Source organism: Artemia franciscana, chromosome 12, assembly GCF_032884065.1.
Source record: "Artemia franciscana chromosome 12, ASM3288406v1, whole genome shotgun sequence".
NCBI classification, from domain to species: Eukaryota; Metazoa; Arthropoda; class Branchiopoda; order Anostraca; family Artemiidae; genus Artemia; species Artemia franciscana.
The window spans coordinates 10,995,469-11,067,557 of record NC_088874.1 but is presented as its reverse complement, the minus strand read 5'-3'; the positions used below and the strand labels follow the sequence as shown (position 1 = coordinate 11,067,557).

The window sequence follows — 72,089 nt, the reverse complement described above, 5'->3', positions numbered from 1 at the left end:
ATGTGAAGAATCTGGAATAGACAATCCACACCGAAGTGATAAACAGTGAAACGGAGAATCATTTGACCCAAAAAGACTTATTACCAAGGGTGGTAACTAACCATCAACACTTCCTGTTTTTCAGAAAAACAGAAACAGGTCCGTCTAAAAAAGGTGATCTGTTTTTGCTTTCTTTTCTGACTTGGCAGACTACTTTCTTTTCTAGTGGCAATCTAATGAGCCACCTCCGAAGTTTGTACGATTATCCTTTCTATATAAAGCTTAAATTTCCCTCAGGGCATAACTTACAACCCTTGCCTCGAGGGATGTGGAGGTATTGTCATTCTCAAATACATAATTTTTGAATCTTTCAACTACGTTGAACAAAATGGCAATCTCAAAATTTTGATTGAATTTTGTCGGAGAAATGTTGGGCGCGGGTGGGGGTTAGCTGCCCTGCAATCACTTTCGGATATTAGAAAGAGTACTAGTCCTTTCAATATCCTAAATTAGCCCTTTTCGAAGCTTACGTGACAACTCCTTCGATACGATGTTCCCTGCTATAAACAAAAAATATGTGACCACTTCGGTTTCTACTTGGCAAGCGCTATTCCGCTGCCTATGATATACTTATTTTTTATTACTTTCAGCTTTGGTTTGTCATAGATTTACGAAAAGAAAACCATAGACAACGAAAAGGCGCTGCAAAGTGAAGTGTCATTTGGGCACAATTTTTTTTTATTTTTTATTTTTCACCAAGGCACTTCGCACAGAAGGAATTCTTGTTGAAACTTCGGATGGAGCTCATTCAACTGAAAATTGGAAGTTTTAGCCTCTTCAAGAGTAAAAAGAAATTAGGGGCAACTGCCCCCTTCCACACCCATAAATTACCAAATATATTTAATCAAAATTTTGAGACAACCATTTTGGTAAGTATTTGTTACTGAAAAAGGAGGGTATGCTTGACCTTTATTGCATAAAGAGACGAAACGGCATTCGGTGAATTTTTAGAGAATGTTGAGGGGATTGTAAAAGTCGTTATGTGTATATACATTGTCAAAAGAGCGTAACCCAGGAATGACTGAGTGTATTAATATAGAACTTCTAGAAAATGATGCGAGGGATTATAAATTGACCAATAAGACAAGACTTTCACGCTAATATTACTACTATTGTTATTACCACAAATCGATCAGGGGGATGATCAATTGACCAAAGGCATGTTGAGGGGAACGTTGAAATAATCGTACGGCACTCTGCGTCTCACCACTATAGCTACTATGACGACTACTTGTATTGAGTTTAAGCATATTATGGTGAAACTTTCAGGGAACATTTAGCGGGGTGCTGATGAAAATCAAAGTACACTTCGACCAATCAGGTTGTCAATAGGATGTGTAAGCCATTCCTCAGGAATAACTCCCTGAAAGTTTCAGGAATATTCAAAAGTTTCAGGAAAATTTCGGGGCGTAATGAGAGGGACGTCGAACTAACCCAAAAGCACTTTGTTCATTCTGCTGTTAATATTTAACCAACATTAAAGTACTATATGCATACTACCCCTAATATTCTATTAACACTCGTAATTCTGCTATTAAGGCTGAGGATAGTAAGGAGACATTTTCAGATAATGTTGGAGGGTAGGTTAAATTACATGAAACACGGTGTATACATGACAACTGTCAAATGGCTGCATCAGCAGCAGTGCTGTCACTTACTTGAAGTACTACTTAAGTAAAATTTTCCATTACTTGTACTTATACTTAAGTAAAAACTCTACGGTGTACTTATTACTTGATACTTAAGTAAGATTACGAAATACTTATTACTTAAGATACTTTTAATGTACTTCTTTTTCAAATACTTTACCTTTGACAAGAAAATTTTGAGTGTGTGCTTTGGCAATTTACAAGAAAACATCACTTTTAGATTTAGCGCAAACTCAGATATAGCTTTTGTGTGTGTGTGCTTTGGCAATGTACAAGAAAACATTACCCTTCAGATTTAGAGTAAACTCAGATATAGCTCCATGCCCTATTTATGGATATGAAATAAGGTATTTGTTTTTGACAAAAAAAATTATAGTATGATTAACACTTGGCTTAATTTTTGTTTAAAAGTTATATAAGAAAGAAAATTGAAATTATTTCACAGTTCACTGGTCGACAGTGAGCTAAAATCCCTTGTTTTGTGCTAAATGTTGCATACTGTAGTCCATTTGGGCTTATATTTCTGACATTAGTGTTTAAGTTTTGTCATCTCGTCAACTGAACCAGATTTCTCCCATTTCATCATCTTCAGGACCATATTATTGGTAAAACTAGTGGAGCTATGAATCTTTGCCCATCTAAATGTTGTCTGCAATAAACAAGTCTAGAGAATTCTAGCTGGATCCAATGCAATGGTATTTTGTCAAAATCGTTCCAGCAAATTCAGGTATTCAGACGAATCTGACTTCGGATTTGTCACTCCATTCATAAGTTATAGGCCCTACCAAATTAAAAGAAAACTCAACTTTCCGAAGACTTGAAACCCTCTCCCCCTCACCCTGTTTGATAAAGGGGTTATGATATCAGAACTTGATATGAGCCCTGATCTTAGGCATCTTTGGTTTAGTTTTCATTCGGATCCGTTACTCCATTTGCCAGTTATACTAAATTAAACAAAAAACTTTAATTTTTCAGGAATTAAAACTAACTCCCCCTTGTTAAATTTGAGCTAGGGTCTTTATCTCAAAACTTGATTTGTCATGGTCTTAGACCTCTTTGGTTCAATTTTCATTCAGATCACTTTAGTCGCAAGTTACTCTAAATTAAACGAAAAACTGTTATTAGCAACTCTCCCCCCTGTTTTATTTGAGCTAGGGTCTTCATCTTTGAACTTGATGTGTCTCATGATCCTTGGCACCAAATCTGGCCATCAAAATTTTCATCCAAATCCAATCAGCGGTTCTCCCCTTATATGTGATTACACAGACGGGCGGACAGATTTTGCAACGTCTTAGGTGGCCGTGATGGCTCATTGAATTAAAAAAAAAGGAAAACAATAGCATATCACCTATTTGGATAGTGGAAAATATCCATCAAGATAGGTTTTTGAGATCTGTCCGCCCGTCTGTGCAATCGAGTATAGCGGGAGAACCGCCAGTCAGATTTGTATTAAAATTGAACTATTTGGATTAAAATTGAGCTTTATTAGGGCGATGGGGCTTTAAGTGTTAAAAAAAATTCGAGTTTTTCATTTAATTCATTGTAACTTGCAAATGGTGAGATGAATTGCGATGAAAATTGAATAAAGATGCCTAAGAGTATGATATGCATTGATTTCTGGGATGGAGACCCAAGCTTAATTAGGGGGAGGGGACTTTAAGTGCTAAAAAAGTTGAGTTTTTTGTTTGACTCAGTTTAACTTGCGAATGAAGTTTTGGATCTCAATGAAAGTGAAGCCAAAGATGCCAAAACCATAAGACACATAATGTTCGGAGATGAAGACCCTAGCTTAATTAGGAGGATGGGGCTTTAAGTACTAAAAAAAAGTTGATTTGTTCATTCAATTCTGTGTAACTTGCGAGAGATTGATGGATCTCAGTGAAGATTGAACCAAAGGTGCCTAAGACCGTGACAGGCATCAAGTTTTGAGATGAAAACCCTAGCTCAAATAGAACGAGGGGGAGTGAGTTTTAAGTGCTGAAAAAAGTCAAGCTTTTGGTTTAATTTAGTATGACTTGCGAATGGAGCAACTGACCCAAATGAAAGCTAGACCAATGATGTCTAGGATCAGGGCTCATATCGAACTCTGATATCACAAGCCCTATCTAAAATAGGGCGAGGGGGAGGGGTTTTCAAGTTTTAAGAAAGTCGAGTTCTCCTTCAGTTTAGTAGGGCCTGTAACTACTTCCATCCATGGCTTGCCCAAAACCTGGAATGAACCCTTTTCCAAAATAAGTCATACTGAAGCCAACCTTTAACCAAATATTCCATCCCCAGAGAAAAATTACTTTGTATGGCACTTGGTATTTACCAAGTGACATATAGTGATCACAAATTCTGTCGGTCTGTCAGTCCTGGTCTTGCTAGTTTAGGCCCTTCCAGATAAGCTAGGACAATGAAATTTGGAAGGCATATCAGGGACCAGACCAGATTAAATTTGAAATAGTTGTTACCTTGATTCGACCATTTGGGGGGGGGGGGATTGGGAGGACAAAAATTAGATCGGATCTTAATTAAATTTGTTATTTAGAAGGATATCATGTCTCAGAGCTCTTATTTTAAATTCCTACTGGATCAGGTGAGATTGGAGGGGGAAACCTAAAATCTTCGAAAATGCTTAGAGTGGAGGGATCGAGATGAAACATAGTGGGAAAAATAAGCACAAGTCCTATATACGTGATTGACATAAACAGAACGAATTCACTCTCTTTTGGGGAGTTGGGGGGAGGGTTAATTCTGAAAAATCAGAAAAAGTGAGGTATTTTTAACTTACGAAGATGTGATCAGATCTTAAATTTCATCGGATGAAATTTCATATTTAGATGGATCTCGGAACTTGGATCTCATGTTTTAAATCCAGTGTCACTGGGGGGATTTGGGGGGGGGGACCGGAAATCTTGGAAAACGCTTAGAGTGGAGTGATCAGGATGAGAATTGGTGGGATGAATAAGCACATGTCCTAGATACGTGATTGACATAACTAAAATGGATTTGCTCTCTTTGGGGGAGTTCGAGGAGGTGTTAATTCGGAAAAATTACAGAAATTGAGGTATTTTTAACTTACGAAGGAGTGATCAGATCTTGAATTTCATCGGATGAAATTTCATATTTAGAAGGATCTCGGAACTCGGATCTCATGTTTTAAATCCCGACTGGATCCAGTGTCATTGGGGGATTTGGGGGGGGGGGACCGGAAATCTTGGAAAACGCTTAGAGTGGAGTGATCAGGATGAAACTTGGTGGGATCAATAAGCACAAATCCTAGATACGTGATTGACATAACTAAAATGGATTCGCTCTCTTTGGGGGAGTTGCAGGGGGTGTTAATTCGGAAAAATTTCAAAAATTGAGGGATTTTTAATTTAAGAGCGGATGACCGTTCGTGAGGTATTTTTGAATTTTATATTAAGAAGGAACTCACTTCTCAGATCTGTTATTTTAAGCCCCGACCAGTTCTGATGACATTGGGGAAAAGTTGGAGGGGAAACAGGAAATCTTGGGAAACACTTCGAGTGGAGAGATCGGGATGAAACTTGGTGGGTAGAATAATCAAATGTTGTACATGGAGGGGGTCCAGTGCTTTGGCAAGTTTGCTACTTCTGGACGTGCTAGGACAATGAAAATTGGTAGGTGTGTCAGGGACCTGCACAAATTGACTTGATAAAGTTGATTTCCCCGATTCAACCATCTGGGGGAGGGGGCTGAAGGGAGAGGAAAAATTAGAAAAATGAGGTATTATACTTGCGAGTGGGTGATCGGATCTTAATGAATTTTGATATTTAAAAGGACCTTGTGTCTCAGAGCTCTTATTTTAAATGCCGACCGGCATTAAGCCTCTGATTTTTCTTTTAAATTAATCTATTAATTCTTATAATTTTGCTAGAGCTCATGCCATATGAGCTCTTGGCTCTTCCGACCTCATCACAAGTGCCATATGAGCTCTTAGCTCTTGTTTTATTCCTTTTTTCTCAGAAGATTTTCGAATTAATCTCATGGTTTTGCCACTTCATGGTGTGAAAACTGCTGCTAGAAATAGATAGGTTGTAACTTCAGCCGTATTGTCTTCTAGTATATTTAAATGTGTGCTTGCATCGTGCCTGTGTCCCCTTAAAAGTTCTGTTTCTTACGGTAATATTGGTTTGTGTTCTGTTGCATATGCAGACGACGTTCTTCTTGTTGCCCGGACTCGCCGTGGATTGCTTTCCAATTTTACTATATTAACCAATGAACTATCTAAGGTTGAACTGTCAGTTAATGCGTCTAAATGCGAGTTTATTTGTTTTAATATCCCTTATGCGTTCGCTCCATTCGTTGCTGGGACTGCAATTCTGCCATGTTCTTCTTTAGTTAGTTGGCTTGGTCTCTGTTTCGGTCCAACACTTTCCACTACCTTTTCATCCCTAGTGAATCAAGCCATAAAAAACCTACGCGTCGTTTACGGAAAAATATCCCCTAACAAAAGCCATTACAACCACAACGGTTTGTACATGATTTATAACGCTTATTGCACTCCTGTGCTTTTGTTTTTATCAGGCATGGCTCGTCAATTTCGTAAGAAAAATCGCCATACTCTACGTGCGGCTTATTTCAGATATTGCAAATTCCTCCTCCGGCTTCCTAGATTGCACTAAAACAGAAAAATAATTGCTAGATTTGGTTTAATAGATATGACTTCTTGGATTCGGTCTTCCAGTGATGATTTATGTAAAGAGACTATCAACTTTATTCACGTTTACGAGCCTCTGCAGCCTTTTTTTCCATATTGATACTGGTTAAGTAGTCCATGTTGTCTTTTGTCAGTTTGAATTTTTTTTGCTGTTTATTGTTTTTGTTTATTTATAATACTCTGTACTTCGTTTTTTTTTTATACTTTTATGGATAATAAAGTTAATTCATTCATTCAATCTGCAGTTTGACCAGCCGTACAGAATGCGTCTGAATCTGTTTGTAGGGGGTTTTACCGACCATCTGAATTGACTACACAGCATAGGGCTTGCTTGAGTGAAAACCAGCCAAAGGATATAGATGCCATACATTTTCATAGAGTATCTGACATTTAACTTGAAAACTTGAGGCAGTTTTCTTGTAAAGGTGCCGAGGGCGAGACATGTCATCAAAGTGTGAATCAAGACTCCATTTTCATGCTCTTCTTTTCTTTCAGCACGCTGGGAGCCAGTGACCTTCAACTAGCTGCCAAAAGTATGGATTTTTGCTGCTCCCTTTTATTGAGCTTTGATTTCTCTTATTAAAAAAGTCTGCAACTGACTCACTTGGCTCCTTACTTTTAAATTTGAGCTGTTTTTTGTTGCTAAGGTTTTTACTTATTGAATCAGAGAATGAACTACTTTATTACCTTTTATCTGTTTTAAAGCAAATCCAAAGTTTATTTTTCTATTTTCAATATTTTTTCCACCATTCCGACATGTTTCAAAATAACCCTGTATTTTTTCAAAGGTCTCATATTTAACCGAACACTAATCGCCAGAAGTTCAACTCTATGTGCCCTGTATTAATCTTTTCATGTGATCTGTCTGATCCAATCAGAAGTTTTTTGACTGCACTTAATTGTTTTGATAGTCTTTTTCTTTCAAGCCGTGGTGTTGAAAATTTGTTGAGATTTTTTTGGACTTCGTTGGGTATCTACCAGCCAAACAAGGGAAAAAAATATTTTCAATATTTTTTTATCACTCCCACATGTTTCAGAATAACCGTGCATTTTTTCAAACTTGCCAGATTTGACTGAACACTAATCACTAGAAGTTCAACTCTACGTGCACTGTGTTAATCCTGTCAAGTGATCCGTCTGATCCAATCAGGAGTTTCTTGACTCTACTTAATTGTTTTGAAAGTCTTTTGCTTTCAAGCCGTTGTGTTGAAAATTGGTTCAGATTATTTTTTGGACTTCATTGGGTGTGTACCAGCCAAACAATGGAAAACAACAATTTCAATATTTTTTCCATCATTCCCATATGTTTCAGAATGACCCTGTATTTTTTCAAGCGTGCCAGATTTGATTGAACACTAATCGCCAGAAGTTCAACTCTACGTGCACTGTGTTAATCCTGTCATGTAATATGTCTGATCCAATCAAGGGTTTTTTGACTGCACTTAATTGTTTTGATAGTCTTTTTCTTTCAATCCATTGTGTTGAAAATTGGTTAAGATTATTTTCTCAGACTTCATTGGGTGTGTACCAGCCGAACAAGGGAAACAGTTAAAAGCGAAAAAACGGAAATTTTGGTTCTTGATTAAGTTTTCCAAGAGAGGAATGATAGGGGACATTTTATAGGCAAGGGAAGGGGCTAAGAAGCCTTCAGAATCGCTTTAAAATAAGGTAGCATGGGCTTGATTTCAGAAAAATACATATATATATGATATTTGATACTTGATATTTGATACTTAAGTAAGAATTTGGAAAGTACTTATTACTTGATATTTAAGTAAAAAAAACAATGAGTACTTAATACTTGATACTTAAGTAAAAATTTGGAGTACTTGTTGCAGCACTGATCAGCAGTACATCATGAGTAACTTAGAGCATTAGGTTAAAATTTTCGGAGCATATTGAAGTAGGGTTAAAAACTTCAAGTGGTTTAAAAAACTTCAAGCGCTTTAAAAACTTCAAATGTCTCATAGAATTGATAGACTGTTGAATTACACTTACTCCGTGCCTATCAACCTTAATTCGGCCCTAGAATGGATGGATGATAAACTATTTAAGTGAAATGACATCAAAGGTTCATGCCAGCTTTGCCTCTAATCTAGACTATATGTCTTGTTTGGTTTTGTTTCTTCCAATTTGTCATGGCTCTCATCTTTTTCATGACTGTCCACTAACTTGATTTTATTTATTTTTAAATCCCCACTGTATACAGGAATTTTGTTTGCTTTTTCGTGGGGGGGGGACAAAAAACTTCATCTTGAAAAAAAATCCATCTTGCTCTCTGAGAATATTTCTGGTCTACGCTGTTTTTATGAAAGTAAAGAGCAACAATAAACCCCAAAATGAGCTGAGTTTATAACGTATAGGAAGAGGACTGTCCCTTCTTCATCTCCACCCCCGTGTCATGGTCGTGGTAACTTCAGAGGATGCTCTTTCGATCAGAAGTTGATAGTTCTAGTCCTTTCTTTATAAGTTTTGGAAACCAACCAGCCGCAGGTTGGCGGTATTTATCGGAGGGGGGGAGGGTTTCCGAGGGGCTGAAGGTAAACGCCTAAATCCATAGACAGTGAGAGGGCGAAGAGAAACCCCCATTAACAGACATAAGAAAAACGGAGAAATAAATCTGGCTTTGTCTGATTTTCTTAGATTTTCTGACAACAAAATTGAGCTTTTTTTATGAATCATCTTGACGGATATTTATATCACGACTTTAAAAAACAAACAATTACAACAAGATTGAGCACATTAAAATTGTAACTTGTGTTTTACCCAATGATTTTGCCTAATATTTGTAAAATACTGAAAAATGAAGTACGGCGGTTCAGTTACACGAGAGTTTGGTTGCATGGGGGTTCAGTTACATCTGGGCTCAGTTACACGGGGCTCATTTAGTTGGGGTTGGGTTGCACAGGGGTTAAGTTGCATGAGGGTTCGGTTTCACGGGGTTAAGCTACACGAGGGTTCAGTCGCACGGTGGTTTAGTTACAGGGGCTCATTTACACGGTGGTTCAGTTACACGCACACCTGCTGAGGATATGTTGAACGATTAAAAAATGCTTTGTACATGCTATTGCTATTAATATTGGTACTGCTAAGGATGTTACTACTAATATTGCTAGGGCTTATAGTAAACACGTGGAACTTTCTGGAACTGGTTGTCAAAACAGCATAAATTCAATTTTTTGCGAATGCTATTAAAATTTGTTCTTTCAGGAAAATGTGATAAACCAAATTAAACAACACTATTTGTGTTCAACTTATTATAAAGGAATATCATTAAAAAATGTTGAAAAACTTTCTCCAACATATACCAAAAAGTAACCATCAACAAATAAATGAAACTCAAAACTAACAGAAATTACAATAACAAACCGAGTCAAAATCAAAGCGAGAAGAAACTAAGATGAGTGGGGATGATACTCCTTGTGCCTTCTGAAGACCATATCATAATTGCACTTTACTGAAAAAAAAAGGTTTTGGATGTTTTCACTTTTTTAACTTAATAAATCCAAAATTGTTAAGACTTTAAGAATAAACTCAGTATATGTATAATAAACTGTCAATTCAAATCGATTTGTTGTTTTGTTCAATAATCTTGGCTTTGATGGGCTTTTTTTCACGTTATGAAAAATAGGAATATTCAGCTCGAAATAAGAATTGGTTGAGCAAGGTGCATATCATGTTCTGATCCACAGAAGGCACGGGAGGATGCCATGCCTACTCATCTTAGTTTCTGCTCGTTTTGAGTTCGACTCGTTTATTTATTGTATTTTATGGTCGTTTTGGGTTTCATTTATTTATTGATGGTTACTTTTTGGTAGGTTAGGACTGATAACTTTTCTTTTACTTAATTTTGGCTCATTTTGGTTTAATGTGGCTCTGCTTTTCTTTGGAAAATTCATTTGTTGAAGAAGTATTTTAAGTTAAGACAAGAGCAGTATCATGCTCTGGGGAAGATGAACAACGCCATATTCTGGGGAGGAAGCTGCCAATTGCAGCCAGTCATCAGTGGCAACATCAGGACACTCAAGACGGGGGAGTGTCATCAAGACACCCCCACGAGTGATTGTGGAACTTTAAGAAACTTGATTAGTTTATTTTAGTGGTCTATAGTAAAGAACAATGTGGGCACAATGTATTATTTATTTATTTTATTATTTTTTAGACAAGGTTGCCTTTGCAATCTTACCTCTCCAAGGTGTTCAAAAGCTCTTCTTTCATATGCTGCAATCGGCAGCTTTCTCCCTACAACTGCTAGAACTACTACCGCTACTGCAACTATTACTACAGCTGCTACTACTACTACAGATGCTACTGCAACAGCTACTACTATGATGACTATTTCTAGCAGTGCTGAAGTAAGGATATTAAAGTGAAAATTTCAGGAAATATTCAGTCGAAGAGAATTGCGAGCTAAATTGAAACAAACTAGGTGGATTTAGGTTATTAAAAGTCTGTAACAGAAATTGAAATTTTAAGGAAATGTTAAGGGGAATGTTGAACTAGGCAAAATGCAACATTTACATACTGCTACAACTACTACTTCCTCTACTACTACGACTGTAAATGCTACAACTACTACCACGATGACTACTTACAGTGCTACTGAAGGTAAAGGTGTTAAAGTAAAACTTTCAGGAAACGTTGAAGAAAATGCTGAACTAAATGGAAACGAACTATGTGGATGCAGACTGTTAAAAGGCTGCAACAGCTAAATATCAGGAACAGCTGAGAGTATTAAGTTGGAACTTACTTTTACTCGAAGTAGTTATCGGATCTTAACTAGACCAACTTCCCCAATAAAAACGAATAGAAGTTAATTAAAAAGCTTTTTACAAACATTGTAGCAGGATATGAAAAAGTCAATCTTAAAACAGTGTAGCTTGATCTAATTTATATGTGTATTGGATGTCATTACTACTGAGTGACTCGAACATCAATCTTTCATCTCTGGAAGAGGGTCCTATAGCCACTGTACTGTTTGTTTGGTAATAGAGAAGCATTTTTAGGTTTTATGATATTATATACTTTGACATCACCCAAGCAGTCCCAGCAGCAGGTGTCATAAATTAAGGAGATTACTCAGCTACGCTTAATTTTAGAAAGATGTGAAATAATCACTTTTCATGAAACATATACTAGATAAATTTTTATTTGGATGTCTATATTTTTTTAGTCCAATGCACCGACTTGTAAACAGTAAATTAATAAACTTTCATGAACTAATTTTGAGAAAAAATTTCACATAAGGTGTAAACAATATAGCGAACTGAATAAATTTTTATATAAAGTGTGGGCTAGTTTCTTACTTATGCCTTTTGGAGAATGGAACCCAGTGAAAGAGAATTTACTAGTTTTTTTTACAGTAATCTCTTACAATGAAAGAGCTAATGGAATAGTAAGGGTTTTAGAAGACTAGACGACAACCTGACCTTTTCAGATGAGGCAAATAAGACAGGTCCCCCTCAGAACTTGTCACCAGGACTGTTACCGGAAGTGGACACTAGACATCAGACTTCGTGTCAAAATACCTATTTTGGGAGCGGAAGAAGGGGGAAGGGTGTCTGATAGTCATTTTTGCCTCTATGAAGATGGGGTGTTCTCTAAATATTGTCATTTTAACAGTTACTAATGGGTGCTATCAGATCATCGTAAAAAATTGTTGAGGAGTGAGAGGTGGAAAAGTAAAAGACTAAAGATACAAGATATGCCAAAAGTAGTAGTAACCAAAAGGTAATCCATACTGCCCTTTCGTCAGTTTTTTTCGCAAAGAGCGATGTGTCTTCCTTTTTTATAAACTAAAGTGATCGGAGGGCTAACAGGGCACCTCCCTTGTTCTTTTAATTGCCCTACCATAAACGAACGAGACAAAGAATTTGAGATACTCATTTTAATTGATATAGTTTAAAGTTTAAAGAAGTAAGCCTCCAGGGATGAATCAGTCAGATGAATCTAAAATATGGAGTTTTATAGTACACAAGCATCTGATGAAGATATCCAAATATAATGAGTTTCGTTGTTTTTTTTGGCAATATGCTTATTTTTTATGTATTTTCAGCATTTATTTGACATACATGTCAAGGAAAGAAAATCATAAACATAGAAATTCAGTAAAATAATTTTTATGCTTATTTTTTTTTACTTTCAGCATTTGTCACACATTTATGAAAAGAAAATCATAGATAGCGCCACCATGCGTTATTTTTTCACCAAGGCACTTCGTATAGAAGAGGCTCTTGTAGAAACTATGGAAGGAGCTCATTCAAGTGAAAATTGAAAAATATAGTGCCTTGTTTAAAAGTCAAAAGTGATTGGAGGCCAACCACCTCCCCCTCCTACGCCCAAAAATTCACCAAACATGTCCAATCAAAATTTTATGACAGCCATTTTGTTCAACAAACTGGAACGGTTCAGGAAGTATTTCTCTAGGGTTTTCAACCCCCTCCCCCTAGTCCTCTGGGCAAGGGCTATAAATTATGCAATCCGGTCATTGTTTACATATAGTATTTGTTGCTGAAAAGGGTGAGTATATTAGACCTTTAGGGCATAAAGAAACGAACAAAATTCAGGTAAACCTTGATACAGCATTAGATATAGCGATTTCCTTTTACATAAGTCCTTAAACAACTCTCTATTATGCTCCAATGCCATGTCAGCTGAGGAGATAGAACAAACAAAAAAAAAAACATTGATACGTAAGTCCTTAAACAACTCTCTATTATGCTCCAATGCCAAGCTAGCTGCAGAGAAGGAACAAGCAGAAAAGAAATACCGATACATAAGTCCTTAAACAACTCTCTATTATGCTCAAATGCCAAGCTAGCTGTGGAGAAGGACCAAACAGAAAAAAAAATATTGATGGTGGTTCTCATGCAAAAAAAAATCCAGTTACTCAAACCACGGGATTTCCCTTGTTGTTCAAGCCAAAAGAATGCAAGTTTCCTGTATGGGAATCCTGGCTAACACGGTTGCAAGGGTTTACCTTATTAGAAATGTAGTGCTATGTTTTGGTCACTATGGTCCAAGGTTCATCCTGTAGTTTTACATCTAGCGCAGGAAATACGATCATTATATTTGGATATCTTCATCAAACGCTTGTGTACTATAAAACTCTATATTTTAAAATCATCTGATTGATTCATCCCTGGAGGCTTACTTCTTTAAATTTTAAAATATATCAATTAAAATGAATATTTCAGATTCTTTGTCTCACGCCTTACTACCTTTCTAGCTTCGGTAGCACTAGCAGTAGTCATCGTAGTAGTAGTTGCAGCAGTAGCACCCTGCACTCCAAGCGGTAGCAATAGTAATTTTAGCAGAAGTAGTAATGCTAATAGTTGTAGTTGTATGCAAATTTAACATCTTGTTTAGCTCAACATCCTCCTTAACAAGTACTGGAAGTTTCAACTTAGCAACTTTAACCATTCCTAGGACACTGCTGATACATCCGTCTGTAATCTGTTTGAACAGAGAGTGCTTTATTAAGTTCAACATCCCCCTAAGCATTCCCTTAAAGTTTCAACCTACAATCCTTAGCCTCAGTAGTAATGATCGTAGCAAGAATAGTAATAGATGTAGCAACAGTAGTAGCAGTAGCAATATGCACAGAGTGCGTTTGGGTTAGTTTAACGTACCTCTCAACACCAACTAAAAGTTTCAACTGAATACTCTATGCTATTCCTGAGAAATTGCTCATTTCTCAATGTGTGTTTTGATTTTTACCATCACCCTGCTAATGTTCCCTGAAAGTTCCACCAAATATGCTTAAACTCAGTAGACGTAGTGGTCATAGTAGTCGTAATAGTAGCAATAGAGGTAAGACATAGATAGTGCCTTCTGCTTATGTCATACCGTTCAACTTACCCTTGATCAATTCATCATCCCCCTGATCCTTTTGTAGTAATTGTAGCAGTAATATTAGCAGTAGCATGCAAATCATATCGTTTTGGTCAATCGAGCATCCCTCTCATCATTCTCTTTGAACTCTCAAATTAATATACTCAGTTATTCTGCTCTTTTGACCTTGCTCATGGTTCGCACCATGGACGCAGTTATTTTCAGGTTTTATGATACTTCGACATTACCCAAGCAGTCATAGGCAGTCACCAGGTTTTATAAATTAAGGAGATTGCTCATGCTACACTTATTAATTTTAGAAAGATGTGAAATAATCACTTTTCATGAAGCATATCATTGACAAATTTTAACTCAGATATCTATTTTTTTTTTTTTAAACAAATGCACCGATTTGTAATCAGTAAAGTAGTAAACTTCCATAAGCCAATTTCGGAGGCGAATTTCATAAAAGATGTTAATAATGTAGCGAACCGAATTAACCTTTGTAGGAAATTTGGGCTAGTTTCTTAGTTACGTCTTTTGGGGAATAAGACCCAGTGCAAGAAAATTGACAAGTTTTTTTTTTGTAGCAATTTCTTATAATGAAAGAGCTAATGGAATAGTTAGGCTTTTGGAAGACAACTTGTATTTTTTAGGTGAGGCAAATAAGTGAGGCCTCCCCTTAAAAACTTGTCACCAGGACAGTTACCGGAAGTGGTCATTGGATATCAGACATCGTGCCTAATTTCCTCTTCTTTGGGGTGGTGGGGGGCTGATGCTCATTTTGGTCTCTATGACGCTGGGGCGTTCTCTTAATTGGGTGTATTTTAACAGTTACTCAAGGGTACTATCGTATTACAGTGAAATTTGTTGAGGAGTGAAAAGTAGAAAAGTAAAACGGCTAAAGATACAAGATAGGCCACAAGCAGTAAAAAGCACTGGCGTCTGCTTGTTATTGTCTTTATGTTAATTTCTGCTTGTTTTGATTTGACTCGGTTATTAATTGTAATTTTGGTGTGTGTTGGGTTTCATTTATTTGTTCATGGTGATTTGTGACAGTTTTACGCTTGGTAGATTATTTTTATTCCATTTTTGCTCATTTTTGGTTTAATGAAGTTCTTTACTTTTCTTTGAAAAACTTATTTTTGTTGAAAAAGTTTTTTAATTAATTTCTGTTTGTTTTATATTGACATAGTCTTTTCAAGAAAAAAGAAAACTATAGTTTAAACCTTTTGTATTTTTTCTTTAAAAACTTGCAGTCTGGCCTGCTATTTGTATGCTGGGGAAACTATTTCAGCAATTTTTAACAACATACACCCCTCTGAAAGTCATGACACAAATCGTAGTGTTTAATTTAGTTTTACTCTTAAAAAGGGCAATAGAATTTCTGATTACCAGTCCCTCAAGCCCACTTCGAAGGTTACATGGCCACCTTTTCTATAAAAACCTTATTTGCTCCCAGGGCGTAACTTACAACCCTTGCCCTGAAAGCTGTGGGGGGAAGGGGGGTTGTCATACTCAAAGACATAATTTCTGGACCTTCGAACTACGCTGAATAAATGTATGTCTCAAAGTTTTCATTGGGTGTCACAGGGGAATCATGAGCGTGGGGGGCTATTTGTTCAAGGGATCAGGCTTTCAATCAACTTTCAGGGAATGTTAAGGGGAGCGTCGATTTAAATAAAAATATGTCATATGTATATGGGTTGTCAAAAGGGCGTAACTCGGGAATGACAGAGTATATTAATTTTAAACTTTCAGGAAATGATAAGCGCGATAATCAATTGATCAAACAGGCAATATCTGCACGCTACTGCTACTACAACTACCGCTTTTTCTGCTGCTACCACAACTACTACTGCAATTGCAATCACTAAAACTGCTACTTCTGTAGGGAGCAATACCTGGGCTGAGGATATTGAAATAAACGTCTGAGGAAACGTTGAGAGGAAAGTTCAACTAAATCAAAACGTATTATGAATATATAGATTGTTGATGCAGGCATACCATCAATATTTTTTGAACAGTATCTTTTATCAAGTGAAAACTTCAGGGGTACCATGAGTGGGATGTTCAGTTAGCCAAAAGCCAAAATGTACCTGCTATTATTGCTATTAATACTTATGCTAGCACTGTAACTACTACTACTAATAATACACTACTACCACCAATACTATGATACTAGTACAATTAAGACTACACGCGTGAAGGTGAAAATTTATCAAAGAATTTAGGGGGAATTTGAACTAAATCAAAACACACTTTGAGCGTGCAAATTGTCAAAAGGGCGTATCTTAAGAATGGATTTGGGTATTAAGTCGGAACTTTAAGAGAATACTTAAAGGGGAAGATAATATATTTGTGTCATTACTAACACTACTACCACTGCTACTTTTACTAATATTACTACTGCCACTAAAGTATTCCGACAACTACTTCAATTACAACAACTTGTAAGCCTTAGGGTATTAAGATGAAAAGGGCGTCAAAAGCGCACATCAGCAATGTTTTTGGAACGGCTTACCGTGTCAAGGTGAAATTTCCGAGGCATCATGAAAGGGAGGTTCAACTAATTAAAAGCCAAGATGTACATGCTACTATCGCTATTAATACTGCTGGTACTACTGTTGTTACTACTACTAATACAATACTAACACAGCAACTACTTCTCCTACTACCACCGCAACTATTATGATACTAGTACTACTGAGGCTCTGTCTATAAAGGTAAAATTTGAGAGAGTATTGATGGCAAACTCAAACTAACAGAAGACAATATGTGCATTTAGATTGTCAAAAGAGCGCATTTTAAGAATAGATTTGTGTATTAAGTTGGAACTCTCAGAGAAAGTTTAAGTGGGAGGATCAATTGACGAAGAGGTAATATGTCTACACTGCGACTAATACTACTACCACTGCTACATTTACTAGTTTTACTACTACTATTAATATTGCTCCAACAACTATTTCTATTGCAAATTCTTGAAAGGCTAAGAGCATTAAGAGTAAAATCTCAAGCAGTATATGAAAATACAGGTTATCAAAAGGACATAATAACAATGTCATAGTAATGGCTAATTGCATTAAGTTGAGCACTAAAACTACTGTGGCTACTATTGCAACTAAGGATGTGAAGGTGAAATTTTCAGGAAATTTTAAGGGGGGAAGGTGAACCGAATCAAAACACAAAGTCTTTATGCAGGTTGTCAAAAGGGTGTGTCGGCAATTTCTTAGGAACAGTTTTTTTTTGTGAAATTAAAACTTACAAGGCTTGTTGTGGGGGATGTTGAATCAACCAGAAGATAAGATTTGCGTGATGGTATTAAGTTGAAACTATCATCGTGTGTTGAAGGAGATGTTGAAAACAAAAACAAAGGTGCCATTTGCATACTGCTACTAACGCTACTACTGCTACTACAACTATTGCTACTACGCAAGCTAAGGGTATTAAGGTGATGCTTTCAAGGAATATTTAGGCAGATGTTGAACTAAATCAAATCTTATAGATTGTCAAAAGGGTGACAAAGCCATATCACAATAACAGCTTCAATAACGGATTTTGTAGTGGAAAAAGGGAGGGGGCGCATTTGATCTTGGGAGTCCAGTGGGATGGTACTTCCAAAGATTATTTTTTTTGGTCAAAAATCATCAACATTTTGCTGTGGGAAAGTAGAGGTGTTAAAAGGCTGGGTATAAGCCACAAAGACTTTTTCCTGATCAATTTGAAACTCTCAGCCGCAAGTCCTAGGGCCATTGTGCAGGTGCCCTTACCCCTGCCTACCTACACAATGATCCATCGCCCTGTTTTCATAATAGCAAATGTATAATCATACACTTTTCTGCTTTATTTTAATTTGTGTTAATTTCTCTTTGGCTGCTCAATTTTACATTTGGAGAGAATTTTCCAGGAAGTAATAAGCCGGGATGGAGGGAGTAAGTCGAAACTCCCTTTTTCTATCTTTCACTAAAGTTAGAATAAAGCAGATTAACACCCAATTGACATTCTTTTATTTTTGTTGAACCTAAAACACAAATACTGACTAAAGCTCGACATAGTTTAGCACAAATTAAATATGAATAATGAATCTCAGCTTTCTTCATCTTTCACAAATGCTCCTTTTCTTGAAGGCAAAGCTGCCACTATTGCTTCTCCCCAATGTTCACCATTTGCCATCCGTCTCAGAATGTCATAAACTAAAATATTTCCAAAATTGAAACATCTAGTCTGAGAAAAACAGCTGTTCAAGGGTAGAAAGAGGTGTATATTTTCGTAATTAGACGAAAATATATATCACTTTTATCTCCAAATGCCACAAAAAGTGAAAATACAGTTTTTTCTCCTGCTATTCGGAAAAATTGAAAATTGAAAACCCCAATTGAAGCACAGAAGTTCCCGATCTTATTTACTTTGAATTTGACGTATAAAAACTAGCTGCTTTACCAATGCTAACAACTTTGTGCCTGATTGAAGTACCAGGGGACCAAGCTTCGTTCGGTGAGGAATTTTAGACATAAATACGTTGTCCGGCATATCCTCCCTCCCCTGAAAATTCCCCCTGTAGAAATGCGTCCCCATACTCTGATTCACACACGAAACAACTTTAGTGCAATTTTTTTATTTAGTCTTTTTAAGTGATTTTGTTTAAAAGAATTTAAATTCAGAGTATACTTGACCTTTTTCTCACTTTCTGTAAGCGAAATCCTAACCTCTTAGAGGTTGTTTGGTAAAAGCATTTCAGAATAATACTGAGGGAAGGAAGCAAAATCTCTCTTTTTTCGACAACATCGTCGTCATTTTTGAACAATTTATAATTAATTTACGTGACAAAGAATGAATTTGAGATGCTAGACTTTACAACTGACGACTCAGACCTTACATAGATTTATTTTGCTCTGTTTGATAGCCATAGAGTAGAGAATTTCTTTGTGAAATTATATAATCGCTGACGATTACAATAGAATTGAAGGATAAATGTATATTATTAGGTAGAGATCGCTTATCTCGTTTATGGCCAGCATCTTCTAATGTAAACAATCCATCTAAGAAAAATGCCGACAAATAAATTCATGCCATGTACTTTTATTGGATAGGGGAATTTCATAAGGCCGATATAAAATGGAACTACCTTTTAATAAAGTCAAAAATGGAACAAAAGCACCTGTTTATTATTTCAAAAGTTCACAACATATTTTACTTGTTTTCAGGGGGTAGCTAAAGTATTTTTTATTGGGGGGGGGGGTCGTAAGAGGGGATACTATTGAAGTAGGTGCTATTCAAGTGGTAGTGAAAAAGTAACTATTTAACAAACACGCTACTTGGTGAATCTAAAACATGACAATACATTACAAAAAAAACACACATTAAACAATCATAAATACAAGTGCTAGTCCTTGGCTAGAGGGGTTACACTGAATATCGTTCTTATGTATATAACTCCATTCAAAAGCAAAGCTTGGTCTCCTAGTGCCACATCTTAAAACTGATAAAAATTGAAAAAGAGAATGGGTTGGTACTGCCTATACGTCCCACAAATTTCTAAATTATGAGAAAATATACAGGTTTTGTTTAAATTCACTTTATTCTATTCTCAGCAGACATTTCGTACAGCATCCGTTTTTTAGAGTTTCGTTTACTATTGAGCCGGGTCGGTCCTTACTACAGTTAGCACGAATTGTTTGATTCCCTTAGACTTTAACGAAACGATATCCCAAAGAACTGCATGAAAAATTGTCATTTTACTGAAAGGTTCATCGATAAAGTATGAACTATGAGAATGGTGAAACTAACTTTTTGGTATTTAAATTTCCGGGGTAATACTTTGAGTAACTTTGGAGTAAGAAATAATTTTTAAGGTCAGATTTGCATGACATTTTTTGGAATTGTAGCATAGATGATTAGGCAGGATCTACAGGAAGGGAAGACCTAGTGAGAGCTTCTGGAAAATGTGGAATATTTGTTAGAATTTAAATAGAAAACATCATGCACCATAGACCATGCACCTTAGAACAAACAAAAATGTCAGCTGCATACTGATTATTCCGGGATGGGAATGTCCATGTCCCTCAGATATAAGAAAATAAGACTTAACTATGGGCAGTTTCCTGTGCCACTCTCTTAGAGGCTTTGGTTTCTGAAGAAGTTCCAGAACCAACCCGAACAACCAAAAACCGATTGTGAGCTTATTATGAAATTTACCAGAGCTGAGAAGAAACTTTTTTTTGGCTGGTCTCATAAGAAGGAAGAGATAGAACACATTGCCAAAAACCTCCTCGAAAGCTGCAAAGACATCAATAAGAGCCATCATTACAAAATTTGCCTTAATGGTATCAGTGAGACACATGAATGGATCTGTAGATGAACGTTGCTTCCTTATTCCAATTTTCCAACGTGAATCCGAAAAATTAATTTCAACGAACTAAAGAAAACAGAGGTCTTTTTGCCTAGGACACGAGGTATCATAGTGATATTGGCTCGTCTTTGGGCTTTCCTTTTCTGAGGAGAGAGAATAATAAAGAAGTCTCAGAGAAAACTGACTTCTTCACGGCAGAACTAGGGAACCCTCTATCTGCATAGGAGAATTTTACCCAGGAAGGACGCTTCTTATCGTGACTACTTGATAGGAACCAGGTCAGTGGATTTAAAAATCTCTTTAAGCTGTATGTTTTAAATGACAAGAAAAAAGAGAGATTTGACCAAATCGATGTTGCTGAATAGTGAACAAATCTGTTGCTGGACCGAAGGTTAGCTTTTAAAAATACAACACGGCAAAATTATTAGGACTGATGATATAGTATAACATGATTAACCAATAAATTTAATTTCGTGACGTACTGGGCTATCAGTTGGTTTTTGCAACATATGTTGCTAATAAGCCGATGAAAGTTTTACAGCATACCCTATAGTTTCAACAAAATTATTCTTGCAATTGTTTTTTGGCATAATTGATGATAATTTTGGATGTGTCTTCTTTTTTTTTTTTTTTTTTTTTTTTTTTACACCAGCACCTTTTCCTTTCGTAGACTATCCTTTCTGGACATAATGCAAACAAGAAAATTAAAGTTATTCTGTAAGGTATGACAAGTTTCTTGAAAATAAACAATGCACCGAAGTTATCAATATTAGTTTCTAGCCATTTAATTGGTTGGTGACGTTTTGGGTTGACAAGGAACAATGAGAAATCAGTTTTTGTTTGGGTTAAAAGGTTTTTTTTTTGTAGTTTATTTCATCACAATGTCGTCAATGATTTAGTTTCTTCAGCCTCGAGGGGAAAGGGTAAACTTCTACAGGGCCTTTTTGTTTGGAAACAACAAGCACATGTTGGTTAGGAGATTTTTTTTTTTAAAGCGAAGCGGTAAAGTATGTTCTAGTTGCTGGGTCTTTTTTTTACAGGGACAAGTAGCAAGCCTGGCACCCAACTTTGCGGTAACGGGAACAGATCCTTGGGTCCTGTGTTGCAAATCAGAGGAATGATCCACTGTGCTACTACAGGGTAAAAGGGGTGGGATGAAAAGCACAATAGTCTTTTCTATCTGGACTATGTTTTTCAGGTATTGCATTGCGTGAGTTAGTATATTTAATGCTTACGTAGTTTAGTTTGTATATTAACAATTTTCGCCAGACTATAAAAGTCTATACGCACGTTATATATAAAATTCCGTAGATTATCTCTGTGGGGACCAGTGAGTGCATTTGATGAGAGCATCCCAAAGCCCTCTTGTATTTAGAAATTGTCACGTGACCAAACATTGTAGACAGTTTGTAGAATTGCCCAATCTCTATGATGCGCAGGAAAAGACTGATTTTACAATTTTGTAGGTTAAAACGGTCAAAATTGATTTCTCGGTAAATATTAGTGTCTTTGCTGAGAAATGGGAGTTAGTTCATCAATTTTTGTTGGTGGGACATTTTTCCCTTTATGAGTATTTCTAAGTAAAGCTTGAAAATTTCCGGATAAAACAGTTTGACTAGTAATTACTTAATTTCTTCCTTACAAGTTTCTGGATGATTTGAAAAAATTAACTTACTATTGCAGAGGTATATTAGAGGTTCAGAGAATCTAGGTTCATTTTATGGGTTAATAGGGTATATTTACAACATCTGAATTTTAATAATGATCGACTCAAGGAAGCCATCAACCAGTGCACCGTAAGATATATCTAACTTTATTAGCACGTAAGGTAATTACTAAACCTGGTATTTGTTTCTAAAACAAAGAAAAATAAGATGGATTGTCGCTTGAGCTAATGATGATTTTATGGAATCCTAAATTTTGGCAGAAAGCCTTTTAAATTTACCAACCGCCATGTATCGTTAAGATAAACTTTATTTTGATAGAATCTTTACATCACTTTTGGGAGAGGTGTTACTTCCCTGTAAATGAACGAGCCTATTTGACTCCAGAAAGTTTCTACGGAACAAAACCAAAAAAAGAGCGTTGTCAAAGACTTGGGAGATTATAAATACAAATTAACTGAAATGACAGGAAAATTAGACAAGTTTTTTCAACCCAGTAGGCTTGTCTTCTTTTTCTCTTAGAATGTCCCAAAGCCGACTAAATATGTATCCATCCATTTTTACTGCTAATTTTCAATGCTTAGATTCCTGTTAAAAGCCTGAACTGAAAAAGGTTTCTTAATTTTAAATTTATGAGCGCAAAGTTAAAAATTAGAAGTACCTAAAAACGTCAGTTTGATAGGAAAATATTAGAATAGCAATTCTACTTCTAAACACATACCTTGATCAATCGTGAGGACTTTACGTGTCTTCATATCAATGAACTCATCTAAAGGTAATTTTGCATGGGCTATTCCAGCTTCGATGGCAAGTCGGTGAGTTAAACCCTGAGTGGAAAAAGCCTTTTCAAAACAGATTATTATACAACACTCCATGGATTATTGTACTTGAAGAAAATCAGGTTCTTGGCCCCAAAAAAGGTAACAAGAAACTAAAACTCTCTCTTCATAGTTAATTGATTCTAGCTAACATGAAACTCGGGCATCAGTAACCTATGTCATGGCAACTATGTAATTCTGTTGCTACGAACTTGTCACATCACTAGTCCAACCCAGGGGTGAGCACACATCCATCTAAGCCTCTGTGAAGCTTCTACGTTTTTTGGTCGATTCCCAAAAAATCCCCAATTGCACGCCCAATTTTTTGGGCATGCAATTGGGTGCCCATCCCAAGATTTTACGCCCAATTGCAGATATTTCATTTTGAAGATGGGATAACCATGTTCTACGCTGACGAAAGAAGTCCAGACCTTTATTTTTTTTACCCCTTTATGAAGAATACATGAGAGATGTTCCAGGTATTCAGTCATTATCATTTCGAGAAATGCGTCCAAGCTATGTAAGCTATTCTTTAGACCTGACAGAGGTTGTTCCACCATGTTGATAAAAAGTCACATCTGACAAATCATCGCCAAGTTTTGTTCCCATGATTATTCTAAAGCAATGTATTTGAAAAACAAGATCAATCGTACTATCACTCTGGATAAGATCGAACCGTATCCAGTCACACTTCCAAACCTTCAATAGTTTGTGATCAACCTTCAGTCTTAACTACCCAATTCAACAAAGTATAGCATAAAATAACAGAAAATGTTTATTTATTTTGCTGGAGTTCAAATCATTTTATTTAAATTTTATCTTACGATATTTTTTTACATAAACAATTTTATCTACTAAAGAGATCAAGTGCATAGCGATGCTTCACTTGCAATACAATTTTAGCATTGTCAAACTTAAAAAAAAATTCACATAATGTCACTTGATTTTGGACAGACGAGCGAGGCAGACCCCAATTGATAAATTTTTTATCCCAATAGTTTAAATAAGTTGTTTAGCAATATCTTCAACCAAATTCATTGACTTTTTGCCCATCTGCTATTGCTAAATACCAAACAGACACATATATTTTGAGAGAGGAGGAGGACGAGCAACTCCCTTTTGACTCCTTATCAGGATTTGTTTCCTTCAAAGGATGTTTATCTTTTAAGAATCATTACCCCCAGTGCCACTTATCAAGTTGGACTATGAATGTTAGAATGTACAGAAAAAATTTGAATCATGCCAGAACAGTGACAAAATTTCGTTTAACATTGAAAGTAGTTTAAATGATGCAGTTTAATCACTGCGATGCAAACTGGATGACGATTTAAACTTCTTGTTGTAAATGAAACTGAACTCGGTCGAAGAGTGTAGATCTCATTTCTAAAATAAGGTTTTAGTTAATTTCTCTTATATTATAGTTTTAGGGAAACTTCCGTTTGGGCTCTGAGGTTTTAAGTTCACTTTTCCTACAACTATTAATGTATTCAGGCCACATTCTATTTTTGAACCGGCAATTTATGTGGTCTCAGCTTTAAGAATAGAAAGAACACATTTTTAAAGAATCCTTTCTAATGACAAAAAATCAAAATGCTATTAATAGGTGACTAAAGTCACAGTCAATATTTTTTTTTAGGACAGTTTAAAGATAAAACTTATGATAAGCCAGGAGGAAATTCAAAGGGTGGGGTATTTGCCCGGCCTTCTTCAATGGTTTCGATATTTTTATGATCTTCAATAGCATTTTTATATTTGCATCACATTGGTCTATTTTTCTCGAATTTCAAATATCTTGTGCATTCTGCAATGAATATTAGAAAAAAGCTTTAACTTTGTAAGAAATAGGAAACAATACCTTATGAAGATTATGATCAACTAATCCACCAATAACGTAGACTTTGGTATCATCAAGATCTTTAATGATATTTTCAGATTCACTACTTAAGTAGACAATGTCACTTTTATTGAAAGTGGAAAGGTAATTTTCTTCTCTGTAATTTACCTGAAATGACAATGATTGTGAAAAATGTGCTAGATAACCCCAGAAACCTCCTTAAATATATCAAAATATTGCGAATAAAAATTATTCTTAATCGAACTTTATGTAGAAACGACTCTTAGTTGGTTTTTTGACCAAAATAGTTGTTTTGTTTTGGCATTATAAAAACAAAAAATTAAGGCAAGAAATATCCACTATAAATAAAATCAAATATGTCGCGTAATTTTCAAAATGAGGACTACTGATTCTAAGGCTTTTCTAGTGGCTTTTCTATCCCCATTCTAGGGGCTGTATTCAAGCTGTATTCAATTCAATGGTTAATGTACCAGGTATCCCCATTCTAGTAGCTTTTTCCATAGCAATACATCACAAGTTTATTACCAAATCGTAGCTTGTGAGCAAAATTTTAAATAAATCAGAAATTGAAAAAATTACTATTTTTTAAAAGTACCCCCCCCCCATTCTCAAATCAAAGAACAACGTCAAGTAAAGCACGAAGAAATCTCATACAATGTTCTGCTCATTATCCTTATCATTATTACTATTTATTTTTTAAATACACTATTCATTAGTATAATGCGTGAAGTAACACATAGAAAAAACACATAAAAATACAGACGCAGATAGAAAAAGCAGGTAAGAAACACGTACCAAATACTTGTAGTGTAACTCAGAAAGACAATATAAAAACGGAGAAAATGGTGAAAAACTCACAAAAGGAGGAAGATAAAGAAATGAGAAAAAAGAACTCACAACTGAAAGAACCTAATTAGGCAGTTAGGATTAACTGGATAAATAAAACCATTGTACAGAAGTGAAGAACTATATACTTGGTTATAAGAAAGAAGTTCCCATTTTTATACGGTAAGAGAAAAGCTAACATCCGAGAAAGAAGTAGTACCGAGGGAAACTGTACCAGTACTAGTACGGCTTATAAGAAGCAACTCATCAGCAGAGGCAAGAACTGATACATCAGAAAAATACGATAGATAAATAGCTGAAATCTTAGTTAGAACCCCGAAATACATATTTTAACTAAGGCAAGAGATAAAACTCCACCTCTTTTCTCTTAAACCTCTTTCCATTTGAATAATATTTATTGGCACCGATTTCTGTTGAAGAAAAGAATTAGAATACCAATAATGAAGAAGTATCATAACCAAAAGGCCAACACCGTTAACATAAAGAACAGGGAAAAGCTGACTATGACATATGCTATCAAATGCTTTTGATAGATTTGAAGCACATACTTAAACACCCTTTCCCTTAGAAAAATTTTCAAGAAGCAAAGAAGATAATACACGATTCGAATGATTTCTAACTACTCCAGGCCGGTCTGTCTCATATGCGATATTAGTCACAGAGTGCTAAAGTACATGTTCAAAAACTTCACTTAAAGTGAAGGAGACCGTAAATGGTCGGTAAGAGGGGAAATCTAAAGATGATCTTCTCTTCTTTAAAATTGAAAATACGGTACCACAAAGAAAAGTTTCAGGTACGCAACATGTACAAACATCCAGAAAAATATATGTAAATTAAGTTTCTTAGTGTTTCAACTACAGAAGAAAGATATGCAGGAATACAGAGACTTTGAAATAGGATACGAGGGTACAAAATTTAACATAAAGGGCAAAACTATACAAAGAATACAGATGGTAATTGATCAGAGCCAATGCTCTGGACTTGCCTATAGCAAAGAGCCATAAGTTACACTCTACTATTAATTTTTTTTCAGAGCCACTTCATGCGGAAAGGGTAGTCGTAAAAACTTTAGAGGGGACTCATTACATTGAAAATTAAAGGTTCTAGTGCCCTTTTTCAAAAGTAACTGAAGGGAAAACATTCCCGCTTGTGCTCTTTTTAGCTTTCCTCCCCCAAAAGACATCAGATTAAAAGTTTGGAAATAGTTATTTTGTTCAAAAAACTATGTCTCAGGGAATAATATTACATCCCGAACCCCCTGGCGCAAGGGTTGTAACTTATGCAAACTGCCCATTGTTTACATATAAAGTTCAATAGAGGAAAATAGGGGCACATTTCATCCTGGATCTCCGAAAAACCATGTGGTGTTCAAGTAAAACTTCCGAGAAATGTCTAGGAGTATGTCGAACAAAATCAAAACACACTATATGCAAAATGATTGTTAAAAGGGCATATTAGCAATATCTAGGAAACGAATGAGGGTATTAGGTTGAAACTTTCAAGGCATGTTTGGGGTATATTGGAGAGTGATCGGAAGGCAACCAGCCCCTTTGACCTTTTCAAATACCTCCCCCCACGCCCTCGACACTGATAGAAATTTTGAAAAGCCACATTGCTCAAAATATTAAAAAGGTTTAATAACCATACCCAAGAGGATGTCTGCCACAAACAATCCCGGGCAAAGATCACAAACTATGAAATGTTTGATCCTGGTTGCGTGTGAAAATCTAAGGATATTAAGGTAAAATTTTGGATAATGTTAAGAAGTATGTTGAATCAAAAGACACTGTGTGCATCCAGGTTATTAAAAAAGGTTTACCTTAATAATAATAATTTTAAATTTATTTTAAATTTAATAAGAATATTAACTTGAGACTTTCAGGACCTCACCTATTGCTACTGCCACTGTGACTTCAACTACATCTATCTGCGGGTGTGACTATTGCTCAAAATATTAAAAAGGTTTAATAATCATACCCAAGAGGATGTCTGCCACAAACAATCCCGGGCAAAGATCACAAACTATGAAATGTTTGATCCTGGTTGCGTGCGAAAATCTAAGGATATTAAGGTAAAATTTTGGATAATGTTAAGAAGTATGTTGAATCAAAAGACACTGTGTGCATCCAGGTTATTAAAAAGGTTTACCTTAATAATAATAATTTTAAATTTATTTTAAATTTAATAAGAATATTAACTTGAGACTTTCAGGACCTCACCTATTGCTACTGCCACGGTGACTTCAACTACATCTATCTGCGGGTGTGACTACTTCTGACTTCCACTAAGACTACTTACTATTGGCACTGCGACTGTAATTGCAACTACTAGCGAGTGCAACTACTCGTAACTGCGACTGTGACTGCTTGCTTCTGCAACTGCGACTACTTGTGACTGCGGCTACGACTAATGCCACTTACAATAGCGACTGCTACTACTTTTGACTGCGACTAGTTGCAATTGCAACTACTTGTGACTGCAACATGTTGTGACCACAACTACTTGCGACTATGACTGCTTGCCCCTGTGACTACTTAAGACTGCAAATACTAGCAACTGTTACTATAAAAAACTGCGACTTTGAATGTAATTACCGACTGCTAATACGGCAACTTCCAACTCCTTGCAACAACGATTGCAACTGCTTGCGACTGTGATTACTTGCACATAAGAATACAACAACTAGTAACTGTGACTGTTTCTGCTAGAATTACTATTAGTACTGCGATTGCGATGTGACTGCAAATATTGAGACTTCTCAATATTAGCCCTTCTTTCCCCTCCCGAAACAAGTTAGCCTGTACGAGCATTATTTTTAAGGGGTAAATCAAAGAGGCTGTAAATTAAGCTATTGAATATTTTAACCAAGTAAAATCAGAAACTTTGACAAGTCCGGATTTTTTTTTATAGACATTCGAATGCTTAACACCACTTTTTTTATTATTCAGCATAAACGGATTTAGCGCTATCAGCTTCTGACTCTGCTTAACAAAAGTGAACTTTCGTACTTAAAAACAAGAATAACATGTCTCGAACCTCCTAGTTCCAGCCAAAGGGGGTCTCCAACCTCCTTCCAAAAACACAACAAACGCTCTGTCTCAAGTTCCCTTTGGTGAACCGCGTGTCCGATCTGTCTCCAGCCCTATTTGATCAGTGGTATAATCACTCCATCTCCGATTCCGCTTCGATCGGACCCGCAGCATTGCTATTCTACATCAGAAGGAACTAAGAACATATTTCAGAACAAGTGCATTAGTTTATCAGGGTGAATGCACGAACACATAACAGCATCTCGGGATTCCACACAGTCAAGAGAAATAAGAACAAAAAAAAGGTCAAGTCAAAAAAGTCACTGTGGGGCTTCTTAAAGCATATTATGGCGCTACTTCACCTTTGCACTAGAAAAGAAGAATTACAAAATCGAAAAATCTTTGTTTACCAATTTAATACACATTTTCATGAATTACAAATCGTAAATCGTAAAGAGTTGGTAAAACTGTAATCGACCAACTGTGACGAATCCGCCTTACTTTATGTGGTTGGTTCCAAGTTCTGCCAAAAATTCATCTGTGCGGTCAGTACAGCATCTTGTAGACACCTGAAATTTTTACTGAATCTGTCATCGAGGCATGAGAATAGAGATATTGTGCAGAACTTCAACGCTTCAGACATAACGGCAAAGTTGGGTTTACTACACGAGGGGCTGCTATCAGAGACTGCAATTTTAAAGTTTGAGTATTTTCTTGGTCTTGTGCCATGTTTTTGAGCTAGTTGAATGCATTCTTTTTCGTCCGATTGTTTCTTTTTTTTAACCTTTCTTCAATCTACTTCCAGTTGTATTTTAGAGTGAGGATAAATTAATATATGCCGCTAGAAAGCTCTAGTAATTGTTTACACAAGTAAAAGCTTTATTCGAAACTTCATTGGGCCTGCTTTTTTAAGTTTCATAAGATTGGTTTGTGAACAGAATAAAAAATAGAAAATAATTATAAGAAATACTCACATCCCAAAATTCGCAACCTTTGTTTTTATCAAGAACTTCTTTTGGTCGTCCAATTAAAGAAGTAACATAAAATTGCAAGGGGTTTGCAGCTCTTCGGTTTAAACTGTAGCATCTCATTACTTGCTTCATACATTTGTTACAATCCTGGAAAAAGTCATTTAAAGAATTCCCACATAGTAAATTCCATTTAAAAAGAATAAGATTTTGACAGAACTTCAAACTAAATGTAGACTTTTTTTTTCATAGAGTAGTCCCAAAATTTATAACATCTCCAAATTTATTTTCTTACTAGCCAAACAGTCTATCAGCCGAGTAAGTCTTCTTACCCCTTAAAAAAAAAAAAAAATATGGCAGTTTCAACTCGATCCCCAAGCGGTTAAACAAAACAGAGTATACTTGTAAAAGTAAGAAAACAAATTCGTCAGTTTTTATTGAAGCATACTAAGTACATCTATATTATAAGAAATATTTGATTATCTCTAGTCATAAAACAAAAACATAAATGTTCAGTCCCCAGTCGCAGCATAAATATTATACAGTATGAAAAATTCCAATCTTCTCCGTTAAAGATTTTTGGGACACATCAGTCCCATATATTTCTCATGACTCCGCCTTCTCCTTAGCATACTTATTAAATTAATAAAATTAATTTTACGAATAAAAATTCTCCTTAGCATAATTATATTTAAAAACAATTTTATTTCTGATCATTTTTTACATCATACCAGAAATCCCCCTTCGTAGAAATTTTTTTCCCGGAAATACCCCCCCCCCCTCCTTGAAAGTTAATCTGACAGACAATTCGCCCATGGAGAATATCTCCCACGGAAAATTACCCCATGGAGAGCTTTTCCAGCTGAAATCCCCCCCCCCCAACAGAAAAATGGCAACTCTGCTGACTATTTCCCCGGGAACATCTCCACCTATAAAACTGAGTAGGTTAAGAGAAAGCCCCCCTCTCCTGGAAATATTCCTCCCCACGAAACTTTCCCCGTGGAAGATCCCCCCAGCAGACCCCCCTCCCCCAGAAAATTGTTTGCATACTTATGTAAGTACTCTGAAACAAGTTTAAGTATCTAGCACCACCAGTGTATGTGGCAGAGCACCACCAGAGCCACTACTGATGGCACTAGTGAATGGTAACGCAGCTGTGACGGGACCACAGGTTCTATGAGTTCTTCCCGCACTCATATTCGTGCTGTAGGCTTGCCACAGCTATAGTCAAGGATAGGTAAAACAGGTGTAATCTCCGTCGGGCGTATGTACCACGGTCTCAAAACCTTACTTTCCTTCAGGAAATATCTTGCATAATATAAGACCTTCTCTCCAATACCAGAAACTCTACCATCTTGCTCTCTCTAGACTTTATCTAGAGAAGTCAAAAATAAAAGTAGAAAAAACCTTACTATTTACAGATCAAATTCACAATAAAAACTAAACTTAATCTAAACAAGAGCTAAGAGCTCATATGGCACTTGTGACAAGGTCGGAAGAGCCAAGAGCTCATATGGCATGAGCTCTAGCAAAATTCAAAGAATCAATAGATTAATTTAAAAGGAAAATCAGAGGCTTAATGCCGGCCAGGATTTAAAATAAGAGCTTTGAGACACGAAGTCCTTCTAAATATCAAAATTCATTAAGATTCGATCATCCACTCGTAAGTTAAAAATACCTAATTTTTTCTAATTTTTCCTCTCCCTTCAGCCACTCCAACAGGTCGAATCGGAGAAAACGACTTTATCAAGTCAATTTGTGCAAGTCCCTGACACGCCTACCAATTTTCATCGTCCTAGCACGCCCAGAAGCACCGAACTCGCCAAAGCACTGACCCCCCCTAACTCCCCCAGAGAGAGTGGATCCAGTGCGATTACGTCGATCACGTATCTACGAAATTTACTTATTCTACCCACCAAGTTTCATCTCGATCTCTTCACTCTAAGCGTTTTCCAAGATTTCCGGTTTCCCCCTCCAACTCCCCCCCCCCAATGTCACCAGATCTTGTCGGGATTTAAAAGAAGAGCTCTGATACATGAGTTCCTTCTAAATATCAAATTTAAAAATACCACACGAACGGTCACCCTTTCTTAAGTTTAAAATACCTCATTTTTCTAATTTTTCAGATTTAACCCTTCTCCCAACTCTCCCAAAGAGAATAAATACGTTCCAGTTATGTCAATCACGTACCTAGGACTTGTGCTTATTTTTCTCACCAAGTTTCATCCCGATCCCTTCACTCTAAGCGTTTTCCAAGATTTTAGGTTCCCCCCTCCAACTCCCCCAATGTCACCGGATCCGGTCAGCATTTAAAATAAGAGCTCTGAGACACAATATTCTTCTAAATATCAAATTTGATTAAGATCTGATCACATGTTCGTAAGTTGAAAATACCTCAATTTTTCTAACTTTTCTGAATTAACACCCCCTCTACCCCCCCCCCCCAAGAGAGCGGATTCAGTCTAGTTATGTCAATCACGTATCTAGGACTTCTGCTTATTCTTCCCATCAAGTTTCATCCTGATATCTCCACTTTAAGCGTTTTTCAAGATTCCTCCCCCCCCCCCCAACTCCCCCCAATGACATTGGGTCCAGTCGGGATTTAAAATAAGAGATCTGAGTTACGAGGTTCTTATAAATGTGAAATTTCATTTTGAACCGATCACTCCTTCGTAAGTTAAAAATACCTCATTTTTTCTAATTTTTCAGAATTAACCCTCCCCCCAAGTCCTCCAAAGAGAGCAAATCTATTCCAGTTATGTCAATCACGTACCTAGGACTTGTGCTTATTTTTCCCACCAAGTTTCATCCCGATCCCTCCACTCTAAGCGTTTTCCAAGATTTTAAGTTCCCCCCTCCAACTCCTCCAATATCACCAGATCCAGTCGGAATTCAAAACGAGAGCTCTGAGACACGGTATGCTTCTAAACATCAAATTTCATTAAGATCTGATCACACGTTCGTAAGTTCAAACCACCTCATTTTTTCTAATTTTTCCGAATTAACCGTCCCCCACTCCCCCCCCCCCGCCAGATGGTCGAATCGGGGAAACGACTATTTCTAATTTAATCTGGTCTGGTCCCTGATATGCCTGCCAAATTTCATCGTCCTAGCTTATCTGGAAGCGCCTAAACTAGCAAAACCGGGACCGGCAGACCGACTGACAGAATTGGCGATCGCTATCTGCCACTTGGTATTTACCAAGTGCCATAAAAAGTAATTAAAGCTTCAAGTTGGCAACAAGCGAAGAGGCACAGGTTAAAGAGACCAACCAATCCTAAGGGTCAGGGGATGTGACGTATAGCCACGTGGTTTCCCACAATGAATGATCCAACCCTCCTTTTTACCTCAGTCAATGTCTAGCTTTTTAAAAATACTTTTTGGCCCATGGTGACTCATAGCAAATACACAATTTCTATTTGCATCTAATTAGCAAGTCCTCGAGAAGTCACCAAAAGATTAGGCGAAAAAGGAAAGGCCAATAGATTACGTGGAATTTATGAATAAAAGGAGGGGGAGATGAAACAGAGAGTCCAAAAGTGGGGATGAATTCAACTCAAGAAGAGAGACAGCAAAAAAGGATATTTATCTAATTACTAGTGCCAGGGGCCAAACAACTTCCCAATAAAAATAAAAAAAATAAAAAAAACTATATGTAAGAATGGGCAACTTCGATAATTTACAGGCTTTTCCCCAGGGGCTATATGGGGTCATACATAGACATCGACATATACAAAGACATAGTTATTAAACCTTTCAACCATGTTGAACAAAATGGCTATCTCAAAATTTTGGTCGGAGGACTTTGGGGAAAAAAGCGGTATGGAATGGGGATTAGTTGCCCTCCAGTCTTTTTGGGCACTTAAAAAGGTCACTAGAACTTTTAATTCCCATCCCAATGAGCCCTCTCTCGACATTCTAAGACCATTGAATCAATACGGTCATCCTGAGAAAAACAAACAAACAAACAAAAAATAAACACACATCCGTGATCTTTCTGGTGGTAAAAAAAAAATACAAATTTCCACATTTTTGCAGATGGGAGCTTGAAACCTCTACAATAGGGTACTCTGATACGCTGATTATGATGGTGCGATTTTCATTAAGATTTCTTGAATTTTCAGGAGTGTTTCCACCTTTTTTCAAAAATCAGGCAAACTTTCTCAGCCTCGTAGCTTTCGATGAGCAACACTAAACTTAATGAATCAGCATATTCATTCAACTCCAATTTTTACAGTTTTGGTTACTACTGAGTCGAGTCACTGCTTACGTACAGTTCATTACCACGAACTGTTCGATGCAACAAAAACAAGACTTCTTCTTCTTTTTTTTTCTTTTTTTTTTTTTTTGCATATTTCCCAAAGATGGAGCTGCTCAATGCATCATAGAGTAAATAGTAGCCCTGACACAACACACAGTGCGAACTGCCTCATACCCTTATGACTAAAACAAAGGGCAAATCTTGCGCTTTTACAAGACGAGTCTCACATTTTTATAGAGGAACAAAAATAAATTCTGAAACCTTTTGCAAATTTATTTTGTTTTATTTCTGAGTAGACTGAATTATTTCGGGTAGTTTATGAGCTACAGATGCTGAAGCTTGTGTGAATTTTGTTTCTTAATCAGTCAGAATTTCATCGGTTAGCTTATGAGCCAGGGGAACTGAAACCCTCTTCGGGGCGACATATTGGACCTAAAGAGGGAAAACCTTCCTGTAGCATTTTCTGTTACTTGGAATCATGACTGGTCTTTAGTACCTTTTATAAAGTAAATACACCTCTAAAAACTCACCCAAGGGATGAACACTCGCTCTTAATAGCCAAAAATACATTTTTGAGAAAGCATTTTGACTTTTGCTTAACAATAGCCTATCACTATGACAAGTTCATTAATGGAAGAGAGACAAAAAGGAGCTTACCTTTTCAGACATGTACGAATCTAGAGATAGATCAACACAGACCCTTTGCTTACAGGAACTACTGCCCATTGTAGTCTGTTTTAGCTTTTTTCGTAAGCCAGTCGAACGAATATTTTCTACAGAGCCTGGAAATGCTTTTGCCAATTTCTTTTTCTCTTTCAGTTTTTTTCTCTCTTGCCGCCTGTAAGACAATTTATCTACAAAATGCACGAAACGGTAGTTTCGGGTAGCCCGGTAGTACTCGGGTAGTCTGAATGCTTCCATGATGCTTTTATCATGTTTGCAGTAGTATCTGCAGCCTAGTAAAAACACGGACCCAGGCCCATAATTCCCTAATATTAAAAACGAGTTTTGAAATAAAAAGCCTGTCAATGTGATAATAATCGCGATTCGAGCTAATTCGCGATTTCGGCTAAGTTTAACAGTAAAAGTTCGCTACAAAAACGAATTTATGGAAATTTCAAAAAGGAACAACTCTCAAAAATGGTGTTGCATCAAAATGAAAGCTACATCATTGGAATGTAGGAACCTGGAGCCACATCTGACATTGGAACCACCATGGTCAAAAACTAAAAGGAGAATCATAGTCACCTATCTTGAAAAGTAAAGTAAATCACTTTTTCGCTTGGGAAGCAGTGATGCGTCTCCTCTTTTTGTTTTTCCCCACGATTGATTGTACCAAACTAGAGGTAATATAATGCCAGGAGAGGGTTCATTTAAAAGGATATCACCATGTTAAGTAGCTCTTTTAATAAAAAACAAGGTGATATTAAAATAAAATTTAATTTCTGACAATGACTGCACCTTCATACACAAAATGATGCATCACACGTATCCTATTTTTTTGATCAGCTAATGTGACAGACACAACATTCGATTTAATGTTGACCATGATTATACCATTTATTTATTCATTCAGAAAAGGCCATGCACAAGAGTGTCAGTAAATAAGGATAGTGTTTGGTTTCTGAACACAATGAGGATTTTCTGAGCGATAGATCTTAAGAGAATAAAAAGAAAGTAAGAAAAGTTGAGAAGGCATTCAAGTGTGAATTAAGAAGATATGAAATGTAAGTTACGGGTGGAATTGCCAGGATCTGAAAGATGCGGTCAAAGTGCATCATGGTTGCAGCTGTGGCTAGAAAGTAAAAAGTGAACCACAGTCAATTATAACCAAAAGTTAAAATAGCACTTTGAAAAAAACAACAAAAAACTACTAACTCAGGAAGAGTCGCCATTTAAAGCTGATTCAGGAATGGTAACAGCTATTTTGGCTAATCTTTATAGTAAAAGTATGTAACGAAAACAAATTAATAGGAATCTCGAAAACACTGTAGATAAATTTAGACAATATTTTATTCCCTATCTCAAACATTATCCAAAGCCGGACAGAGATACATCTGCTCTGGAGAACATATAAACAAGTAGAAACATAAGCGACATCAGATTTTTTCATGAGTAGGCACGCGTGTGTCGTCGCTATTTGCAGCCAGGAAAAGAAATAAGATGAATCGGGCGTCTAGGGGATAAGGAAGAATACAATATGTTGAAGCGATAACAAAGGAAAGGAGAATAATAGTATGGCTGTAATCATGCAAAAGGTAAAGATAAACTTGGTTTGATTTAAGAATGGAAAGAAAAAGAAAGAATAAAATTTATAAGGATAATCAAGGTAACAGTAAGTTTTATTTGAACAATGCCAAAAAGAAGTTTTAGAAATATTTTCTAAGATTTTAGTTTTAGATTTAGTTTTGATAGTTCTAGAAATTATGCCGTAAAAGTACTAAGATTGTACAGACTCAGCGGTAAGAAATGCCATTTTATTTATTTGCTGGTAAATAAACTGAACGAATATTCTAGAGCATGAATTTCTAGCATTAAGCCCCGTAAAACTTTGGATCTGCCACTAAAATGTTTATTTGTCTTTAAATTTGTTTCTCGTACATCTTTGCTGTAAAACAGAAAACTATTGATTTTTAGCATGAAATATCTGAAAGGACAGAAGGGGGATTTAAAGAAAAAATAATACAAGGACCCCAGAATACGGAGATGATCGTTTTTCGAAAGTTTTCTTCTCGTTTGAAAAGAAAATCCACTGTCGCACGAAATACTACATTTGGACAGATAGAAAACCCCTCTTACAAAAAATAGAAGTGGCAACATTATATTTACCAATGACCGTGAAAAAAATTACGCCAACTGCACAACTTTCTCCGGAGGTCATGAGGATCTTTCATGGCGATATGAACAAAACTTTATTCTTTTTATTTTTGGTTTTTGGGCCTTCCTACTGACATTACATAACTGGTTACGTTCAAACCTGCTAGCATAATCACGTACCGAGTAGACTTTATCAACAACAAAAAGATAATTTTGAAATTTTCAGATATTTTTCTAGTTTGAATTAAAACATTAAAATTATTGCTCAGGCACCTTAAATATGTCTGCAGTTTACATAATAACTTTCGCGATTCTGAACTGGACTTACAACACTTTTCAACTTTTTTTCATTTCTTAAAGACATTGCTTATACTTATTAGAAAAGAAATTCGGTAATGACTTTTTTCTAACGACAATTTCTATTATGCTTCAAAGTTTTAGTTTTCTTTTTTAAGGTTCTTGAATTGTTGTGATCCCTTGTTAAAATACATACAAAATATTTTTTGTAATTACCAGTTTTTTTTCTCTTTACGCAATTACATGTCTTTTCATACAAGATATTTGATTATTACAGCAAGTCCAATTTCTTTGGAACGAATGGAACTATGTCTTGAGTTCAAGTTTTATGCTTTAATTTAGTTTTATCTTTGCTAAGTAGCTCGAAAAAATTGAGATAGGTTATTTTTTCAAATATTTTAACGTACATGTACATTCTTTTAAGCTGGTAGCTGCCAAACTTATTGAAGTATGCACTGTGCGAAAATGTAGCTGGTGTCAAAGGAGAAATTCTTTTCCCTTTTCAGAAAATAGGCTTTTAAAGACCCAAGTCTTTACACTTTATTTTTTTTCTATTGAAAACATTGACCGATCTTCGCAAATCATTCTACAGACTACTATATTTCTACTTTTGGTCGTAATTTGGTTTACTACAGAGAAAAGACAGCTTTTTATTTTTTAGAAATTGTTTTTTTTTTGTTTTTTTTTGTTTTTTTCACTTTGCCCGTTCATTATTTAAACTAGAACCTGTTATACTTTTCTAATTCTAACTTCTATTGAATGAGATTTATTATAGGCAAAATCGCATGTGCGAATGTTCTTAGTGATCTTTTTGCAATGGGTGTGACCGAATGTGACAATATGCTTATGCTTCTTGGTGTTTCTACAAAAATGACGGAAAAAGAACGAGACGTCGTCGTCCCCCTCATGATGAGAGGCTTCAAGGTAATTATTTCTTCTTTTCATTTCAATATAGATATGTTAAATTAGGCAACGAGGATGTATGATCTAAGTATGTAAAATACTAAATAGTCATGTTCAATTTTTTGTGGGCTAGCTTGCTGGTTATTGCTTTTTAAAATAGAGGTCATCTGTACTTGTCATAAAAAAGGAACATGTTAAAATAAAAGAAAGATGGTTTTAGTATATGTTCTAAGAGATTAGGGGGAACACGGTTAATTGAAACCTTGTACTAAGCTGGACAGGTCAAGAGATGTGTTATAACCCGTTGCGCTTAGGTCGCCTTCAATGCAACACACTATTTGAATGTGCTTTATTTATTTTAGGCATATGCATTTAATCCGTCCATCCTCTACATTGTCTAAAATTTAGATTATTTAGTTTAATATTCAACTGTTCTTGGAATGTTTGTTTCCAATCCTCATCCTAGAGTCTACCAACGTGGAACTGAAAGAAGATTTATTTTGCGAGGAAGAATTAGAGGCAGCACTAAAAGTATTGAAAAATAATTAGTCAGCTAGGAATATCAAGGATTTAAAGAATAAAAGGACTAAAAAGAATAGCAACTTGGGATATTAGTGAAAATACTTTGTTGTAATAAGAGAGGATAAGGGGCTTGCATAAGAATTATCTGAATGATAGATCATATCAAAATAAAAGGAATATTAAAAGTAGAGAATGAATTAAAACATGAACTAAGGAGGTGTGAAGGGGGTGGGGAGGGAAATTTGAGGAATAATCATATCTATTTTACACAAGTCGTCATAATTCTGTGCTTCTGCAACTGTGTTGAGGGAGTTATGTTATGTTTTTTTTCTTCTTTATTTCGTTTTTTCTTAGCATAAGAGGAATTTTGTGTTTTTGCTAAAGAGGATTACCTCAAGTTGGTCCGACAAGCATCCTTTTCTTTGAGCCATGGTTTTATTTTCGTGTGCTGATCTCCTTTCCAGCACCAATTCACTTTCAAGTAAAAGATAAACTAAACTTGGGATTTTCTCAAGTTCCCTGGCGATTTCTTGTGCATCTTCAAAGCATTTCCTAAAAATCTAAAATAGAAAAATGCAGAGCTCCATAAAGAACCATCTGTGTCTGACAATTCTGCCATCTATTTTTACAAGTAATTTCTGTTCGTGTTTGAGACTCTGGTAGAGGAGTGGAAATACGTGTATTTACTGAAATTTAATAGTTCTTTGGTTTCCAAATGTCGATACTCGTACTCTTGTTGTGTTGGTATTGATATTATATAGTTCTAGAAAAGTTTAATTTTATATGATTTTTTTTCTGGACTTGGAATTGTGCCTTGACTTGTACTTTCATTTTCGGTTTTTTGCATCTATATTAGGAATATAGTGTTTCATATGTCTCTTAAACTTTAATTTCTCTCTCATTGCTAAAGAAATTAGAGTTTTATTTTTCTTCTTTCTTAATAGTGATATTTGAAAGTTGGCTAACAGCAAGAAAATCAACTTTTTAACGCTGATCAGTACTCCTTTAAACTATTTTGAAAAAAATTATAAATTTCGGTTTAGTAGTGATTTATGTTTTATTTTAGGATTCTAAAATGAAGCCTAACTAAGTAGTAAATATAGTAAGTGACTAAAGTTCCTAATTGTACAGGAAATGGTGATGAAATACAAATTCTCTGCTCATTAGTGGATAGTTCAGTTTGTGAATGGGAACACAACCTTTGATGTGATCTGGAGTTTTACTCCAAAAACAGAACCTGGAACGCTATTCTGTGAGGTTCCTATAGAAAGACAGTGTCTTCCAATTAATACTTGTAGTAGTAAGTAGTAATGTTTAAGCAGTAGTCTAGTAAGTAGTTTTGTAAATAGTACTAATACTACTTGGAGGCCTTGGAATTTTTGCTCTTCTCTTTACCTTTCTTTTATCAAATACAAGGCAGTTTTTGCCATATTTGAAGCAAAATCATACACAAACCTTTGATCTACTTCTGATTAGAGATATAGCTTGGGCCTTCGGTCCCTCAAAGACACCTTCTCTAATAATCTATTCAGTAGAAAGGCATTTGGGCATATTTCGTTTTTCCTGATCAGCTTGGAACTTATGGGGCATATATTATTGGTCATTTGAGCAAGAAAATGATAATCTTCGGAGATGTGGACCTTTTCTTCTACCTTCAATCTGCTTGAAACGTATGGGTGAGAAAATGTGGATCGAGGGGACAGAGCAAATGCACATCTGGAGGTGTACATCGCTTCTCAGTCCCACCCACGTTCCGCTCCCAATTATCCGTATTTGCTTGCTTTTCGTAAGAGGGTACTATTAGCCAAAGTGATGTGAATCAAGAAATTTTAGATCATTGAGCATCTATTCATATGTTATATGTTAAGTAGTTCCATACATATGTTTGTATTTGCAGTCTATATTTTAGTAGGCTTCAAAGTTTTGTCTTTGTAAGGATTTCCCCTGTATAACAAAGAGCGACTTAGGAACAAGAAGTATAATCACGTTCACTTCGAAAGATGTGGAGCTGCATCAACAAAATTTTAATAACTCTATAAATAATAATGCAATGCAGAGTGGTATAACCTGGTTTTGTAGTTATTAGTAAAGTGTCTATGTGACTATGACTCGGTGATAGATATTGAATTAGATTGACCGTTGCATCAATTATAAATGCGATTATAAATCAATTATAAATATTTATTATAAATGCGAAAATTTTAGAACTAACAATAAAGGTTATATGTTTTGAGGCAAAGTAAGGAAGCATTAGCTTAGATACATTGTGCTTGTAAAAACTAATTACATTGATTGGGTTTCAGGAAATAGCGAATAAAGTTGGTTTTGAGAATACTGTATATTTTAGACTGTCTTTAAGGAACGGATTTTTTTGAAAGAATAATGGTAAAGAGACATTCCATTTTCAAACTTTCATAGGGATGACAATAATCGTATTTCCTTGGTGATGAAGAAACGAAATCAAAATGCTGCTTTGCAATGCTTTATTATAGCAACGAAAATCTAGTCGTTATTTAGTTGAGACACAAATTCGGCAAGAATAAGGGATGTATTTTACTTGTCCAAACAATTAGGTTTCATTTTGATATTCTAATTAAGTATTTATAGCTGTATAACTTGTTTGTTTTCATTGTTTGTATTTATTTTAGGATTGTGCCACTGAGGCTGGTTCAACTGTAACTGGTGGTCAGACTGTAATGAACCCTTGGTTAAAAATTGGTGGAGTTGCAACAACTGTTTGTCAACCGAATGAATTCATAGTGTAAGTACTGCAAGTAATTATTGCTTTTAATTTGCTTTGAAACAGAAACTCTGCTTTTTTTTTTTTCTTTTTTCTTTTCTTTTTTTTTTTTTTAACTGAACTTCTTTGAGGTGATATTTTTAAACATTTTCAATGCTGGTATTGTGTCTGAGGTGTTTTGTTTTAGAAATATTGTTGGTTGTTACTTCTAAGGGTACTGAGTGGTAATATTCAGCTCTGTTTTATTTATTCAAACAATTAAATATACAACAGTTAAAATATACCCTTGAAGCTCAGGCCTTATGAAACTAGTAATGAATAATATGGATTTAAATAATAGCACTTACAAATGGAATAAAAAAATTAGTAACAAGATATACACTTGATCCATCCGAGTTCAGGCCAAATATCAGCGAATAATCTTTCAGATTTTATTCTTTTCTTATTTCAACTATGCCCATCGCGTAGAGGAATGTGTCTCTGCCACTTAACTAATACACATACAAAACAAATAAACATTAACGCTTCATATCTAACTTTTAGAATTCTTTGAGAGCAAATATGTTTGTAGATCTGGCACTGGACACAAAAATTTTGAAAACATTTCGGAAGTAGTCCGTGTGGAGAAGGGGAAAAATAGATGGATTTAAGAAAATTAGCTTTGAAACTTTGCTGTCAAGTCCCTCGAGTTTTCAAAAGTGTTATTCAAACAACCAATGCCATGCCAGTGAACAATACCGTACATAGATTTGAATAATTGAGAAATATATGAGATAAAAATTATATTAAGGGTGGAAGACTTTATTTATTCACTATTTCCACAACACAGAAATCTTTTGCTTGTCACACAGAAATATAAATAATATAGCACATGAAAATACTCCCAAATGCTAATCCGACAAACATAATCAACAACCTATGTTTCATAACTAAACTTGTTATCTCATATTCACACTGGTATATATGTAAAACTTAGTAATAGGTAATGAGTGCTGAATTTGTGAAAAAGTTTCATTTTCTAGAAAAGGGTTTTAGCAGTTATAAGTTGTAGAAACCAAACTATTCGAACCGATTCTTCTATTTACTTTTAGGGGTCTAGCTCTCTAGGGGTGTATAAATTGGTTTACACAAAATTCCTAAGTAAAATAAAACTTTCAGTTAAACAGCAGAAATGTGGATTAATAGAAGTAAATTGAGCCCCTCCTCCTTTGAAATGTTTGCCCGACTCATAAAAACGTAATAAAAATGGGTATAAACAAGCTTTTTTTTATTATTATTTATTTTGAAATTGTGTTTGCTAAGTCTGAACAGATCTAAGATAGATGCAGGGTCAAAAGTTTTTTGCATTTTGAGGTTCATCGTACTTTGGTTTTTCATTGAAAAATGTCGTTTTCTATCATTTTTTTTTCAGTTCCAGTCAGTTTTACAATTGTATACAATATATGTTGTCTTTAAAAAAAAGTTCCTCATCTAATATCACACCTAAATACTTGGTATTACGACTAAAAATAAATCCTCTTATTGCCTGCAACTCCTTCAACTAAGGTTGAAGCTTTCAAGGGATATTTTAGTGGATGTTGAACTAATTCGAAACGAACTATGAGTATGTAGATTTTCAAAAAGATAACAAAGCAATATCTCAAAAATGGCTTACATTAGTAAGTTAGACCTTTAAGCGTATGTTGTGGCGGATTTTGAACTTGCCCAAAGGATCAACATTTATAATACTACCATTGCAGTTACTATAACTAATGACGCTAAGGGTATTAAGGTGAAACCTTTAGGGAACGTTTAAGAGGAGTTTCAATTAAAAGAAAAAACTTCAACTCCACCAAACTCTATAAAGCTTCAACTTTTTGTGAATGTAATAGTGCATGCGTTCATTAGTCTTAATACACATTAAATAAATAAGTTCATTGATTGATTTATTTGATAAGTTTCCATCCCCGTATACATTTGACCATAGTGTCTGTTAATTAAAACCATAAGTGATTATGATAGGTATTCTTTGCTGTATATGTGATCGAAATATCTGGGCTTTTGTAGTTGCCCTGTGATCTCTTTTGACTCTTAAAAATGAACTAGAACCTTCAATTCCCAATCGAATGAGCAATCTCTGAAGTTTATACGCGTGTTTCTTCCGTAAGAACCATATAGGCCCCTAGGGTATAGTTTACAACGCCTGCCCCGGACCAGGGGTTGTGTTGACACCAGAGTTTCAAGACATTGAATGAACTTTTTCAGTGAACTCTGTCTGAAAATAATCTAGTGAATTATCCAGAAGCTCATTTTTTGTGACTTACCGGTTTTTTTTTTGTATAAATATGTTAGTTCCAATTATATTAATTTAGTAATTCTACTGATGAGGATCGCTGTATATGTGACCGGAATGTATGGACTTTTGTACCTGTTTCTTCACTGTCTAAATAAATGGATTTATCCCCATTTGAAAATTTATTTGTTTACTTTATCTTCTTCATTATTACGATTACTTTAATGCTTACTGTTGTTGGATTTTCATGCAAATTTACCCTAAGTCCTGAAAGTTTATACCTTTGGCCTAGGGTATTTTTCAAAACTTAGACACTAGATACACTTTTCGACTATCCCTTAATTCCCTGAGAGAAAGTAGGGGTAGGTAGGGATTTTCCCTTAAAAATTCCTCTTGATCTGAATTTTTGACTTATATTTTATGTTAATCTTCATGTTCTGACGAGCGTTAATTTTGTCGAAACTTTGGAGAGCATTATTTACTTTTGAGGTATTTTTGTGAACTGAGGAAAATTAGAATAATGCTAACATTGCCTATTTGCTCTTTGCAAGCTGCATTGTCAGTTTTTCCTCCAAGACTATGTAGTCTTGTAGCAAAATTTTCCTTTTTTGATGCAGAATTATAAAGACATCGGTAAATATATTATGCATATATTTAAGCCCATCTATATGTTACTTGCTTTTAAACGGCACGCACAGCGTGTGCCCTAGACGTAAGTCACGAAACGTGCGCTATCGATGCATGTTAGTAAAAAAGAACTTCTGTTGGCTCTTTTTTTTCAAGAAGGATCACATTCATTTGGAAAACTAACATAAATAATTTTTAACAGGTTAATTTATATCAAAATAATATCGTATTCAACAAAATTTCATGATTTTTAACAAAATCGTTCACATAATTGACCACATTTTAAGCCAAATTAAAGTTAAGGATTAATGCTTGAATTTATTTTGTAGGCCTGATAATGCAATGGTTGGTGACGTCCTGGTATTAACAAAGCCTCTAGGAACCCAAGTAGAAGTTAATGCTCATCAATGGTTAGACATTCCAGAACGGTGGAACAGGATTAAGCTCTGTGTATCGGAAGAAGATGTTCGAAAAGCCTATTTGAGGGCGATGGACTCTATGGCACGGCTTAATAGGATTGGTATTTTTTTTATTTATACACTTTTCCTTAACAGAGCTAGGACATATTTAAACAGGAACCACAAAATCCATTTGAAGCTTGAACTGTTAGAAATTTGAACCTTGAACTGAGAGAATTAAGTTTCGATTGACATTTACAAAAAAATATATATATTAGTAGAGGCCTTTGTACCATAATTTCAGTCTCTCAACCCTGTATATAAAAACATAATATTCATATAAATCACCCAAATTTAAAACAATAAAAATATAAATGAAATAAACTGAAGGCTCTGGGGCTAGACTATTGGGACTAAATTGAGTGTATTGTAAATATTCACCAAAGTACGTAAAAGTAAAGAACAGAAGTAAAATCTTTTAATCATGTGGATGTTCAGTGTGACGCGTAAGCAAACTTTGGTGCCGAGGGTAAAATGAAGGCTCTAAAAATGTGTTTCTTTCTGAGAGTTCAATGTCCTCCCCATAACTATCTGTTTGTTTTGTCGCTTTCTTTTTTCCCCTTCGATCAAAAGTAAAAAAAAAAAAAAAAAAAACATAGCCTAATGAAGAACCTAAGGATCCAGCTTACCTACGTTCAAAATTTTAGTGTCTTGTCTCTAAGTTTAATTGTCTAAGTGATCTTTATTAGCTCATAAATACGAATTTAAAAATTAAGTGAGGATCAGTAAAAGGAAAATTACACAATTTGGTTTATTCATTGTAAGCTAATCCACATGTTTAAAAAAATATATCCTATCAATTGCTTTCAATTGGCAATCTCTTTTTTTTTTTTTTTTTTGTGAAACTATATGTGTTGAAAGTATAAGTGTAATTTATATTCAACAGAACAAAAGAGCTTTATTAAATTTCTGAAATTAACAAAATAAGTCAATTACCTTTTAGGAGTTTATAGGCATCGCCCTATAATTTAAAACCCATTCTTCCATATAAGGGAAATGAGTCGTTCCGTGGAAATTGGGACCCCTTCAACAGGGTGTCTACTTTGGAAGATTTATTTCTTGAATGAGAATATATTTTTCCTAAAAAGAAGAATGTAATTCCCATAGGTTTCCAAGCATATTGTTATCAGATGTCGAGTGTACACCTTTTGATAATGTCCTCAAACATTGAGACATCAAATTATGAAAAAAAAGCTTTTAAAGCCATAATTTCTGTGTGTAGGGGAGGTGTCTATGTCCAAATATGAGCTGAGAAACATTTCGTTTAGATGTAAACACGTTGTCTTAATTGTTTTTAAGTTGAGAGACAAATTTCTGGGAAAATAACGTAAAACTTATCTACATAGAAAGCAATCATCCTGTAAAAACAAAACTTAACAAAAAATCTATTTATACTTTCTAAAGTACGTGCTTTTCTTGTAGAGTTGATAACGCGTTAAACGTACTGAATTCTAATTAAATACCCAATATTTCTTCGATATTTCTTCAAAAAATTCAGTTTTACGTTTACCACGTTATCAACTCTACTAGAAAAGCACATACTTTAGAAAATATAGATTTTTAAGCTTTACTATATTTTAAATGTAGATTTTTTTTTTAATTTTTGTTTTACAGGCTGATTGCTTTCTTTGTATGTAAATTATTATACCAGAAATTTGTCTCTCTACTGAAAAAATTGATATACCAAATATTCTTGACTTTGTAGATTATAAGCAACATCATATTAACGGATAATCATGATTTCTTTCTAATTTCAGCTGCCCGACTAATGCACAAATATAATGCCCATGGGCTCCTTGGTCACGCCCAAAACTTGGCTGCTAACCAGAAAAACGAAGTGGCATTCGTAATCCATAATTTACCAATAATCGCCAAAATGGCTGCCGTCGCAAAAGCTTGTGGTAATATGTTCCAGCTGGGGCAAGGTTTGAGCGCCGAAACTTCTGGCGGGCTGCTAATAGCCCTTCCTCGTGAACAAGCTGCAGCCTACTGCAAAGATATTGAGAAACAGGAGGGATATCAGGCTTGGATTATTGGTATTGTGGAGAAAGGGAGTAGAACCGCTAGAATCATTGACAAACCTCGAATAATTGAAGTACCAGCAAAAGATAAGGAGGGGGAACTATGGTAGACTATCACTGAATAAGTTGCGAAGCATTTCATTCAATTGAATTTATGATAGGCTTTTGATGCTTCATCCAATTATATATTTGAGTTTGTGACTTATTAGTAAACTAAACTGACATACCAGGTCCTTAAAAAATTAATAACTATATTCGAAGTTACACAAATGAAACACTGGCACAGAATAAAAAATTAAAAGAAAAGCCACCACAAAAAGAACAAAACAAAGCATGTGCCACCAATCATAAAAATTGTAGACTGACGGTTTAAGTGTCGTGCATCTTTTTTGTAGTTGGTCGACAGTGTGGCCAAATTCTGAGCTTTGTTGTCAAGTTCAGACAAAAGTGTTCCTCGTTGCAAAACATCGTCAATATTTTGAACCATAATTTTCTGGACATTTAAAAGTTCGTTGTTTAAGGTTCCAAGATTTCTTCTCGCACGGGGATCTATGTAGGTTTTCTTCGCCTTTTGTATATAATTGTCAAATTCAATAAAAGAATATGGCCTAGAAACAGTGGCAACTTTTCTACCATATTGAGAGCTAAATTCTTGCTGCAGATCATCCAGATATGAAAATGCTAGTTTACGTGAAAATGTTTTCTCGGACAACACTAGGTAGCACACCTCATCTTTGATTAAATAGTGGAATATAAAAGGAGGGGTTTCAATTGAACATCTCTCTGGACCACGAGCATCTAACTTCTTCATCAACATTTTTGCCTGGTTCTGATAGTCAACTAAACTCCTACCCTGTTCATCATCCTGCACTGATGCTGCCAGAGGCAGCCCATCAGATATTCTAGCAATTACTGTACTAAGAACCATGTTTCACTGTTACTAGCCTAGGTGCAGTCTAAAGTACGTTTTTGTTTTTATCTGTGGCTGGATCATGTGGAAACAACGATTTTCACTAAGCTTCAAACTTTTGATTTCCTTTTTATGGTTTTGGAATTGTTGTATTCCCTTGTCAATATACATGCAAATATTTTTGCATTTACCAGTTTATTGTTCTTTAAACAATTTATTGAACTTCTTCATACATGAAAATCTTCAATTTTTCCACATTGTGACATCACAATGTACTGCTTTTTCACATTGTCACAGGTATTGCATCATTGCAATACTCATGTATATAAAAACGACGTCACTCACATAAATATTTTTTCTCCAAAATTAAGGCAGCTAACGAATTTTCTCAAAATTCTGACCGATCTAGATCGTTTTATAGGCCAGAATATATCAGGATGCCAATTTTTCCGAAAAAATATGTAACCGTTTTCGGGAAAATAATACATGCATATACAATTATTGCTCGTTTATAAAGATAGTAATTTTTTTTTGTTTTGAAAACTATTCAGGACAGATGTTGTATTCTGTAATTACTTTATAATAGTTACTCACATTTGGAATAAGAATCTTGCTTTTTTTTGGAATCTTGTTTTTTTCATTTGAATGAATGATTTTAAATACATTTTCGCCTATTCCAACTGAAAAGTTTTGCCGAAAATTAGTCTTAACAATGAAGACAACGAAAACGCACTTCTAGATTAACTCACATAAACATAGAATAACAGGAATAGGATTAATAAAATAAATAGAACAGACCTTTTCTCCATTTTTGTCTTTTCCCACTTTTCTCTCTTTGCTTTTCGTTTCATTGAACGCTTTGACACAGCGGTTTCACTTTCTGATTTTGTGACATTATCTTCCATAGGGGTTGGGGAACCCTTTAACGCTGTGTCATTTATAACTCCTGTCATGGTTGCTCACTCGTTGATGGCTTAGTTTCTTGATGGGCTAAAAATGATAAATTACACCATTTATTTAAGACCAGAGCGAATCATGAAAAGAAGCTTTAATAGGTAAATTCATAAGGAAAACGGACTCGTAATCCGGGGGAGTAAAGCAAAACATTTTTTTTTGCTTAAGACCTATAATATGGGTTTCTAGTGGAACTTTGACGCAAAATGAAATCCATATTTTTTTCAAAAAAAAAAGAAAAAACTTAAAAAATCCTGATCACGTTTTACAATTTAGCGTAGAAATTTTCCAAACCGAACTTTCTTGAGCCAAACCATATAATATCAATGTAGGCCTAATGGTGGCGGTGCTGATGGTGCCGTACCTTGTAAAGTTACAAATGTAGGATTCAATGTTCTTTTCACATTTCCGAGAATTATTCATGAATTTAAACAATGTTTCATATTTATTTTTTGGCGATCTTGTTCATTTATGTTTTTAATCCATAAATGTTACTTCAGATAGGCTAAGCGATGGTTTGTTTCCAATAATTTAGTACCAGATTTTAGAAAAACTGAATTTATTGTTTTCTTTCGCACAAAACGTGCCACTCGAGAGATTTCTTGTCATGAGCTTCAGGTTGGTGAGCACAAAATCCCTAGGGTCCAATCATACCCTAATTTAGGAGTTTTTCTTTAACCTCCTTTTGTCATTTCAGAATCATATTGACCATTTAAGGGAAATCTTTCTCAAAATATTGGGTCGATGTATCGTATGAAAAACATTTTTACATTTTGCATATTGAAAATAATTTACCACTTTTTAATTGCTTCTTATTTGAATTACTGCTCAATGGTTTATCTTAATACCTTTTGGAGGCACATAAAACCGTTACAGGTACTTCAAATAGGGCAGTAATAATACTTAGGAATTTTCTACATCGACCTTCAGAACTTGAAAATGCACCGCAAACAAAAACGATATTCTTTTCCTTAAATTTGAAAAATTTAAAACATAAACGAACAGTTAATATTTCCATATGGCATTTTCAAATACAAAATTCTAATAATTATTTCTACGAAAGATCTGCTGATTTTGCTCGTTCGGCTCGTCGGCGGTCTGGAACATACCGAATCTCTTTTGTAAGTGCTGAAAGGTCAAGGTTTTCAATCAGTAAATACCTTTAATTTCCAACAAATTTAAGCTGAATGCCAAAACTTTCTTCGATTCATCCAGAATATATCCTAAAGAAAAAAAAAACTAAAGATTGTTTATTTATCATTAAAGATGAACTATTAAAATATATTGTATTTTTCTAGGTACGTCTTGTATACTTTCGTGTCCCCGTGTTGGGATGACCTCCCACGCCCCTACTACCTAGCATTTCTTCATATTTCTATTTCTTTTTTTACGTTTTGATGTTGTCTTTTTGTACCTGTTTTGCTATTGTTATGACCAGTTGTATTATTTATTTTATATGTCGTATGTGTATACCTCAACTTTACGAGCTCTTCTCTCCGTTGGGAGTAATTTTTTTTTCATCTTTAAATGAATTAACTAAAAGAATTAAACAGTTCAGCCTATTATAAATTACTGCTTTGTCTCATTTGCTGAAGTATTTTTGTAACTAGATCTAAGTATTTTATATACTCATCGATTTTGAGAAAAATAAATAAATAAAGTAAAGAAATAAATATTCAAACATTTTTTGAAACCCAATGTGATTATAGAATATTGGAAATAGTTTAACATGCAAAAATCTCCTATTTTAATTCCCAATTAAGAATGTCTTATTCAATCAACCTTAAAATTGAGAAAGATAGTTCAAAGCAATTTTATCTAGCTTTGAATACCTGTAAATATAAAACGTTCTTCTATGAGTAGTCTCACGTGCGAAAATTATAACGTAGCGTGCCCCTTTTCGGGTTGTACACTGTATAAAGCCAAAATGCGAAGCGTCTAGCAGGGACTCCGCGTACACTATACTGGTATAAGTTTTAGTTGCGCTGCTGCACGAATTGACATTGGCGTAAGAGCTTTTCATAAAAGGTTGATATAGCTTTCTTGAATAAAAAAAAAATTTGTAAGGAAACGTTCAAGCAGCATGTGGATTGACATATTAAATAAAAAATATATATTCAACTGAAAGTAAGGAACAGCCTTAAAAATTTAAACAAAAAAAAATTACTCCGTTCATATCGGGGGCTACTCCTTCCTTAATCACTTGCTCTTTACACTATAGTTTAACTTTTGGTCAAAATTCTTCAATCAAAACTGCTGAAACACAAGAACAATTGTTGAATTAGAATAGAAGTTTCTTAAAGCACTAAAAAAATTTAGAGTAACGAGCGAGGAATTGAGGAAGGGACTTGTGTAAGGAATAATTTCTCCTCGTTTTGAGTTTTAAATTTGCTCTTTACTTTTAGTTGAAGAACCATATTTTTTGTTGAATTTCAGATTATTTTTTAAATCAAGCATGGATATCCCCCTAGCCCCCCGTAAAAAATTTGAATTTCTCCTTACTTTAATTTGAAAAAAAATGATTCAATTTCTGATAGTCTTAAAGTTGTGCCGATTATACCGGACCCTCTGAGTAAAAATTTCCCCAGAACATCCCCCATGGAAAGTTTCTCCTGTGGAAAACTCGTTAGGGGGGTTGGTCGACTTCCAACAACTTTTGATTCTTAAAAAGAATGCAATAAATTTAAATTTCCAACTGATTGAGTTCCTTTCGAAGTTTCTGAGACAAATCTTTCTATACGAAGTGCCTTGGTGAATAAAAATAATAATAAAATCAATTTTACATTGTGCTCACTTTGCCCTTTAATCTGGTTCCCTTTTGGTTAATTCAACATCCTCCGTAACAAGCACGCAAGTTTCAACTTCATGCTTCAAGCCGTTCCTAAAATATTGCTGATACGCCCTTTTGACAACCTGCATGCACACAGCGTATTTTAATTCTTTTCAACTTCCCCCTCAATATTCCCTGAAATTCTTCATACCCTTTGTAGTATTCACAGCAGTAGGTGTACTACTAGTAGTAGTAGTTGTATTAGGAATAGTAGTAGTACTATGGTAGTAGCAGTAGTAGTGTCCGAATAATGCCTTTTGGACAATTGAACATCCCCTTCACCAAGCCCTGAATGTTTCAACTTAACACAATAAGCCGTTGCTATAATGGTGCCGATATACCCTTTAGACAACCTACATACCTATATTTAAGCTTCTCTTCCTTACAAGTAGGACGCCCATTTAATTAGTCAGGCTGACTTTAAAGAAACCCTACTCTAGATTTTAATCACCCTTAGGTCCGCAAGTCATACCCCCCCCAAGGGTCAGAATAACACCCACTAAAATTTCCTTTACTGCAATATGAAGGATTGAGACACCCAGAGACATAGTTACTGAACCTTTCAACTAAATTGAACAAAATAGATATATAAAAAAAAATCTAAATTTTTTGATTGGATGTGTTCGGGGAATTAACGGACATGGGAGGGGGATGATTGCCGCTTTTAAATTTTGGAAAGGACACTAGAACTTTCAATTTTCGATCGAATGAGCTCTTTTCGGAGTCTCTACGACAATTTTTATACGAAGTGCTTTGGCAAAAAAAATAAATAATAATAATACATTATGCCCACGTCAATCTTTATTTAGGCAGTGCTATTGCACTGCCTATGATAGGAAGTCGTAAAATTGAGAACCTTGTCCAAATTATTACAAATGAAATTTACATTCACTTAATCTTCAGATTGCTAGTTTTACGCTTAAATCACCTTGTAAATTTATGTCTAAATGCAGATTCTTTCACGAAAAACAACTCTATTTAGGTATTTAAAGTAAAAGAGAAATTGTAGACACTTACCTTTATAAGCACACTCTAGAGCAGCAGAAATCAACTTAGCGTCAGACTCTATATGCTTCGCCCAAGTTTCAACGTCCCCTAGCTCCTTTAGCGATGAATTTAGTCCTTCAATGAGTTTTAGGAAATCTTTAGCGTTTTTTGAAAAGACAGAGGATTGTTGTTGCAGCTTTCTGGCTTCAATGTCTATTTTTCTCTCATTCAAATATGCTTGAGCCACTCTAAAACAAATTGGATACATTAGCTCTTATCAGCATACTCATAAGGCAAAACCCAAAGAGGTGAAGTTATTTGACGCTAAGGGAAACAAGCTTATGCCCAAATACGATTGTGTATGCTCACCAAAATTTGACATATGATCAATAAGAAAAACAACAACAATATATTTAAATAGCTGAGAAAACGATGGTAATATCAGCCAATGGACTGAAAAGAACCGAAAAGGACAAAAGCAAATATTTCGGCAAGGACCTCTGCTAAGCCATCTTCAATGCTATAGTAAAAATAAAAAACTAGCCTTTTGAAGTAAACTCATACAGAGCAGAGCTGTTTGAGTTGGTGCTAGGCGTACCACCCAGAGAACCCTCCCCCCACGGAAAATTCCCCCTCGATATTCCCTCTGAATGATTTCGAATGTTCGTTTATAGGGGAATTGAAAGTTCTACTCACCTGTTTATGTCAGAGGCAATGCTATAGCGTTGCCTATAGTAAACAGCCATAGGGCTTTAATGCATTATTATTTGTTTATTCATTTATCATCAGAGGCACTTAATATGGAATGCGTGGTCGCATAAACTTTGGAGGGGGCTCATCCGATCATAAATTAAAAGTTATATTGCTCGTTTTAAGATTAAAAAGTAGTTGGAGGGCAACCAGATCCCCTCCCCCACTCCAGGTTTTCTCAAAACACATCCGATCAAAATTTTGAGACAGCCATTTTATTCAAAATGCAGTAGTCTAAAGTCAATAACCATGCTGTCAGAGTTGACAAGGTCAAATAACTATGGTTTCGGGATTGACATCCCCCCGCAGCCCCTGGTGCAAAAGTTGGAAGTTATGTAAGTTGCTCGTTGTTAACATACACAATCAGAACAGACTTTGTTCTTGCTGGTTTTGAAGAGGGAATATCAGTGATATCTACGCAACGGCTGATGGTATTAGGTCGAAACTTTCAATGTATGCTGAGGGGAGATGAAGACAGATTGGAAGGCAGACAGCCCTCCCCCTCTTTGCCCTTTCTGTGCACCCCCTCTCCTTAACATTGGTCAAAATTTTGTAATTGTCATTTTTCTCGAACTAGTCAAAAGGTTTAATAGTTATTCCTCCACGGATGTCATACCCCTACAGCCCCGGGGCAAGAATTCTAAATTATGTAATTTATTCATTGTTTATATACAGGGTTCTCATTAGGAAGAGGCGGGTCTTAAGAACAGCTGAGGGTATTAAGTTGAGACTTTCGGGACATGTTGAGAGGGATGCTTCAAAGTGGTTGGAGGGCTGCCAGTTTCTTTCCCATGCCCTTTTTAGCATCCTTCTCTCTAAAAACATTCGATCGAAACTTTGAAAAAGCCATCTTGTTCAAAATAGCCTAAAGGTCAATAACTATGCCTCTGGGAATGGCATAACAGTCTACAGCTTTAGAAACGAATGCCGAACACAATCAAAACATACTATGTTCATACTGGTTATCAAAAGGACATATCAGCAATATTTAAGGAACGGCTGAGGGCATTAAGTTAAAGCTTACACATTGATCTTTCAGATAAATACAAAATTAGTTGGAAGGTGCAGGTTGGAGACAGAAATTGGTAAATAGTCCCTATTGATTTCCGGAAATATTCCTGTTCTATGGTGTTATTATGAAAGTAGAGAGTAACATTAGACCCCAAAGTGAGCAGATTTATGCCACATAGGAAGGGGGCAGTCCCTTCCTCATTTCCAATCTCCCCGTCGTGGTCGTAGAAATGGAGGATGCTCATTCGAAAATTGAGAGTTCTAGTCCTTTTTTTTTAAGTCAAAAGCTATTGGAGACTAACCAGCACCTGTCCTAAAACTGTTTTTGATATCTGGTCCTTTTGTTACCCCTTAGGACATCTGATCAACATTCTGATGTACCAATTTTGTACATTATCTGTGGGTGCTTAATTTTGCTTGTAGGAGAATCTTCCGTAGGGGGGGGGGGGGGGTTCCGAGGGAATTTTCCAGTGGCGCGGAGGGATCACAAGCTTTTTTTGGACCGAGGACGGCTTGGCGGGGGGGGGGGGGGGAGGTTCTTTAAAAAAATATTTTCTTTTGTCTTTTTTGCTTCTTTTCTGTCCACTGGCGGATAACAACCTCGTTTTCTCGGTTGTTTAATTATTTTATTTATTTGTTTCTTGTAGGTCATGTACTGCCAGTGTGGTCTTAGCATGTATTTACCAAAATTTGACTTTAAAATTCCAGTTATATGAAGGATGTGTTTGAACCCACCTTTGCGAGAAAATCTCCCCCTTGAGCTGGTAAGGATGTTTAAATACATAGTATGAATACTGTAGTCTGAGATATAGTGAACTACATATTAACGAAGGGACCAGAATCTTTCGGTTGCTAAAAAAACTAAACTTCATAAAAAGTGTTAAGGATCGTGGCATTCATTAGAAATTAAGCTACGAAAGGATTGAACATCTTGCAGAACAGGTATGTAGTCTGAAATTCAATTGGACCTATACCCTACCTACCAGCAAAAAGGAAAATTAAGAAACCTTTGCACTTAAGTACAAAGTTTTAAAAGAGTAGCTTAATAAGTAGATAAGTCAGTTACTGATATTTAAGGAGCTTTATCCTCCAACTAGTGTCCAGGATTAATATTTGAAAAGAGGTAAGTAACAAAAATAAAAGTCATATTACATAGCTTTTATCTTATTATACCTTTATCTTGATGTTCAATTACTTCAAATTAAACTTTTATCTTGGTTTTTTGTTTCTTGAATGAGTACAGATTAAAAGTGTAGACAAATTCTCTTTTAAAAAGTAACACTCAGTATTTAACAAGCAATAGAAATCAATATTTCAAGTTCGATTCTTGGTAATAATATGAAGTACCTGCAACTCAATTGTGCAAAGATAGACCAATCTTTTGTTTTCATTGGGCGATTCATAAGGCGAGTGCATTTGGCGAGAACCAAGAATAACTTATTTGGAAAAAAAAGTTACACATTCTCCAGTTTTGGGCACGACAATACATACTAAGCGGCAGCTATATATGCAAATCAGAATTTTATACAACTACGCATGAACATAATTATTTTTATTTTAATTAAAATATCTAGAGAATTTAAAGCAATAACAGGCAAAAATCATGTTTGATGTTCTAGTGTCAAAAAATAGTTGATAAAGGGTTATAATTGACCAAAGATTTCCCAACTGATAAAAAAACAACTGATTTTAGACAAAATTTATCTAGGAGCTCCTTAAATACAAAAGTACCTGAAAATCTCTGGCAAAAAAATAAGTCATGGACTGTATCTATGCTCTTTCAATATCTATTGGTGGTTATTAAGGGGCCCAGGTCTCCTAGTGCCACTGACAGAGACCCTCCCAAGTTTTTACAACTTGGATTTCCCCATCATCCATGTCAAACAGTTCGTGGTAACGAACTGTAGTAAGGAGCGACCCGGCTCAATAGTAAACGAAACTCTAAAAAACGGAATTTTGATGCTAAAATATACATCAAAAGAATCAGATTTTCATGCTGATTTTAAATATATAAGTTTCATCAAATTTAGTCTTTGTCATCAAAAGTTACGAGCCTGAAAACATTTGCCTTATTTTAGAAAATAGGGGAAAACACTCCTAAAAAGTCACAGAATCTTAACGAAAATCACACCATCGCATTCGACGTATCAGAGAACCCTATAGCAAAGTTTTCAAGCTCCTATCTACAAAAATGTGGAATTTAGTATTTTTTTCCAGAAGACAGATCACGGGTGCGTGTTTATTTATTTTTTTTTTTTTGTTTTTTTTTTCCCAGGGGTCATTGTATCGACCAAGTGGTCCTAGAATGTCGCAAGAGGGCTCATTCTAACGGAAATGAAAAGTTCTAGTGCCCTTTTTAAGTGACAAAAAAATTGGAGGGCACCTAGACCCCCTCCCACGCTCATTTTTTCTCCAAAGTCAACAGATCAAAATTCTGAGATAGCCATTTCGTTCCACATAGTCAAAAACCATAATAACTATGTCTTTGGGAATGACTTACTCCCCCACAGTCCCTGGGGGAGGAGCTGCAAGTTACAAACTTCGACCAGTGTTTACATATAATAATGGTTATTGGGAAATGTACAGTCATTTTCAGGGGATTTTTTTTTGGGTTTTTGGGGTGGGGTTGAGGGGAGGGGGCTATGGTGGAGGATCTTTCCTTGGAGAGATATGTCATGGGGGAACAGAAATTCAATGAAAAGGGCGCAGGATTTTCTAAAATTACTATAAAAAAACAATGAAAAAATAAACATGGAAAAGTTTTTTTAATTGAAAGAAAAGAGTAGCATTGAAACTTAAAACGAACAGAGATTATTACGCATATGAGGGGTTCTAAAAATACTTTAGCATGAAGAGCGAGGTATTTAGGAGGAGTACCTCGCTCTTTATGCTATAGTATTTTTAGTAATTTCAACTATTTATTCTACGGCCTTTCTGATTCAGGGGTCATTCTTAAAGATTTGGGACAAAACTTACGATTTAGTGTAAAGAACGAGCAATCCGCAATCCCTCGCTCTTTACGCTAAAGTTTGACTCTTTGCCACAATTCTGCTTTTTAAAACAATTAAAAGCTTTAGCGTAAAGAGCGAGGGATTGCGGAGGGGACAACCCATTTCATATACAGAGTAATTTCTGTTCGTTTTAAGTTTTAATATCGCTCCTTACTTTCAGTTAAAAAAACTAGTTTTTTTTTTATGTAATTTCAAAAAGACAGCATTGGGATATGTAAGCCTTGATTGATGAAGATGAAGCATACTTTAAAAAGCAAAGTAGCTTTTCAAGATCACCAGTAGAGATACACCAAGATTAAGCAAGTGTTACAAAAGTAGAACAAAAGTGTGCTATCAGATAATTGTAAACCATACTATTTTTGTTGGCTCTTAAATCGCAGGAGGAACAATCTAACCAGTAATTAATAATTGATTTTACTATTTTAAATATACAAACGTTGTTTTACGTTGGTCAATTTACATTTCCTTGAAGAAAACTATAAGGTGGAGGACTTCCATACTCTTTTTCCATGACGTAAACTTCAAGGCATATTTTGTCAACACAAAACAGACTAAGAAATTTGCGAGACTTAACAGTCTGATGGCAAAACTTGATAGTACAATGGCCTTTTTATACCATTCAGTGGGCCCTCACTGAGGTCTTGAAAACAAAGTAATGATTAGTATTAATTGTTTTATTTTAATTTTATTTAAAATGGACGACTATGTATGAATTAATCCCTTGCTTAGAACTTGGTTAGAAGTCAAATAATTTTCTTTGAAGTCTATTTAAAAAAGACTTGGTTAAGTTTTTTTTTTCAATCAATTGCAAGCAAAATATTACTGTTTGGCTATACTTAGCCTGATTGAACAAAAACCGCAATTTAGTATCTGATGTAGCCCATGCTACTAAAAACAGTAATTTAGGGATATACAAATCTGACTATTAGTGGGTAGAATCGAACAATATTTCTTGTGGGAGGATTGAAAATACAGAAAATATGCAGTTTCACCTGCATTTTCAGGAGATATTTATTAGCTAGACATCCCCCTCCCTATCCTTTTCTGTGTCCAGGTATGATACAATTAGTGTTTAGTATCGTATTTTCTCTTTACTATAATTATTTAGTAAAAATTGAAACATACAAGATCCGACAAGAAAGTTAAAATTGATCTAATTAACCTTTCAAGGAAGCTTTTATAAAAGGCACATTTCAATAAAAAAAAGCTTCCTTTGTTACTTCAAATATGAAAATGTCAAATGACAATAAACTTCTATTTGGCTTACCCTACATTTAAATGATCAACCAATGTTTCAGTTAACTGAGCTGATGCTTCGATTGCTTCTTGCTTCTTTTTCTCTAGAAAAAAAAAAAAAAAAAAAATTACAACAAAAGTAGTCCAGGGAGGTTATTGCTCTGAGTATTATATAAGACAAATGTAATTTTCTGGGAGAAACCAAATTTTCAGTTCGTTTTTGATTGCCAAAGTTTCAAACTTTTCAACATTCCCCATTTCAACATCAAATTTCTTTTTCCATATCAAAATTTCATCAAAGTATCAAAACATTAAAGTTGTATTTTTTCAAGATAAAAGTTTCAAAGTTCACCAACATCCAGGATAACATTCTCAAATTTCCTAAATGGACAAATTGCATAACTTATATTCCATGCCCCAGGGGCTGCAAAGGCATGACATCACCAGATGCTTGACTATTAGACATTGTGACTATTTCAAATAAAATGTTTTTTTTTTAAGATGTCTATCAGTGTTAAGGAGAGAATCTAAATTGGCAAGAAGGGGGGAGGGGGAAGGCGGCTGCCCTTCGTTCCTTTTTCAATATGCCTCCCAACATGCCTTTAAAGTTTCATTTTACATCCCAAGCTGTTTCTTAGATATTGTTGTTGAGTCTTTTTGAAAACCCTTTTGTATATAGTGTGCTTTGATTTTGTTTGACACACCACTGAACATTTTCTAAATGTTTTATGTTAATATTTTTAGCCTTTTTGGAGACTCAAGATCAAACATTCTACCTTTCCCAAATTACCATCCTTGTACATAAACAATGGGCAACTTATATAGCTTACAACACTTGGCCCAGGGACTGTGGGGGTTAAGTCATCCCCAGAGACAGTTATTTGACTATATTGCCAATTTTGAGCAAAATGGCTATTCCAAAAATTTTGATCAGATATTTTAACCTTTTTGAACAAACCTAGAATCAGAAATTCCTCCTAATAAATCCTGCATTTAAAAAAGAACGAATCACATAATTTACAATCCTTACCCTTAGGGCTGTGGGGGGCATTGTATCCCCAGAGGCATAGTTACTAGACCTTTAGATTGTTTTGAACAAAATTGTTTTTACAAAATTTTGATCACTGATAAGGGGAGGGAGTATTTTAAAAGAGCGAGGGAGGCTGGTTACCCTCTGATGGCTTTTCAACATCCACCTAATTCTCAACTTAATAGCCTCAGCTGTTCCTTAGATATTGATGATGCGTCCTTCTGACAATCAGCATGCTCACAGTGTGTTTTATTGTGTCTAGCATCCCTCTCCAAGGCTTTGGGGGGTTATGTGATCCCCACAGGCAGAGTTATTTGAAGTTTTGAGTATTTTCAGCAAGATGTCTATTTCAAATTTTAATCAAATATGTTTGGAGGGATTGCAACTAAAAAGGCATGGGAGGAGGCAGGCGGCCTTTCAACCACTTTTAAACTCCCAATGTGTCCTGAAATTTTCAAGTCAATACCTTTCCCTGTTCTTAAAATATTGCAGATCCTTCTTTTTGATAAACTGGCTGCACATGGTGCCTTTTTATTTATTATATAGATAATATACTCCTCAAGATTCTCCAAGGTTTCATCTTAATGCCCTTAGCCTTTTTGGTTATATCCAGAATCAAATAAATTCCCTTTTTCTAATGATAAATCCTGCATGTAAACAACAGATAAATTGCACAATTTACAATACTTGCTCTGGGGTTATGGGGGTAAAACAATCTTGGAGGTATAGCTAATAGACCTTTTGACTAGTTCGAAAAAAATTTCATTTCAAAATTTGGATCAGTGTTGAGCAGAGGGGGCACCTTAAAACAGCAAGGGCGGGGGTGGGGGCTGGTTACTCTAAAATATTTCTTCAACATCTCCTCAACAAATCTTGAAGTTGTCAACTTAATGCCATTAGTCATTCTTTACACATTATTGATATCCCCTTTTCACAAATAGCAAGCACTTAGTGCTTTGATTGTATTTGGCATCCCTCTCAACATTTTCCTAAAGTTTCTCCTTGATAATCTAAGCCTTTTTGGAGATCCAGGATCAGACATGCCCTCCATTCCACTGAAGATCACTTTATGTTAACAACAGGCAAATTGCATAACTTATAGCCCTTGCCCAGAGACTGGGGGAGGTGTGCCAACCCTGGAGTTATTTGGCATAGTTATATGGCTACTTCAAAATTTTGATTGGATGCATCTGTGGAAAAAGGGCAGGGGGGCCTGGTTGCCCTTTGATTGCTTTTGACTCTTAACAAGGGCACTAAAGTTTTTGATTTCCAATCAGAGTTTATATGACCACCCCTTCCATAAAATTCCTATACATTAATAAGCAACTTGCACAGCTTAAAGCCCTTGCCCTGGGGATAGGGTCAATCCCAGAAACATAGTTATTTAGCTTTTGGACTATTTTGAACATAATTACTATCTCAAAATTTTGAACGGGTGTATTTAGGGGAAAAGGGCGCAAGAGGGGGGGGGGGGGGCTAGTTGGCCTTTGGTCACTTTTGACTCTTCAAAAATGAAGTAAAAAATTTCGTTTCCAATTGAATGAGCTCTCCTTCCAAAGACCTTATATGTTAACAATGGACAGCTTGCATAAGTTACAGACCTTACCCCAGGGGCTGTGGGAGATTTGTCAATCCCTGAGTTATAGTTATTGGACTATTTTTAACAAAATAGTTTTTTTTCAAAATTTTGATGGGATATGCTTGGGGGAAAAGGGTGTGAGGGGGAGGGGCTTGTTACCCTGTGATCACTTTTGGCTCTTAAAAGAGACAGCCCCTTCAAAGTTTATATGACCACCCCTTCCACAAAAACCTTATATCTTATCACCCTTGTGGTAAGAGCTGGGGGGAGGGCTATCACTATACTATTGGTAATGCTATACTATTGCCTCTGATAACTCCTACATCTGAAAATTATCAATAGGCTGAGTGCAAAGCCCATCCTTTTTCAGAAGGCTGAATATAATTATGCTTGATTTACAACTGATATTCCTGATAGACATGTTTATACAATAGTATATATAGCAACATGTCTCCCACCTATTTTCGTTTTTTCTTTCATTTGTATTTTTTTTTAAATACTTATTTTGACAACAAATGTAGACAGACAGTTGTTCCAGAGAATTCTAAAAAACTGAAGCAAATGCTTACTTCAAAGCACCAAAAATGAGTGTTGGCCAAGATTTTATGGGATGTCTAAAAGTCACTGCTTAAATCTTGTGCAAATATTACTTATTTATGACCTTTATCTTGTGCTCTAATAAACTCTTGTGTTCCCAGTGCTACAAACCAAGTCACCAAATCTGTTGGTGATTCAAATGAAGTTAGTACAGCTCTATTCACCAAAAGTTAATTGACCAGCATTTATAGCATATATTATTCTGCATTAGCTCAGGTATTTGTAAAAGTGTCAAAACTATCAAACCAATATAGTAAACTACTCAGTAAACCTTCCCTGCTGCCTGAGTCAAAGTTCCATTTCTGACCATAAAAGGTAATCAAACCTGAAAGCATATATTTCAATTATTTTTATAGTAAGATTGTTAATAAAAAACATAAATGACAACATCTTTGCAAATGCTTCTTTAAAGTACCAATAACATCAAAAGAAGAAATGTTTTACCCTTTGGACCCATCTTAGGTCTATTCATAACAGGGAATCATGATACTCTACAATTGATCCTTTGATTGTTAAAAAAAAAAAAAAAAAAATTAAGACAGTCCAAACATCAATAATGTGTTGATTCCTAAAGATAACAAAACTTTAAAAAGAAATACTGCAAATTCTCTGCTTAATCAGTTTGAACAAGTACATGTTACTTTTACTCCCCTCAGTACTTTAAAGATCAGTGCACCAAACATACTTATAAACATGAACATGTTTTCATGTGCAAGTTGCTTCACTGCTTTGGTTACCATAATCCACACCTTTATTAAAGGTATTATATGTAATCTCATACTGGAGAGAGTTAGGGGTGTTTTCTCCCCAAAAATGCGGCTTATTAGCCTAGCCTATGGATGCTAGGTTCAGGTATTTCTCTAGATAGATTATTGGCAAAACTATTGGTAAATATTTATATGAACAGATTATTCATACAGCTAAGAAACAAACTTACCTCTAGAATCAGGATTTCATCCTGAATCCAAAAATAACATTTGTTCCCATTATAAATTCAATGTTAAGCCCTTTAAAGGCACTCAAAGATGATACATTTGTCCCTTATTTTTACATAGCTTATATACCTTTGTTAGCATCAATCTCGTTAGAACCAGTTTACCTGTAAATTGAATCAATAGAGACAAAATTGAGAATCAATAAATGCATGGGAAATATATAATATGTGCTATATATTTGGGTAAGATCATAAAGGATAGATTAGGTTAAAATTGAATCCTGCAATGAAAGCAAGTGTCATATTGGGTATGCTTATATGAACAGACTATTCAAGTAGCTAAGAAGCAAAATTACCTCTACAGTCAGAATTGCATCCTGAATCCAAATTTAAAATGCATTTGCATCAGAAATAAACTTTACTCCCACCCTTATATATACCATTTCAGAGTATATATTTGCACATTAGGGGGACAGGTGAGGGGGGAGGGGAGAAGTTCATTTCCAATGCAAATGAATGTTAAACTTGGATTCAAGATATACTCCTGACAAAAAGGTAAGTTTGAAATTTAACCCCCATCCCCCCTAATGTGCAAATATATACCATGAATTGGTGTATATAGAGGTGGGGGTAAAGTTCATGGTAAATATTGAGCAGTTCATATTATTCGCCTACAAATAAAGTGAACATTACACTAGATGCCATTTTTTATGTTCTTGCTGAATAAAATGATTACTATTTGTAAATTCAGTTTTAAGACTTTTTTGAACCCTTGAAAATGGTAATTTCTTTCTATGTTTTTGGTTTAAAAAGGGTTAAAACACTGATTTCAAACTTACTATTTCCTTATAAAATATATCCCACTGATTTGCACAATTAAGTTGGATTAGAAACTCAAAACGATTTCTCTATTTTTCTATCCACCATGTTTTTTCTGTCAGCTTTGATATTTTTTGAACAATAGGTGAAACAGTAGTTTTTAAGTGGCCTAACAGAATAAGAAGAAAATATGGCAGATCTGTTTAAATTTTTTTTTATTCAACTTAATCTTGAACTAATCAAAGTTTATGAATTATACAACTTAAATAAAATGGATTTATAATGAAATAGTAAGTTTGAAACAAATATTATAGCCCATTCTTATACCCCCAAAAATAGAATAAAATTATTATTTTCAATTGTCCTAAAAGGGCTTAAAATTGAATTTGCAAGAAAATTGATTTTTACAGTCAGAAAAAACATAAGAAATGGCATCTAGAGGTATGCTCACTTTATTTGTAGGTCATTAATATGAACTACTCAATATTTACCAAGTTTATTTGAAATGCAAATGCAAGTTGAATTTGGATTCAGGACACAATTTGACTATAGAGGCAAGTTTATGAGCATAAACCTAGGTGACCAGCCATACATAAGGAAACATGTTGAGAAAAACAATTCTTACTCCTTAATATGCAGAATAATCCTAGCTAACACATCTTGCATTAGAGATACAGGAGAACCTTTATATTTAATTCTTTTACTGTTTTACAATTTTTTCAACAAAATTCTGAAAAATAAACATAGATTTTGTTGCATTCTTCTGTTTTCTAGTACTCAATATAGGTAATTAAACACCATCAGTGGCATTTAAACATTTTTCACAATAACATATCTATAGATGAATAGTGATGTTTTAGGTTTGGTTAAATGGCATTTGGGTGTTTGTTTATAAATAGTTTTCAAAACTTAGAGAATAGATACAAATATTCAGAAATGTAATAGAAAACAGGAAGCATAAGGAAAGAAGTAAGGATAAGGGTTCTCCTGCTACAAAATGTGTTAACTAGAATTATTCTGCATATTATGAAGTAAGAATTGTTTTCTTAACATGTTTCCTTATGTATAGCTGGTCTCCTAGGCTTATACTGGTTTATGTTTTAGCTACCTGAACAGTCTGTTAATATAAACATTATCTGTCATAGTTGGATTCAGCATGAAATTCTGATTCTAGAGATAAGCTTGTTTTTAGGTATCTGAATATTATAGTCTGTTAATATAAATATTTACCAGACTGTTCTAGTAATTATATTCAACATTTATTCTAGTTGAGCTATAGTAAATTTGAAATATAATTACTAGACTAAGTCTTCTTAAAATTAACCTCTGCTTGCAGTTTATTGATATGAGCCTTGGAAATAATGGAGGAGCAGATACAAACTTGAAAGCAGCTTCCAATGGCACATTTCAGGCCCAGAACTCATTCCCAAGAGGAGCATCATCATAACTTAACTATTTCTTAAGAGGGCTGGATACCTAACTTATAAAATTATGCCATAAAAAAAAATTGGTGAAGTGACCCTAGCCTAGTTCTATTATAGAAGTGAAAGATTAGCTTTCCATTGGTTATCACACACCACATTTGATTCATCTAAAGTGCAACAAAAATTGGTCAATGTTTCTATTACCTGAACAGTTATTTAGGGTCATGAAACTATTGTTAATAGATGTATTTTGACTTTTGGAACATCTTTTCTCTCTTGCAAAACTACTGCAAACTCACTGTTATGGAGTCATTCCAGCCCAAATATCCTGTATTTACACATATAGAATTGCAATCATTTCCATTTTCGTTGATCGGATATTTGAAATCGCGAATCTTTAATAGTTTAGAAACAAATTTGGGCTAGCCTATATATTTGCATATCAGGGGGGTGGGGGTAAAGCATAGCATGTATTAAATACGTAAACTAACCATTGCTGTATTTAAAATATGCTATGCTTTACCCCCCCTCCTAATGTGCAAATATATAATAGCTCCATAACGGTTAGTTTGCGGTAATTTTGCAAGAGAGAAAAGATGTTCCAAAAGTCAAAATGCATCTATTAACAATAGTTTCGTGACCCTAAACAATTGTTCAGGTAATAGGAACATTGACCCAAAAATTTACCTAGGATTTCTTTTTGCTTTAGCTGGCTTTGCTGGTGCTCTTTTAAAATTCCTGACAACATTCCAAAGAACACTATTCACGTTTAAGCATTCTCTAAATTTGAAATTGAATGCCTAATTTATGTGAGTACACCAGATAGAAGGGATTTCTCCGCCGTCCAATGGTTTAGCTAACAAATATTCGTTCGGATGGTGAAAACAGGATTGTTCGATTGTTAGATTCGATTTTTAGAGATTTCCTCTAACAATGTTTGCTAACAGTTTATAGCAAGGTGGTTGAAAAACGATTGCTGGGATAAATTTTACCTAACAGTTTCCTGCTGGACGGCGGAACCCCCCCATAAATGAATCTAAAAGACTATAAACGAAAACTAGCCAAAAATATTCAGACTAAATAAAAAAAATGTTTGCCCTTCTTTCATTTGTACACTCGCATTGAACTTGTGACAAATCTTAGAAAAGCTGAATATTACATCTGAAATAGTCAGTCTAATTTTTTTTTGTATCCTTACGCTGAAAAAGATTTAAAAACCTTTCGACAACGCATTGGATAGAGACGCATCCAATGATTAAAAGGTCAGCGGTTCAATCCTGAGTGTTGTAAGGAAGCTTTTTAATTGCATTTCAAAGTGTTAAGATCTTTAATTTTTTTTTAAACCGTCCTAGCCGAGTGGTTAGCACGCTAGACTTGAAATCCTTTGTCTGTGAGGATAGAGTTTCGAGTCTTGGTGTCTCTGGTTATTTAATTTAGTACGGGGGTCATTGGCAGGACTGTAAGCTTAACCAAAATTGACCCAGCTCTAAATGGGTACTTCGAAAAATCTGAGCAAGATAAACAGGAATGATGTGCGAAAGCACAAAATGGCTGGCCCCACCCCTATTGTATTTTACGGCTGAAGGGCAATGAAACGGAGATCAGAACCGCCGTTAGGGACAATAAAATCCAATGCCATATCATTTTCCTTTTTTTACCTTAAGTGGAATTCACGCGCTGAATTTGGTCTTCTATAACGTCTAAAGCACTTTGATTCTTGAATCTAATTGGTCAGAAACTTGTATCTAATTTGTTAAAAGTAAAAAAAAAAAAAAATCAGATTCGATCTACAAATAAGCCTAATGCATTGGTGTTCTTTGGAGTTTGTCAAGAGGGTATATATTTCCATGGTTGCAGCATCTACTAGGGTACCTTTAAAATAAGTATTTTTTATTCTTCTGGGCATTTGAAGGCACAAAAACTGACATCATCTTGGGAGGACCCTTATATCTGTAGACTATTGAGAAAATATATCTACACTGCTTCGGGACCAGATTTGGAGATAGAGTAAGAATTTTCTCGTTGAATTTTTAAGTTGTGTTGAGGAAAGGGTGGTGGGGAAAGAGGCTTAAAATTACACGCAGTGAGAGGAGCAAGGCTATAATTTTTCTTTTTTTTTTTTGTAAATATAGAAGTCTTTCGAGTATAAGACCTAACCGGATTCAATAAACTACTTCACGAATAAACAGGGGGTAAATCATGAAACACTTCGTGATGCGAGATTATATGATTTGTGACCTCAAGAAATGGGGTCATGCATTTTTGTCTCCACGTGGCTTGACATTTAAATTTATAGGTCGCTGGGCCAAGTACACCTCTATACAGAAAAGAAATTTGAAACTAATTTCGGCTATATCAGGCTGTGAAACTCAAAAATGAACGAAAAATTATTTGCGTCTGGTACAACTGAAACTTTCAGGAAATGCAGACAGGGTCAGTTAAATTTTTATAAAGACAAGCATTTTGAAGTTTGGTTGTCAATGACAAAATATATTTTTAATCATTTAAAAATATTCTTTTATCATTGAGAAATAAAATTATTGCTGAAACTTCCATAAATAAATATCATTGCATTTTAAACCAACAATCTAGTTTCATTCGTCTGATTGGGGGAATGTTTATTTACACTTCAATATTGCAGTATTGTAATAGAATAAAAGTTGACAAAACGAAAAATCCAATCAAGGAATTTAATTTACAAAAAAAGGTGAAATAGTATTCAATTTGACAAAACAACAAATCTATTTACATTCTTTTTTTTGTATTTAATAACTTACAGTATAACTTAGTATCAGGGACAAGAGTGTAATTTGGTACCGGACAGGGGCGCAACTATCCATTTCTGGACTCCAGTTTGCTACCCTTCAGCTGAAATTTAGGGTCCTCAAATATCTGTCAAAACTAAGATAGGTCTACATAATTCAAGAACTCACCGAAACAGAATTTTTTCTTTTGATGTATCTTTGCTTTTTGGAACTATATGGCTCATTTTTCATTTTTGACTTGGTCATTTTCACTTGACTAGGGAAAATTGTCGTCTTCTTTGCCTTCCCCCACGAGTTTGCCAAATTTAAGCCCCTAATCAGGAGCGTCAATTCATGAAAATATAGAAGGGTAATGATGTTTTGGAATCCTTTTTAAAGAGAATACAGAATTTTTTTTCCGAAATGGTAACTTTTTTTTTTTTATAGATTTTTCAGTAAAATTGTAAATAAAAATGCCAAAAAAAGGAATTATTCAAAAGCTAGGGAGCAAACCCCACCGCTCTACTTGATGGCTTTGCATATTTCTTAGGCTCCGTACAAACTAAAACTGTCCTGGATGCTGACTTATTGGTCTGGGACTGTGTCTTTTACTTTGCTTGGGAGTTCGCACGTACCTTTGATTTTTGTTTGCTGTTGATAAGGTTCCTGAAGTGTTTCTGGTATACTTGTAGGGTAAATTTTTCAGATGCAATTTGGGTAAGATTTTTAAATCAAAACCTAAATATTTTCAAATGACGAATAAGTTGTATTTACCAGCGTCAGAGGTCGCAACGATAGCAACAACATAGTAAAGAGTGAGCGACGACCCGTAAAATCAAATGTAAAAGGAATGAATTTTGAAATGAACTGCTTAGTGAAAATATTTTTCATCAAGAGGTGATTCAGCAGTAGCTATTATTGACGTTCATCTCAGTAGTAAAGTTTATTGTGAAAAACAAAGTCAAATTCAAAGCTTGAAACCCCTCAAAATGTTGCTGGATCCAAACAAAATTGCAGCAATGATATTCATCATGAATGAAAACCCTTGAACGGAGGTTTAAAGCCCTAATTTTGGAAACCGGATAAAATAATATTTTAGACTTTTGATTATTTTCGGGGGATTTCTTTTTTTAATTTTACTCTTTAGTTTGTTTTGCCGTCCCCGGGCGTGTCGATTACGGCTTCAGCCCCCTTTTGCCGCTCCCCGATCTAGTTATGATCACACGTTCTCGTGGTTCTGAAATAATTACCAAAACAGTTTTCTAAGCTGCTATTAAAGAAAAGGTCACTAGGGCAACGCAAGTCCAACCAAAATTTGGATAAAGAAAGTAGGAGTTTCCAGTTGGTTATCACATATATTTGCTAAGTTGGACCAACTGGCCGTTACAGAAGTTTTAGGCTAATATCAAATCGGAGTTTTAATGCGAACATCTAAATTGTAAAAGGATTCAATTTTTTTCCCTTTATTGTTTAACCAATAATGTCAAAATTGAAAGTCTCATACGTAGACATTTGAAGATATTTGGGATCGTTTTTTTAAATGCAACTCATCAATGGCATCCGTGATTGACTAATCAATGAAGACATGCACAGTAATTGCGGTAAGTCCTTGGAATAATAAGATAATAGCAGTACTTTTCACTTCTAGTATATAAAAGAATGAGTTTGCAGGCACCCATCGCTCTTTGAGCAACTGGATTCTTTTTAACATGCTTAAAAATAAACAGTTTCTCTGAGATTAAAAGCCTATCCTTTTGCCTAGCTGCCTGGTTCTTTTGAATGTAATTGTATATACTAAAATATATAATTGAATACAAATAAAAGAATGAACAAGGGAGAAACCTAAGAAGTATTCCAACCTTGAAGAGTTGATATGCCTACAGCCCTTCTTAATTACCCCAGAAATGCTGTAGGCTCAATTTTATTATCAAGGTTTCTATCTTACAAAGCAATATCTCGCAGGCAATTTGAACTAAAATTCAACGACACTTTATTTATTTACACAAATCTAGCCACAAATAATCCAATATTAATAGGAGAGAGTCTTGACACACGTTTCAGAAACCCTAAGTGAGAGTTTAAATACATTTCAACCAATACTTACCTAACACAAAGAAACATCTAAAAAGATACTATAATTTCTTAGTTTTTATTTCTCTTTTTGTAGAGCAAAAAGTAGCTTCTTGCTACTTTACCTCTTTTTATAAGATTCATATCTATAAAGTCAGTTTTAAGGGGCTGACAGCATAAACATCAAATGTGTTCGGATATAATTATTAAATTTGAAGTGTAACACTGAATAAGGGGAATGGTTGTATTTATTCAATTAGATTATCACTTGAAACTGTTCATTAGCCAGAAATAATACGCAATTTTATCGATTTGATGCTATCATATTGTGAATTGTGCTCATTTTTAAAATGGTACTACCCACGGGAGAAAAGTTCTACCCATAAGCTAACATTTTGATTAGCCCTAAGGTAAAGAGATTGATTTAAAAGTGCGGGATTAAATAGCAATTGACTGGGGCAAGACCCAAATGCCTTAACTGAGTTTCTAAAACGAGTAAAATATTCCTTTTGATGCAGCCTCCCCCAAAGTTGTGTTTGGCCAAATTGTGTTTAAAGAGTTCCTGTTTATTAGAATGAGCTACTATTACTACTACTAAAAACTCACTGCAGCATGAAACTGTAGGTTTTTTTTCAATCTCACCTCCCATCCTCTCAACTATACTAATTTTTGACTTTACAAAAATGTTTTGGTGATTATAAATTTATATACCGCCTAAAACAAACAAATTAAAGAAATATTTTAAAAAATAAAATACCCCTTGGCTATCTGGATGTGGACCCCTCTTGCCCCCTATTAAAAATTCTTGAGCTACATCCCTCATAAGGAGTGTAACTTGAAGTTCTTATTCTGATAATTGTTTTCATAGATACGTTAAATTTTACGTGACCTCCCCCCTTCAACTCCAAAAAGAATAATTGGGCTTTATAAAATTATGTTTTACACAAATAAAATCATCCTATTAATGACTGGTAAAATCTCTACTATTTTTGCTTAACTGTTCAAACGAATCTGTTCCCTCTATACGTTGCCAAAGGAAATTGAATTTTGCATTTTATTAGGCATTTTGGTTTGAGTATAAGTTTCTTTGACTCAAGGTTTGTTCAAAGATTTAGGAAAGACTTTACTTTTTCTTTGCCATCGATTATTCCTTTTCCAATTAAAGACAATTTTCTCTGGGTTCCATTTGAACTTAACTCCATTCGATTCCAACATAAATAAACAAATCTAATTCAAATCAATTCTGATAAAGTCTGAACTCCCCTTTAAGTCAACCCATATTTCTCAGTCCTCGTTCAATTCAACTTTGTTTAGTTCATAACCATTTAGATCAATGCTTTTACGTCAATTTCATTCAGCTAAACCCAATTTAAATCAACCCTCATTCAATTTAACCCCATTTAAACGAAACCCCATTCAGCTCAACACCCATTCAACAAACCCAATTTAACTCTCCCTAGACGTAATTCAACCCCATGCTACCGTGGTCCATTCAACCGATCCCTCTAAGGCTTAACCTACCCTCACACCACCTACCCTGATACCACCCAATTTCAATCAAAATCAACTCAATGTCATAACTGTACAATACAACTTATAAAAGTTTGGCTTTGATAAAACTGTCTTCATCCAATAGTTAGTTATTGCACGAGCTGTTCTTATTTTATGCTGCTCTTATTTAAGAAACTTGGGGATGCAAGTTGGAAGCCAATCGGGCACAGAAATTTTTTTTTACCTATTTTCGGACCCATGACAATATCAGCCCCCCTAGACAAATAAGCTTTAGGAGAATATTTTATTATCAAATACGAGTTGAATTACCATATCAAATTTAACCAAATATTAATAAATATTAATGTGAGCTGAATGATGGTGTTAAGTTGAATGGGGCTGAATTAAGTTGAATAGTGTTGGGTTGTATTGAATTTAACTCAATATTAATTTAACTCAATGGGAGTTGAGGTCATTGATGGCTGAAATGGATAAGGATGAGTTGAATCAGGTTACATAGGGTTCAATGGGGGTTTGAGGTGAATGGGGGTTGATTTTAAAGGGATGTGTTGAACGAGATTGAGTAAAATGGAATTGAATTATGCAGTCACCATTTTGATGATTTTCATACAATCTTGCAAATCAGAGGGGGCTAAAACGCTTTGTAGGGCTTATTTATACTGTAGATCTATTTCTGTAAGTTCCGCTTTTCTAATAAATTTTTACTAGTTCAGAATAAATCAGCGTCTTTTAGGGAGAGGAGTGGGTCGGAGAGAAGGCTCTGAGTCAATTTATGTGAGATTTATTCACTTAACTAAGCTACTTTCCAAAATAGGAAAAAGTTTATCGTCGAAAATTTTATCCTGCTTGTTATATTGGATCTACATGAGTGGTCATGCAGAATGGTGCAATGAAATTCTGTTCAAACATTTGAATTTTCGAAACAACATTTTATATTACATCGAAGTAAACAATAATTCAGAAAAAAAGGAGGATAAAACTGCACTGTCTATTCAAACTTTCAAATGTTACTTATTTAAAAAGATTTGATAAGTCTTGCTAGCTTATTTCATAGCCG

General features: G+C 35.1%; 3 protein-coding genes and 1 long non-coding RNA gene across 8 annotated transcripts in view; 1 reads left to right on the top strand and 3 right to left on the bottom strand.

The window, feature by feature from the left end:
* Positions 1-18,175: 18,175 nt before the first annotated feature.
* LOC136033674 (tRNA methyltransferase 10 homolog A-like) lies at positions 18,176-65,538 on the bottom strand. Of its 5 annotated transcripts, none has more exons than XM_065714507.1 (8): positions 65,394-65,472; positions 52,346-52,563; positions 48,343-48,534; positions 34,635-34,815; positions 29,723-29,866; positions 24,874-25,020; positions 22,922-23,027; positions 18,176-18,380 (listed from the first exon to the last, which is right to left on the bottom strand). In XM_065714507.1, exons 3-8 carry the CDS (start codon positions 48,495-48,497, stop codon positions 18,274-18,276), a joined length of 840 nt encoding a protein of 279 aa, XP_065570579.1. In that variant the 5' UTR covers positions 48,498-48,534; positions 52,346-52,563; positions 65,394-65,472; the 3' UTR covers positions 18,176-18,273. The 5 variants fall into 5 exon arrangements, 4 of the variants coding, with proteins under 4 accessions (XP_065570579.1, XP_065570580.1, XP_065570578.1 ...); XM_065714508.1 differs by lacking the exon at positions 52,346-52,563 and adding an exon at positions 58,355-58,427 and having other exon boundaries at positions 65,394-65,469; XM_065714506.1 differs by lacking the exon at positions 65,394-65,472 and adding an exon at positions 58,360-58,427.
* LOC136033673 (inactive selenide, water dikinase-like protein) lies at positions 37,836-46,835 on the top strand. The gene is made up of 4 exons (XM_065714505.1): positions 37,836-38,015; positions 41,165-41,277; positions 44,485-44,675; positions 46,371-46,835. Exons 1-4 carry the CDS (start codon positions 37,851-37,853, stop codon positions 46,742-46,744), a joined length of 843 nt encoding a protein of 280 aa, XP_065570577.1. The 5' UTR covers positions 37,836-37,850; the 3' UTR covers positions 46,745-46,835.
* Positions 46,930-47,629, bottom strand: LOC136033675 (vesicle-trafficking protein SEC22b-like). Its single transcript, XM_065714510.1, has one exon. The coding sequence runs from the start codon at positions 47,560-47,562 to the stop codon at positions 46,930-46,932; it is 633 nt and encodes a 210-aa protein (XP_065570582.1). The 5' UTR covers positions 47,563-47,629.
* Positions 65,539-71,946: 6,408 nt separating the features above from the next.
* The window catches only part of LOC136033672 (uncharacterized), a 4,349-nt gene continuing 4,206 nt past the window's right edge, over positions 71,947-72,089 (bottom strand). The window contains exon 2 of the long non-coding RNA XR_010618988.1: positions 71,947-72,089. This exon is cut by the window's right edge and continues 134 nt beyond it. This is a non-coding gene — a long non-coding RNA (uncharacterized LOC136033672).

What these genes read in the sequence shown, in the direction of transcription:
- LOC136033675 (XM_065714510.1), bottom strand. Translation starts at nt 47,562, where the DNA reads ATGGTTCTTAGTACAGTAATTGCTAGAATATCTGATGGGCTGCCTCTG.
- LOC136033673 (XM_065714505.1), top strand. Translation starts at nt 37,851, where the DNA reads ATGAGATTTATTATAGGCAAAATCGCATGTGCGAATGTTCTTAGTGAT. An exon ending in TCATGATGAGAGGCTTCAAG is followed by an intron (nt 38,016 to 41,164) that starts GTAATTATTTCT and finishes TATTTATTTTAG; the next exon opens with GATTGTGCCACTGAGGCTGG. An exon ending in CAACCGAATGAATTCATAGT is followed by an intron (nt 41,278 to 44,484) that starts GTAAGTACTGCA and finishes TTTATTTTGTAG; the next exon opens with GCCTGATAATGCAATGGTTG.
- LOC136033674 (XM_065714507.1), bottom strand. Translation starts at nt 48,497, where the DNA reads ATGACAGGAGTTATAAATGACACAGCGTTAAAGGGTTCCCCAACCCCT. An exon ending in ATTCGTACATGTCTGAAAAG is followed by an intron (nt 29,867 to 34,634) that starts GTAAGCTCCTTT and finishes GACTTTTTCCAG; the next exon opens with GATTGTAACAAATGTATGAA. An exon ending in AGTCCTCACGATTGATCAAG is followed by an intron (nt 18,381 to 22,921) that starts GTATGTGTTTAG and finishes GAAATATTTTAG; the next exon opens with TTTATGACATTCTGAGACGG.